Source organism: Lampetra fluviatilis, chromosome 6, assembly GCF_964198595.1.
Source record: "Lampetra fluviatilis chromosome 6, kcLamFluv1.1, whole genome shotgun sequence".
Taxonomy (NCBI): domain Eukaryota; kingdom Metazoa; phylum Chordata; class Hyperoartia; order Petromyzontiformes; family Petromyzontidae; genus Lampetra; species Lampetra fluviatilis.
The window spans coordinates 8,138,177-8,210,265 of NC_136280.1; the positions used below are offsets into that span (position 1 = coordinate 8,138,177).

Sequence of the window (72,089 nt, forward strand, 5' to 3'; positions counted from 1 at the left end):
AGCCGTGGGCTTGAGACACAATTTGCTCGCAAGCTCAAGGGCAAGACGTCAAATTACACGACGACCCGGTTAAGCCACCGTCGGAGCCCTTCCTGCCACACGATTCTCCGCGTGACCTTAGCGATGACTCCATCAAGTCAGAAACTGCACGACATTTCACACGTCCCCTCTCGGACCAGCGGACGGCCGGCAGCGAGCCTCGCCGCAGCACGCGACACAGGTTGCCTTTGGTGAGTCGACCGCTGTGAACGACTGCTGCTGCTGCTGCTGGTGGTGTCGGTGAGTCCAATTAACAAGCTCGTGAACCTTAACGAAGCGTGTACTCGAAACGCGGAGGCTTCACGCGCAAATTTGCCCGTACGCTGGCGCTGAAGTTTTTTGCGCGTGCGGGAAATGTTATATACTGCACGGAACTAAAAAGTGAACAGCTTTTTTTTTTATTCAAAACTGAGCAATTTGAATTTTAGCAGGCAACGGGCCCACTGAGCTATATAGCTAATTTTTTTCATAAGCGACCTGGCCACAAATGGAAGCTCAGCGGAGTGGGTTATTGTGTGGAAAGTTACAGCGGCCAAATACTCTAAACTGGTGTTTTTGAAATGTGGAGGGAAAACCCGGAGGACCCGGAGAAAAATCCACGCGACCACGGGGACATACACGAAAACTCTAAATATAAAGGTATCAGGGTCGGGATCGAACCAGCCACCTGTACCATAGTACCCCGGCTCTCGCATACTGTCCGTGATGCAGTCAATCGACTCATCTCGACGAGCTGTACACGATGCACTATTCAAAGTTGAATTTTTCGATAACGGATTTTTTTATGCTAATGTTTGGCGTTTCGACATCGCGGAGTGTGGCACTGATTTCGGGTTGATCTGTGCCCCAGTCACGGAGTTAAGTACACCGTTGGAAAAAAATAGTGTCCCAGAAATAAAATATTTAATTGCCTCGGACATTTTGTATTATTTAGTACCCCGGGGACCGCTATACGGATCATTTGTAGCTACTTTTTGCGACTACGATAATCCGGCACTGCGTGTACGGTGTAACGCTGATCTGCACTGTGTTGGTTGATTGCCACTTTGTGTCCCAGGTCTCCCTTGCTGAAGAGACGTGCATCCTCAGTGGGTTCTCACCCAGTGATATCAAGTCAAACAATCAACATTCAGGGTTCTTCGCGCAGGGCAGGAACCACTGCTCCACCGAGCAGCCCAGTGAGGCAATAAAGGGCATCTTATGGAGGCAAGAAATGGCAGCCCAAGAGGAAAAACATGGCAGCCCAGGGAGGCAAGAACGGGCAGCCCAGGGTGGCAATAAAGGGCACCTGAGGGAGGCATGAAAGGGCAGCCCAGGGAGGCAATAAAGGGCACCTGAGGGAGGCATGAAAGGGCAGTACAGGGAGGCAAGAACGAGCAGCCAAAGGAATCAATAAAGGGCAGTTCAGTGAGGCAATCAAGGGAAGCCCAGGGAGGCAATAAGGGGCAACACAGCGTGGCAATAAAGGGCAGCCCAGGGAGGCAATAAAGGGAGGCAGCCCGCCGCAAGCTCCCCAGCGCCACCCTCAGGCGGCGATCAGGCGCTGTGCAAACACTCAGCCGCTTAATTACTGCCGCCGCCTGCCCTGGGAGGCTCTGCGCCATTCCTCACACCACGCCGCACGGTAACCTGTGTTTCAATGCGGGGGGGGGGAGTGTTATGTATTTAGCCCGGTCACATAATGTAGATTTAAGCCGGTACTGTTTAACCCACAAGCGTTTACAATAAATTTCAAACGCTATTTTTTTTTACAACAAGACGCATTAACTTGTAATCCTAGTTCTCTGCGGTTTTTATTGTTGTCTATTTATTAAAAGTTTCTGACCCTAACGCCACCCCAGAGACGAAGAGCATTATTCATGGGGTTTTTTTCCCCAGGCTGCTGGTGGTGTGGTGTGGGGTGGGAGGGTAGCGGTGGTGGGTAATAGTGTAGTACAAAACTGAATTCGCTCATTGGCGTGCTGCGCTCTGCCACCCCCTCATGAGAGTTCCCAACGGGGCAACCTCCACCCACCAGTCACATCGCGCACGCCCACTGTCATCAACCTTTTATCAGCTCGGCCGCTCATCCACCACTCGACCCTTCGTGCATTGCAGCATGTCAGCTCTTCCCAACATTGTCCACCCCCCTTGTCAACCTCCGCACGTGTTCTCCCGGACCACCACATGCTTACTTAACTGATTGAAATTGTACGCATAAAAATATATTTTTAAGATCATCTTGGTTCTTTAGGTAAAGTCACGTAGAAGGGAAATAATAAAATAATGAAAATAAAACATAATAAAATAATTCTCACGACGTTTCGGCCACAACGCAAGCAGCCGTCCTCAGATGAAGAACAAGTCTGTCGGGAAGACAGCGTTCATTCAGTCGTGAGAATTATTTTATAATCGTTTATCTTTATTATTTTATAATTTCCCTTCTACGTGACTTTACCGAAAGAACCAAGATGATGAATCCCTGCAGTCACGAAAGCTTTAAATCGAAAAATATTTTTAATAAATAAGGCCCACTGAGCTATATAGCTCTTTTTAAGAAGCGACCTGGCCACAAATGATAACTCAACAAAGTTGGGTATCATCATCATCATCATGTGGGAATTGATAGCAGCCAAATACTCTAAACGCACGTTGATTCTAAATGTGCACGGAAATACCGGAGGACCGGGAGAAAAATACACGCGAGCGTGGGGAGAACATTTCAACTCCAAATATACACCAGGCGTCAGGGTCGAACCCACATGCTCCTGCACACCATGTGAGGTAGTTCACATCTTGCCACATCTTCAGCACATTGCCTTGGTAAGGATGTTATTATTTTTCCGCTGCTTTATGTCTGTCTAGCATAGTACTTTGGTTGGTTGGTGGAGTAGAAGTACAGTACACTGGTTAGAGTGGCTGCTCTCATGAACCCAAACGATTCGATGTATTCCATTTTCGTCTCAATGTGCAATTCGTGGGATCTGTTCAGCAAAAATAAAAGTACCGCTTGTTTTATTCCGTGTGAATATCGTTCAAACGTGTTAGGCTCAACTATGAGAGCTCACACGACAGGCAATATGTTGTTTTAAGGGCGATTCATGAATTTAAATTATTATTATTGATATGGGTGGAGCAGCTGCCGAGTGATTGGTACTCTGCACTACGCACCTCACGAATCTAAGTTCGATTCCCGACTGGAGGAGAGGGGTTTCGGAATCGGTCCTGCCCCCCCTCCCCCTCTAACCAGCGTGGTGAAGTAGGTCAAAACAAAGCCCGTAATCGACACAGCGTCGGGACGACCTTCATCCATTGGTGGATTGAGACCGGCTGTGTTTGTATGATTACTAATCTTGATGGGGAACCACGGCGTTGTTCGCAACAAAATAATTTACATGTTTTATTTTCTCGTTTCTCCCCCCCCCCCCCCCAAATATATTACGATTCTGTTGTTGGCATCGCGAGACAGAAGAGAATTTCACAGAGCCTCTGAGATCCCCGGCAAGTGAGCCCCCTTTTAACCCAGACACGAGTACGGAGGGATATATTTTTTTTGGCCCTGCTAACACAGAATTGTATGTATCCTGAACTTCTTATGCACCGTACGTAGCCAAACATTGATAATCGGGGATGCGTGGAAGGACAACAGACTAAACACAACAAGAAGTTCCAAATAAATTCGTTTTCAATATAGATTATTTTAAAGTGCATAGCCCCAGTGGCTTCCTAATATCGGAAGGAAGAGCGTTCCAGACGGCCGCAGAAGTCCATACGAAAGCGCGCGATGCAGTGACCGTGTTTGTTCAATGGTCAGCTAAAAGCCGCTGCGAGGAAGACCGCGGTTTGCGTGATGCTTTATGCCCCTTGACGAGATGAGCCAGGTCTCGTGGTTCAAACCAACGTTCGTGATTCTCGGAGCTGCAATTGAGCTAAATGTTCTGAAAATCCTAAATTATCACGAGATCATCAACTCCTTGCACTTGGGAACCTGGTTCAATCACGGTCGGGTGACTAAAATCCCTGAATTCCTCAAATTCAGGCTTTCCGTGGTGCTGGCTCGGTAGCTTTGACCCCCAAACCACACGGCCACCCCAATCACCTGGGCTTGCTGACAAGGTGCACAGTGAAGTGAGTTCACACCTTCACTCACCTCTTGGACGTTGAGAACCCTGTTTCATTGCTTCGTCATGTCAAAGTGATTTCCTGACCCCCAATTGATCAATGAGGCGGTCCTTATCTCCTGTTTAGAGTCCTGAAGTTGTGGTGTCAATTCCATGTTCCTATGGTAGGGCGGGGGGGGAGAGTCTTTCAGCTGGACAACCGCTGTTGACTTCCCCACAAAATGGTACTTGTTTTATCGACCCTCGATATATTCATTCAGCGTGTGCGTCATCGCCGAGCCATACGATAGCGCCCCCGGTGGCCATGTGCAGTTCTCGTAAACCTCCGCTGAACAACAGATGACTTAGTCATCAACAACACGCGACATTACCTACTGTAATCACCCTGAAATGTCTGTCCGTCCCGCGCGTGACGTCACTCCGCATGAGGCCCACCCCCCTCATTCATATTCATGAGTGGGTGGATTTTTACACTAACGCAGAGGAAGGTCAAGTTAAATTAAATAATTTATTACGCAAAGTCGCTTCAAATGTGACGTTTCTTTACAGAAAGTGACGGTAAAACATAAATATAAGCAGCACAGTGCTACATCCGTGCGTGACGTCACTGCAAAGGAGCCCCCCCCCCCCTTCATTAATATCCATGCCCGCGTGGAAATTTACACTAACGCGCAAGAAGGTCGCGCACTCCACGTGCCGCACCCCTCCCCAATAACCATTAACGGGTGACGTCACTTCACATGGGGCAACCCCCCCTCCCCTCATTAATAATCATGAGTTGAACAATTTTTCTCTTGAATATTTCAGATTTACTGAAACATACACCCGGGCAAAGAAGCTAGTCGATTATATAGTGCGACAGCTGCAGCGTGGGTTGTCATCAAGACCCCCCCCACGGTGAAGGCTGGTCGCACGGAGACCTTGCCCTGTCCGTAACCTGTTCGGCGAGGCCAACCGAAGCGACATGGCAGGTTTGGAGCCTCATGGACATACTGCAGGATCCGCGATATAGGGAACCGGTTTGGTGCCGATCTTTGCACCCCGTCCCACCCGCCAACCGCCCTCTGCCAAGCAGCCCTGGCGCGGCTGTCCGAACCGCGGTGGGTGCCAGAGGTCGCAAACGGGTTTTGATTCCTTACCCGTACCCGTACCCGGCCGCACCAGGGTCGCAAACGTGTACCCGTTCCCTACCCGTACCCGTACCCTACCCGAAATGAGTGACAAACGGTCACTCACCAGTGACTCACGGCCTACCCGTACCCTACCCGATACCCGGCTACCCGGGTACGGGTAGCCGGGTATCGGGTAGGGTACGGGTATCGGGTACCCGGTTGCGACCTCTGGTGGGTGCCGTGATGGTGGAAGGCGTGCCGACGTTGGAGATGTTGACGTTGATCGTCCCAGGCAAGCTCGCCCGTTGCAACCTCCGATCAGCACGGTTGGCTACGTACGGCGCGAAAGAAGTTCGTGGTATGTACTTACGCGCCGATGTGCGCGGGAGCAGTGTTGCTCAGGACCTGAAGCCACAGTTCGAGGGCTCGGCACTAAGAAGAGTTCCTCGAGATGACCACGACGACGGCGACGTCGAGTGTAGCTGCACATCGACGAGTTTTCGCCGGACGGATGATGGAACCGAGCCAACCCCCCCCAACCAGGATTTGAACTCGCAACCATTTGTATTTTGCACTGCGGTCTGCTCAGTGTGTGCCTGACCCCACCACCTCCCCCCACCCCCCTCCCCCCCCCCCGGTGTCACCCGGCCACCTCAATCACGGCGACTTTTTGACGGGGCGCGTGGAGCGAACCGATGGCAGTGGGGCGCGAACCCGCCTCGCTATTTGCATGCCATTCATAAGGCAGCATGCTAAACGCTCTCCAGGGCAGCGTTTCACATCATTACGGGACACGCGGGGTTGACAGATTGCCCGGATCTCATCTGCTGGGGACACACGCCCAATCAGCCCTCGGGGCCCACACAACACAACCATGTCATTAGCCATGACCCAGCCATTTGCGGTGGAAAATAAAAATAAAAAAGCGTGCACACATGCTTCATTGCCTATGAGTTTATTCTTGTTTTAAAAAACGTGTGATTGATTATTCTTAAATGTGCTGCGCGCTCATTGGTGCCCGTTCGGTTTTTTTTTTTACAAACGGCGGCGTTGCGCCTGACGTTTTCATTTATGGAGATTTTTTTTGTAAGTTATCTTTGTTTGCGAGCAGTTTTCATCATCCATCATCATCATCGACAGCAGCAGCAGCAACCATGGTCAATCCGCTGCTGGATGAAGGCCCTCCCCAAGCCCCCACGGTGGCTTGCAAACGCTGCGTATAACTTGATCACGAATCGGGCTGTGCAATGTAGCGAGTCAATTGTGCGCACGTTAAATGTAAACGTGCGTATTTGTTCGTACCGTGACACCGAATTTCCATTTCCGTAGAAAAGCAAATATCCCTTGTTTACTTTTATTGCAGAATACTTTGTTTCCCCTTTGCAACCTGTCTCATTGCTAAAAAAAAATGATAATGAATGGCCGGTAAAAATAGCTAATTCATTAGTGTCAGCCTTTTAATGTATCATCACATTTACTCGCTCTCTTCATAAAAATTATCTGTCAACTGCTCGTAATTAGGACTACGCCGCGCTGGAGCATTTTATTTTGCCAACAATTTATGTCGGGGCGACCCGTGATTGAGCAGTTCCAAAAGGGCCCCCTTTTGTCCCATTGTGGCGATGATGGTTATTTAATGTGGGGGGATGTGTGGGGGGGGGGCGTCTACGCTCGGCACCGCACAATCGCCGCGGCAAGGAGAGAGAGAGAGAGCGCTCCGTCCCTCTGGCGCTAAACGCGACGGCGGCTCTTCAAAAAGCGATAAATCACAAATAAATAAATAACATAAATAAAAGCGCACCTCGACAGAGGGAGGGGCGAGTGCCGATACCACCGCGCCAATAATGAGAGCACGCACGCGCGCGCGCGCTGCAGACGCCGAACGACTATTCCCCGTTTAACGGAGGCGACGATCGATCCTGGCTGGGTCAGGGTCAGGGGCTGTCTCCTCCCGCCGCGTGTGGCCTCCGTGGCCCCTCAAGGGAACCGGTCGCGGAGGTCGGAAGGTCAAGAGCCGCGGTAGACAGGCGCACGAGTGCGTGGCAGCGGCTTAAGGACGTGAAAATGAGATCCCAAACGACAGGGCCGCCGCGATAGGGGCATTTCTCGACAATCATCATCTTTGACTCCGTTGGATTGTAGTTCACACGAATAAACGGCTTACACGCTTATGCAAATCGCGGACCACTGTGAGAGATGCCTTGTGTTGTTTCATATGTACTCGAACAGTGACGGGCATTACGTGTTTTAATGAGTTGCGCTTTTGTATATATATGAAATGGTAATTGGTTTACGTTTGTTTTGGCACACAATAATTCAGAACTATATGTTGAGCACGTCTCATTTTGTCAATCCACTGCTAAATAAATACCTCCCCACGCTGTGGCGGTCATGGGGGATTTCACCATGGCAGTCAGAGCCGGTTGATGTTTCAGATGTCACCTCTGATGTCAGCCGCGGCTACGAGTCTAACTCAGATAAAAACGAAACTATAAACTAAACTATATTTTTTTACCAGGTAAAACCCACTGAGCTACATAGTTATTTTTCAGAAGCTACCTGGCCACAAATGAGAACTCAAGGAAGTGGCTCATCACGTGGAAATATATAGCAGCCAAATACTCGAAACGCGTGTTGATTCCAAATGTGGAGGGAAAAACCGGGGAGAGATAGGGACATGCAAGCTCCAAATATACAGCAGGCATCAGGGACGGGATCGAACCCACGACCTCCTGTATACCAGGCGAGGTAGTTAACATCTCGCCACCGTGGCGCCCAGATCTCTGAATTTATAGCACGGTGTGTAAACCCCTGCGCCACTGACCTCCACACTGCTGGCCCTGCTCAACTATTTTTAAAATAGCTTCTCCATACCGTGTGGCTTGTGGGAGTTGTTCTGAGCATACTTCACCAGGCTGGTCATTGCGGGCTGGTGAAGGAGGGGAGCACAGACAAGGGGGCATTGAAGTACTGTAATTTAACAGTAGTGAGATTCCCATTGCATTCGGTCTTCTTTGTAATTTATTTTGGCTGACCCTTCCAGAGCAGGAGTCAATTAACACTAAACAACCTTCACGTGTATCACTCCGAGTTTGAAGAGAAGTGGAAGAGAGGAGCCACGTTGCCTCCCTGATTATCCTAATATCCATCTACGCGAATCTTCCTTCTTGTATCATTTTCAGTCCAACAAACGCACTCACTGCTTAACATTTCTCCGTTTTATGGAGGTGTCCCTGGGAATTTAAAGCAACGGCAGCAGTGTGAAACAAACAGCGAAACTCGTGATGCAAATCGAGAATGATGTCTTTGTAAATTCACGCTTATTACTTGAAAAGTGAATGTATAGGATATGGGAAGAACACGGGGGTCTATCAGATGAAATGACGGTGAAACAAAAATGCGAAGCTCCATTTCAACCGGGTCCCTCGGGGTCGTCAGCGATCACGAATATATTTCGCCACTCGGCACACACACACGCCACACCCAGTATACCTTCTCGCAATGCCTGTGGCTGCTTGTCACTCCGCACCTCCGATAAGCACGGTTGGCTACTTAAGGTGCGATGGAAGTTCAACATAAGTACGTACATGCATTCGTGCCATCTACTGCAGTTTTATAGCGGTTCTGAAAATATTGTCGGTGAGAGATTAAACCCCTGACCACTGTGCAAACTTAATTCACAAACCGTTGCCGTGGAGCATTGTGGGTAGACGGAAATATAAGCAGAAGCCGATTCTGTGTTTTGACGTAAATATACAAATATGTTTCAGTCCATCAGCCGATTTGATTTCCAGATGAATGTGATCACAAGCAGCATTTGAGTCAGCGTGCCTAATCTGGAGCAGTTCTGACCTCGTGGGTCGCATCAGCAGAGTCAAGCTTGTTAAACAAACGCTGCTAGATTACCAGATGTTATTGGCAAGAGCACTCCGTGTAAAATATTGTACACCTTTCAGCACAAAATGCAACACTATACACGGTCACACTATCATGGCCTTAACCATATATATTTTTTAAACAATGTACGTTGTGATTTCAGCCAATGAATTGCCCTTTAAGGCACACGGTAGATATTTGATAAACTTAAGCAGCAATGTGTCAATCTTAATTTGGAGCTTTCGTGACTGCAGGAATTACTCTTTGGTTCTTTCGGTAAAGTCACGTATAAAGATAAAATAATAAATTAAATAATAGCTTTTGTTGCTATTTCTTTTATACCTGATGACGATTGCTTGTGTTGCAATCGAAACGTCGTATGCTATTATTTAATTTATTATTTTATCGTTATACGTGACTTTACCGAAAGAACCAAAGAGCAATGTGTCAATTTTATCGGCTATATTTTTCCTGAAATATATTCTTATTTGTCTTTATTTATAAGTGGAGATACAAAACGGGGTCGATGCTCCACGGAAATGCATGATGAGTTGGGTTTGTATGGTGGTCGAGGATTCATTTCTCACCAATTTTGTTCACGGTCACCGGTTGACTGGAGTAAATGGCACGTGACCAGTCGTAGCTACAGGTATCGCGATAGGTATACTGGATGTGATGTGCCGGGTGAATACATATTATCCGGGTTTGCTGATAGACGACATTAGATGGCACGTGGCCAATATTAGCAAGAGGCATGCTGGATGTTCAAAGTTCAAAGTTCATTTATTAGGTATAGACGTGTGAGCCATTCGGCTCTTGAATCGGGTGCAATCGCAACAAACAAAAAAACATGAACAAGAAAACATCTTAAAGTGACTATGTGACTAAGTGCAAACAGAACATCCAAGAAAAGACAACAAAATATTGCAGAAAATCACCGTACACCAACCCTGTGCAAATATCCCAGTGGGATGTAAGTCAAACAACAACAACCACAAGACAACTTAGATTAAGGCCATCAGTCTAACTCTGTACTACAACAAACAAACATGGCCAAACCAAAAAACTTTTCGAAAATCACCAAAATAAAGCCATAAAAGCAATGAAACAGTGATCATAGGAACTGTGACCGAATTTTCACAATAAACGACGTAAATAACAACATGTACCACCAAACTCTGCAGCCATAGCTGGCTGCATGAGTCACTCCACAACAGCAGGAGCATCAGTCGGAGTATCAACATTTTTCAATGCACCTTTAAGATCAGCACACTAAATCAAAACACAGATCATACTTTGCATACTTTGCATATGTGGTGTGCTAGAAGCACAAAGATGTTCGGAAACTCCAGAAAACTGCCTCTCGTTACCACCCCCTCCACCTCCCCCGTTTCTGGCGGCGTCTTTGGAGCGTGGTAGCTGCCGCCGGCAGGGGAGGCGCCTCCGGCTGTCTGAGAGGCTCGCTTATTTATAACCACAGCGAGGGTACCGAGAAGAAAAAACAACAACAACAACAGCAATACTCTTTGGTTCTTTCGGTAAAGTCACGTAGGTATAAACTAAAATAAATCACGACGTTTCGGGCGCAACACAAGCGTCTGTCATCTCTTTTTACCCACGTGACTTTACCGAAAGAACCAAAGAGTATGGATTCCTGCAGTCACGAAAGCTTCAAATCAAGAAACAACAGCAATAACAACGAGAAGAAGAGTTGACGAATTCCACCGATGAATGCAATGTAGGTTGCGTTGTTTGTTTTGGTTAAACGTGTGATGCTATTTTGATTGTGTGTGTGTGCGTGTCTACAGATGGGTATTTTTTTTTGTATAACCGGTTAGCGGATTCTTCCCGGCTTTATATCGGTTCGGGTGTCGAGACTCCATGGAGGCCGAATTACTTGGTTCACCGATTAATTATAGAGATTGTGTCTGTGTTTAGCCCGATACTACGACAATGGATAACGTTCGGCTGACCATTCCCGAGGAGTCAATCAACATTTGGGCCACCGTTGTATTGGGGACCCAAATGAGCAATTTTAGTTGTGGCAGATGATCGCGGTTTCGTGCATAAACTCCACGAGATGTGTGCGAAATGTCAGATTTCTAGCTCTTCGGAGACATCGTTAGACTTTTTCATCACTCACAATCGTCTCATCGTCGTCGTCGATGAGACGAAGCCATGGTCAATCCACTGCTGGATGACGGCCGCCCCAAGCCACCTCCACCTCTCACGATCCTGCGATGCAACAATCCACCGAGCACCTAAACATCAACTGATTCCATCGCTTCATCTCCTCAGTGGATACAATCTGCAAGCATCTATACACACACACACACACGTATTACAATGCACATAATTTAGAGAATTAACAATTCAAACAAATTTACAATACATTTGCTTAAAAACTCATAATATTCAACCTTGTGACTTTTCGCTGTATGAATTGCTGTCCTGTTCATGGTATGTAAACCAAGGGACGATAACTGACCTCAGGGTCCTCCCTAAAGTTGGATGATGACCCAAACAGTAACAAAATCATGCAGTCTAAACTTGGATAATACTTTTTTTTATTTAAAGCTTTCGTGACTGCAGGGATTCATATTCTTGGTTCTTTCGGAAAAGTCACGGTGGCCCAAATGTAAAAATTCTCACGACGTTTCTTTTTTCAAAATTTCTTGCTGTGGATTTCACACCTGATGATGATTGCTTGTGTTGCAATCGAAACGTCGTGATAATTTTATTGTTTTATTTTTATTATTTTATCATTTCCCTTCTACGTGACTTTACCTAAAGAACCAAGAATATGAAACTATATATGTTGTAGGCAGGGCGGGATTAAGGCACGGGGGCTTTAGGGCCTGCAGCCCAGGGGCTTCCACCAGCTGGAGGGCATCCAGAGATGAAGTGAAAAGTTATTTCATTTGTGAACGCTGAATTTTATTTGTTGCTAGCTTTGTAAAAATAAATTGTATCTTTTTTCTTTTACTTTGTTTTCCTTTGGAAAATATTACTGTGGTTCTCACAGTACCTGTAGCCCAGGGGCCTACAAATTCTTAATCCGGCCCTGGTTGAAGGCAAACTATGCCTAACAAAATTCAACAAGGGACACAATAGTCACACAAAAGGTTGAGAAAGACTGGTCTACACCACCCACAGCACTACCCACTATGCCACGCACTATTCCACCACCCACTACACCACCCAATGCTTATACACACACCATCTACACCACCCACTACACCATCCAATGCTCTCTACACCACCCACTACACCACCCACTATACCACCCACTACACCACCCACTACACCACCCACTACACCACCCACTACACCACCCACTACACCACCCACTACACCACCCACTACACCACCCAATCCTCTCTACACCCACCATCTACACCACCCACTACACCACCCACTACACCACCGACTATACCACCCACTACACCACCCACTACACCACCCACTACACCACCCACTACACCACCCAATGCTCTCTACACCCACCATCTACACCACCCACTACACCACCCACTACACCACCCACTACACCATCCACTACACCACCCAATGTTCTACACCACCCACTACACCACCCACTGCTCTACACCCACCATCTACACCACCCACTACACCACCCACTACACCACCCACCGCTCTGCACCTCCCAGCGCTCTGCACACCACCCCACTGCACCAACCTCTGCAACCCTCCTCCCTCCCCCCTTCCCGGTGCTCTGCAGCTGCAGCCTCTGTAATCGCGAGCGGCACGACGGTGAGAAAGTTCTCACGTTGTTGAGCCGTGGGCTGCACGTGTTTACTCTGCGCGTTACAACCGAGGGGGGGTGAGGTTACAAAGGCACCGCCAGTGACCGCCAACGAGGGTAGCAGGGCGCGTCCCCCCCGTAAGCCAGAGGTCGCAAACGGGTTTTGATTCCTTACCCGTACCTGTACCCGGCCGCACCAGGGTCGCAAAATGGGTACCCGTACCCGGCCGGGTACGGGTACCCGTTCCCTACCCGTACCCGTACCCTACCCGAAATGAGTGACAAACGGTTACTCACCAGTGACTCACGGCCTACCCGTACCCGGCCGCACCAGGGTCGCAAACGGTTACCCGTACCTGGCCGGGTAGCCGGGTAGCCGGGTATCGGGTAGGGTACGGGTATCGGGTACCCGGTTGCGACCTCTGCCGTGAGCTCTCCACCGCAGGCCCACCGGCCTCGCTTGGAGCTCGAGGGTGAAATCTAACAAAGGGGCAAAGTTCCATTGCAACAACAACAACAAAACCCTCCACGGAAAACAAAAAAAAATAATGGAATACCCCCCCCCCTCTTTGTCGCATCACCCACAATGCGTGCGTGCGTGTTCGTGAGTGGGGTCACGTATCTGGTGTGGTGCGTGGGGAGACAAAGGCGGCCCGGCGTGATGCGTGATGCTGTCAACACACCGGTTGCTACGAGGACTTTACCCAACAGTTCGTTAAAGGCCATACGATGAAAACCATTGTCAGGTATAAGACTTGCACCGGTTTGATGCCAGCGTTGTGTATGAAGAATGTAACTTTAAAGCAGTGTTTTTTATTTCAGGATTGAGCGTTGACACGTGCTTAGGTTGTATTTATTTAATTCTTTAATCCCATCTCAAATAAGCCCACCCTCGTGTAGGTGACACTGCTAGGCGGTGTTGGGAAATGCGGACGGTTGATGCACCAACTCTCCTTTGGGCACAGATCCTTAAGTCAAATATTATCAAGGCAGCTTTTCAGGAGAATGTTCTGCTCCCAAGTCTACATGCAGATGCTGCGTTGTCAATAATCCTTTGTTTGCAGGCCCCGGACTACCCAGTGGTTAAAGTAATGATTTACATTTCAGCCGTGGCACATGATTAAGGGAGGGTTACGGGAGCATTCGGCAGACGAAAGAATTAGGGCGAGTTTAGAGGGAAATTAAAACGATATGAATTCTGGAAACCAGGCCCACGAAATAAGTCTGCGTAGACATGTGAGAGTACGGCGTGGGGAGGCATCTATACGGCAGTAGTGGCTTGCCAAAGGTCTCTATATTTGTTTCAGATATTTATGTTATGACAACGTACAATATAAGCAAGCGCGCCTTTCCCCCATTGATTTACAATAAAGCTAATGCAGGCATTATTGCTCATTCTCAAAACTTCAAGAATGCACATATATGTTAAACATTAAAATAACTCAGGTTGCAATAGGACGGTATAGCATATTAATTTACATACACATTGTGGGTTACCGATGAGCAAATTTTTTTTGGCAATTACAGTAGACATCGTGCTCTGAAATTCCTTATCTCTTTAGTTTTGCAGCACTGATACATACTTCAAGCTGCCATCATTGAAACTGTTATCCATTAAATTGTAGCTAAAATGAGTTTGGATGGAAATGTATTGGAGTTCGTAATTATCGCTGTTCTATCGTCCATATAAATGATCAAAGTCTTAACAGAAAGGGCAACTCTTTCTTCTTCCCTGTGTTCCCCTAAATGCTATCGCATTGGCTCCTTCGACACAGCACTCTTTATTACGCGGCACAAATGAAGGATTTTAAACAATTACAGATGGGCAAATATCGCATATCAGGTGCATTACCCCTAAGCTGGTTTCACAGGTAATTTATAAGCAAAAAAAACCACCACGGGCCCTCCTACCTTGTGCCACACTCAAGCCCCATGTGGCCCCTTCTCCCTGCCCTACCTCTCTCCTCGCTGCCTCCCTCCCCTTCCCTCCTCCCCTCCCTCCCCTCCTCCCCTCCTCCTCTGTCGTCTCTGTGCTCCGCTTAATCTGGCGTCGTGTTTTGGGGCGATTACGACTGGTCGCCTCGCCGTGGAGCCGAGGAAACACGGCGCCCCACACCAAATCTCATTTACTGCTTCATTGGCGCTCTTGTTAAAATCGGCCGAGCTACATCTCGCAGCCTCGCCGTTAATTTAGGGCAGGCCCGGCGCCAGTGTTGCCCGAGATTGTGTGGCGAACGTCACTCGCTCGGTCCCCTGACCAGCAGCGAGGGAGCGCGTCGCGCTCCCTATCTCTAGAAACACGACCGCCACGGGCGCCCAAACTTGATTGGGACGTCATCTGGGCAATTGCAAAATGCTTCTAACGGGGGGGGGGGGGGGGGGCTGTGGTCTGTTCTCGCTTTTAAAGGAACGTGATAAACTATTATTTTGAGCGCGTGGCTGGGTGGATGGGTGACAAGGTGTAGAGGTTTCGAAATTATACTTTTTTTTTAGAAGAGAAAAATAAACATATTTAGGATACAAAACCTGTAAAGTGTGCTTACAATTTAAATACTGCGCGATATATTAAAATTAATCCGAATCGGTCGGCACTGGCAGATTTTACGGATATGACCTAACAGATGTCGCCTAACAGATGTCACCTAACAGAGCAAAACATATTGTGTAAATCACGTGAAACAGCTTTGTACTGAATGAGGTTACAGTCATTTTATTTGAGTCCATTCCACAATTAAGTCATCCAAATATACAATTTAAATGTTACAATACGCTTCCAACACAAATGAGTGGAATGGATTTTGTGTAACTACATATAAATGTTTTTCATTTAAAACGTCAACACGAGTGTTCACATTGGGATGGAGCTGTGAACGGAGTGACCCGAGTTCGATTCCTGGCCATGGCTAACATCGCTGGCGAGTGGTATTTCGTGCACCCACATGCCACGGCGTTCAGCAACCCACACTGACCGGCATGAAAGAGCATGTGGTCAAACAACTCCCATGACTGACATTGCGTGGGCGAGTGAGCCTTCATCCACCAGTGGATTAACACAGACCGGTGCATTAAACAGTTGAATGTGCACATTCAGCTCTCTGAATCTGCAGGCCCTCTTAGTTCCAGCCCATGCGATGTACCCTGACACAGCTTGCAAGGCAGCAATCTGGCAGCAGAGCCATCCCCAAGGGATTTTGTTGTTGTTGTCAACGCAGTCGCTCAATCGTGGTGTTGTACTCGCGCCGTACGTTGCTGTGCAATTCGATGCTCAATTCAGTCGTGAATATTCATACGCCACTTGGGAGGATAAGCTTTATCGGTCAGAATTCTATCAACGCATTTGCGCGTGTAAAATATTACATCCTAAACGTAACAATGTTGTCGCATGGCGAAGGGTTTCATGACGAGAATTGTGGCATAAAAAAAAACTTCCATCCCGTGGCCCTAACCCCAAAGAATGAATACGAATCGTTGTATTGGCAACGAACCCCCGACGCTTTAAGCGTGCTCATGCTCAATCCATATCGCTTCTATGAGCAGCGGCGAGAAGTCTGTCCAGTTTGGCGAGATTCCAAAACAGTGACTCTTGATTTTTACGTAACAAGTGCAGGTGGTGTGGATAATTGAAATCAATAATATATTCACTCATTGATTGATTGATTGAATGAATTCTGATTGCACCAGCCTCCACCAGCTGGGCCTTTCATTGAAAAAGCAGGCAGCTGTCCCAGAGAACATGATTGTTGGGACTTGAGCATTGGTACATCAAACATCGCAGCCATGATCCAGTTAAGCAGGGATTAGGTTTCCTACGTGTGTAGCATGAATCCGATATAACGCGAGTCCATACCAGAGCAGTCTTCTTCTTTCATATGGCAATGTTTGTGGTTTCACATCGAGGTTGGTGAGTGAGCCAGTGGATGGTTTCCGAAGTAGCCTGGTGAATATCTCAAACGCTACGAGTGAATGATCGAAACGGGTTGTGCTCTTACTATGTGGTTCATGGTCTGAGATTTTGAATCGTATGGATATTCATAGACTAACATAGACTCTTTCACACACACAAGCACACCTTGGTGAATATCTGAAATTCTTCCAGGGAATGATCGAAGCCGGTCGTGTTGTTATTATGTGGTCCATGGTTTGGAATTGGTGACCTCGGTTGTACTTTGAGCCTTTATTAATCGTACATCGGTGCAGGAGTTGGCCGCGTATCCCGTGCAATGTTGTGATGCGCTTCAATGCGGACCGCCGTTCGCTGGGTGAATTGAACGCGACTCGTCAATCTACCGCGATGATTGGTAACCGCAGCAGTGAGGCGACGGCGTGACCACTGAGTGGACAAGTCCACCTTCTGGTGCCGACCAATGCAGGACAAAATGTACACGTGTACGTATGCCACGTTGAACTTCTTTCGCACCGTACGTATCCAACCGTGCTAATCGGAGGTGCGAAGGAAGGACAACAGACTAAACACAAAACGCTGTTCTAAACAAATGGGTTTTAAGTCTAGATGATTTAAAAGCGCACCGCACCAGTGGCTTCCTAATATCGGAAGGAAGAGTGTTCCAGACGACCGCAGAAATTCGCGTGTGATATTCCAGTCTCCAAGGGAATGACAGGGCTATCAGGATTAATAAGTCCGTCATTCCCTAGGAGCTAACTCTGATGGGCAGCAGTTCTTGTTTAGCGCTACCAAGCAAGACTATTTTGGGAATTAATTAACATCAATGCTAATGAGATTTTTTCCTACAGATGTTTTTAATGGGTATGTAATAATTCTCTTCGCTCTTCCCCCGCCCCTTACTTTCCCTCCCCCCCCCCCTCCAAGCCCCTCACCCCCCCACCATAGCATTTTGTTAATTTCTCACAATTCAGGGTTGCTGTTGTTTAATTTTCTTTCACCATCCCATTTGTATTGTTTCTTGTTTTTATCCTGCCACACTGTTTTGTCAATACCATTAGCTTAGATGGCCAACATCGGCATGTAATTATTAAAAAAATGCATAATATTGAAAACATTACAGTCTCGTGCGTGAAATTTGAGGCATGTGTCTTGGGCAGAGGAATCTGGTTTAGTTGATTAACGGGGCGTCACGTGTCTCAATGTTAAAGCCTCATTATTTATATTAAACGCTGCCTCCTGGCTGCACTTTGTATTTATCAGTCATATCATAGGTGACGCAATGGGGGACCGGTGGCGGCTAATGCCCTCCAACGTGGCAGAGTTTAGGGTGCGGTGGTGGAACAGTCAAGTTCAGCACCCCCACACAGAACATCCACGTGTTGTGATCCCTGTGTTGGTGGACAGGGGTGCTGTGCGATCCAAGTGGCTTATCTCTCATGAGAAAAAAAAACAAATAATTCTGATCATAATACGGTGCGTGTGGATTCCTGCCGAGGAAATAACAGAGAGCTTCTTGAAAAGGGATAGCCAGATCCATTTCTTTTGCCGAGGGTCAAAGAGGACTTTGAAATAGCTTAGTTGCTTGGCCCGCAAATTAACAACGCGCACCTCAATCACTTCTGTCGCTACTAATAAGCCCTTGAATTGACAGAAGTTGAGTAGCACGCTGTTCAAATGGGAACACACTCTTGCCACGTCCGATGCATTCTCCACTTTGGCGGCGTGCCTGCCGTATGAAATGAAGTCTCGGAATGAGACCTCCTTTACCAGTGCCAAAATATAGTAGTAGGTTTTTACCCTTTAAACTGGTACAGAACTTACACCTTTATACAAGGCATCATGTTTGCAATAACCACAACACAAGCAGTCAAAATGCAAACAAAAAGAAACAACTTTGATGATGATAATAATATGTACGCCTTCTGGTGTCATCTGGTCCAACACCAATGGAGACTAGGCTCTAAGGAAAGCTGTCTCGGGTGTGGACCAATCAACTTCAAGGACAGTGCATATTATTATCATCATCAGAGTTGTTTCTTTTTGTTTGCATTTTGACTACTTGTGTTGTGGTTATTGCAAACATGATGCCTTGTATAAAGGTGTCAGTTTTGTACCAGTTTAAAGGGTAAAAACCTACTACTACGAAGTCTCGGAACTTAGGCCCTCCTACCCTAGTTCTAAATAAAATCAAATAAAAGGGCAGTGGGCCTTCATAATGTGCTATATGAAGAAGGGACATTGCCCAAAACGTCGCCGATTATATGTACTTTTTTCTTTGAAGGTCACAGTGTCGTTGACGAGTGCGTTGAGTTTTGTTTATTACGCTCTTGCACCACTGTCAAATAACCTGTTCCGAACAGAAACATGTTTTATCCACGGCAAGTTTCAAGATTCAGCTCACGGCTTTGTTTCCATCGTCCTGAGCTCCTCGAAACCCACTTCTAGCTTCACCTTCCTCAAGTTCGTACCTTCAGCCTGCCAATCTGGATACTGGCAACGTTTACGGTAAAAAAAAAAGGTTAAAATTAAGTGACGAATGATCTCTGACTCTGTCCTTCCACACCGACCCCTCAACTCATGTACAAACCCGCATATGAATCGTGGTGAATCATGGTAAACAACACCAAAACAACCCACTCGGCATGACGAGGCCTTCGTTTACACATGGGGCACACACACAAACTGTACAATATTTATCTCTCTTTACATTTAATTTCTGTCGATAGAATTTCCTCTTTTTTTACTCGCATTATTCCTGACTTATTTTGAAAGTGTAAGAGTTTGTAACCGTGTAACTCTTAATATTGATTACACTGTTTTCTTGTATTTACCTATTTTACCCCTCGCTGCTGCTGCTACTGCTGCAAATATAGCCAGTCGGTCACTCCAATGCAAAATGACCGTTGGCTCGGAAAAATAAAGTTTAATGATAGAAGTAGGTTTGCAGAATGTGCCAGACAAAAATAAATGGGCCTTACTCTCACTCGAATGCAAGCGAGCCAGATTCTCTCTCTGTTCAGCAAAAAAATATATGAAATAAAACAAATTTGGAGTCTACTTTTGAATTTTCATATGCAGTAGCACATCATACAACCGATTTGCTTGACTTTGTTCAATACCATCACGATTACTTCCCCACCCCTTTTTACAAAAATGTACCAGAAAAAATTCCGAGACGTATACCCCTAATCTTCGGCGAGAGGGTTGAACGGTGTATGTCTCATTTCAAGCGTTCTTGCAGGCGCAGCGTAGCATCGTGCCCATTAAAAGCACTTACGGCTTTAATGAGATTTGCCCGTGCACTGTTTAAAAAAAAAGATTCTAACTTTTCTGCTGAAGTTACAGAAAAATAAGACGTGAAAAATGAAATGGCATTACGTTCAAAATTTAATTCAATTATAATTAAAATATATTGTTGCTTAAATTATCAAAAAAGATTGCATTGCGATGGAATCAGGACCTACTGAGGGGAAAAAAAGTCATTTCTCAAGAAATGGTATTTGTTTTGCTTGATGAATAACTGCTAAATGAAACCTCTTAAGTACGGAAAAATACTTAATGTGCTCTAATACATTTTTGCAGTGGGGTGCCCAACTTTATTACGGAGGAAAATTATAACCGTAAATGACACCGTAATATCATCTGCATTTCATTAGGTTCAAAACGGCGTGCGTGTCGTCATTAGTCGGGGCCCTACCGCTCGCCGGCCGAAACCGACTCGCGATTCGTGAGAGAAATTGCGGGAGAGAGTGCGAGCATCAGGCTCTCTGTCCGAACGAAACGGGAACGCGTTCAATTTGCGCAAAACACCTCCCCCCGCACGTTCATCTTACCCCTTGCAGCAGAGGGTGTTCCAGCTCAACAAACACAATCTCCCCGCACAAACCCTCAAACTTTGGCTCTCTGCCCTCCAGCCTCCGCAAATTACACATACACCCAGGTATTAACCCTTTCGCGGACCCCCCTCAACCGAGATTTTTTTTTAGGTTTTCACCTCTCCTAACCACCCCTTGAGCCCCCCTCCCCACCCCCACTTCGCTCCTTCCATCACCCGCGAGCTCAGAGGCTGTGTTCATTTTTGGGAAAGTGTTCACCTCCGTTCTCGGGGCAAGGAGACAAATCAAAGAGCCCGTGTTAGGTGCTCACCTTGGGGTAACACCCGCAACGCGTGGCCAAAATCTGTTAACAGGAGCCGTCGACAGCGTCCTCTCGCGCGAGCAAGGGGAGAGCTGAGACTTGGCCGTGACTTGGCCAATTGCAGTGGCAAACGCGCAGAAAAAAGTCAGACGCAGCTCCTCGCCGATGGTCGAAGACGTGAAACCCCCCGCAAGCTTTCTTGGGAGGTCGTCGTACCAAACGACAAAAGATCCGTCGACAAACCAAAAATCATCCGTTGCCAATGTCCGTCGCCAGAGAACGCCGCCGTCCAAACTGGCGGGGGGTGACAAGTTCACCGAATGGCACCGGAGACGAGGGACGAAACGAACTTTCCGTTGGATACCGGGGAGTCAAAAGGGAAACGCAAGAGAGGAAAGGCCATTGACAAAGCCCGGCGCCAGACTGTGCACAGGGACGCATTGTCTCGCGGGGGTTACCTGGGAAGAGCTCCGGCTAACGGCGCACGATCGTGATGGGGCGAGGTGTTGGGTTGCCGCCCCCCCCCCCGATGTGTCGGCGACACGTCACGGGCCTAGCACCTAGGGGCAGTGGTTGGGGCCTCGCGTAGGTAGGGTCACGTGACATTATGTTAATATCTTCTTGGTTCTTTCGGTAAAGTCACGTAGAAGGGAAATAATAAAATAATAAAAATAAAACATAATAAAATAATTCTCACGACGTTTCGGCCACAACGCAAGCAGCCGTCCTCAGGTGAAGAACAGGTCTGTCGGAAAGACGCTGTCTTTTTAAATCCTTTATATTAAGTTCGCTTGCTTGCTTAGGACCGTGCAAATCTTTAGGTCGTTTTTTAACCCACTTCCCGTGATCCAGTCGAGCTGACATTTTGCACACAGACTCGTTGTGCGTGACAATGCATTTTCGTGAAAAAAAAATTCCAAAATTTTACACTGTTTAGGGAATTTTTTTAAAATATTTAATTACCAATTGTTTAATGCTGCCAGAGGACGAGAGGACTCTAGCCGCCCCGATGCCACGCATATAAAGGATTTATAGTGAAAAACTTTGTTTTTACGGGTTTACTTGTATTATGTTTAATTTTAATTATTTTATTATTTCCCTTCTATACGTGACTTTACCGAAAGAACCAAGAAGATGAATCCCTGCAGTCACGAAAGTTTTAAAATCGAAATGATGTTAATAGTCGCTGGCCGCCGCCAGTTTACTGACCCGTGGTTTACCTTGCGACGAGTTTGGGTCACCCGGTCGCTGCGGCGCGACAGAGCTTTGGCTTGGCGCATCGAATCGGAGCGCCGGTGAACTTTCAATGAGAGGCGCTCCAAGCACGAGGCCATCGCACCACACGTCCATTGCGCACTGCCGCTCGCACCTCGACGCGTCCGTGGACGCGTGGCCGCTTTCGCTCGAAGGACTTTTTTTACGAAAAAGTGAAGAATCAAATTCGCATCACGTGGAAGAAGGAAAAGAATGACTTGTAATTTTCATTTCGTTTTGACTTCATTTCACCAGGTGAGAAATCACTGAGGCATCGAGTAGTCGCAGCGAACAGTGTAGTTTAGACTTTAAAGGGTGCAGATATTAGAGGGTCTATCAGGAGGGCTTGATTTGCGCCGGAGCTGTACAGAGTCTAGCTATGGAAAATATCGCGTGATAAATTAAGCCCTGTTCAACAAGGGAAGTTCAGATGCTCATCAGCAATAGACACAGATTGCCAAAGCAAGGAAAAGTTAACAACTCATATCCAAATCGGTAATCGGCTACCTTATGAGGTTGCACTCATTACACACAAAGTGCTTGCCACAAATGAACCACAATGCCTTGCTTGCTGATCTCGTCAAGGAGCATAAACCATCACGCAAACTCCGGTCATCCTCGCAGCGGCTACTGGCTGAGCCATCGAACAAAGACGGGCACTGCATCGCGCGTTTCAGATGCGCTTCTGCGGCCGTCTGGAACGCTCTTCCTTCCGATATTAGGAAGCCACTGGAGTGATGCACTTTTAAATCATCTAGATTATAATCTCATTTCTTTAGAATTGATTTGTGTGTTTAGTTTGTTGTCCTTCGCCCACACCTCTGATGAGTACAGTTGGCTACGTACGGCGCGAAAGAAGTTCAACATACATACATAACTCATTCTACTAACCACTGGTTGTGGAGCGGCGGCATTGTGATTAGCGCAACGTACTTATGAATCTGGGAGTCTGAGTTCGAGTCCCGGTCATGGCTCACATCCGCAGCGAGTGATATGTGAACCGGTCCTGCCTCCAGCCCCACCCATCACCCACCCCCTGATTCCTCTTCTTTACCAACCCCACACAGTCATGACAGACGACACTTCTTTTTTGGGGGGGGGAGAAGCCTTTTCAACCCGGCAGTGGCTTCACACGAAAATAAAATATCTGAGACTGTTAAAATTACTACAAATATATTTCAATGTACTCGCGATGTACCTGCACAAAAATACTCCCCAAATCGCGGTGTGCTAAAAAAAAATTTGAAATGAAGCGAGGTGCGCGTGTTTCAATTGGCCCGTACACGGACGGGCGCATGCAGAAGAGCGTACGGTAGATGCCTCCCGCCCGACCGCCCGACCGCCCGAGCAGAGGCTGAGCGCGAGAGTTGCCGTGCGGGGCTGTTCGCGGATGGCTGCCGCACTGCGTCCGAGCCATTAGGGGGGGAATGAAGATTGTAGATCTCCGTTACAGGATGTTGGCTTCCGATATTATCATCATGCTCCATTGGCCTCCCCTACATGGCTGACTCTTAGTAATAAAAAGGTTATATTCCGCGAGCAAGAGAGTAACCGTGGAGGAACGCGGTGCTGGGAGCGTAAGAAAAGAAAAAAATGCGAGCCACGTGTACACGCGCGCGCGCACCATGCGATCCAAACGGTCATCATTTCACTACCAGCAGCAGCAGCAGCACCAACATCACCCCCCCCCCCAACCCCCCCCCAAAAAAAACCGATAAGAGTTCCGCTGCAGTGTGTGTTGTGACGGGCTTGTAAATATGTACGGGGAAAGCGATCATGGATAATGTTTAGTTCGGGGACAGATCGTCGCGTAAGGTATAACGTCAACAATTTAAACTCTAATCCTCCACCACGCGACAGAGCCGGTCGAATCAGCAGGATGTCGCGTAAGCCAATTTGCCACGTGATTTCGGGGTATTTTCTGCAAACCGCCGAAATGCTGAAAAGCCGAGCGAAAATGTTGACGATTTTGGAGCTGCGACATTTCGCTGGAGATCGCACCCAGCATCACCGCGTTGTAACAAAAGCGCAGCTCTCCATCTGTTTTTAGCTATAAAACGTCGGCAGTGCGTTAGTATTTATCATAACCCCGAGGTTACGGAGAGGCACAAATGCTTTGTAAACATTTCAAAGACCATCTAGTGTCATTTCATATATCGGGTGACGTATGTCCACATTGCAGCGACACACCACTCGTCTGACTCGTGCGTGCACTCAGCGCAATATATGAAGGACTGAATGGTTGCTGAAAGGATGGATGGATTTATGGATGAATGCAGAACAGGGTGTAACAAATGGCAATTGAGCTGACAAAAGACATGAGGAGGTAAGTGATTGTGCAGATGAACACGAGAATGATTGAATGAATGAACAGGCGCTGTGAGTTACGGGGAAACACGCGGACCAAACGATCGCTACGCAATGCAACTGGACGGATGGGAGAGAGAGAGAGAGAGGGAGGGAGGGAGAGAGAAGCAGATTTGCGTGCAATGCCGCACGCAATTAGATTACAAGCAAACTACTGATCAGTGTTATGAGAAAAATTATGCAGCATTTTGTAAATCGGAGCTTAGCTTAGCGTGAACGAGCGGTGCGGGTCGCGTTTCAGAGACATCGCGCAATCACATCAAAAAATAAAACAAAACGCAATAAAAACGACACCTTCACAAGATGTAAAAAAAATCCAGCCAATAATACAATTTCAAAGGTGTTTTATCTGGAATTTTTTTTGCATTTCAAATAAATGAAAAAAAATAAAAGATGAAAATGCAGAACTTTTTCCTCTGTGTGTTCGTGTTGGCTTTGAATAAAGAGCCCCAGTGCTGAAAAACAGAATACCAACCTTTCGTGACACGTTCCACCCAACATCAGACAATGCAATTTTCAGCCGGGGCAAAGAAAAGTTAATGAACTCTTTTCAAATGTTAATTTTCTCTCTCTCCATCATTTCCCTCCCTCTGTTTCTCTCAGAAATGCTCTCCCTTTTTTCTCTACGGCACAGATAAGGCAGGGCCGAGATGTGAGGCGTCTCTTTGTGCTATTTGTCCCCACGATCTCAAAAAAAAAAACCCAACCAGTGCTCCCTGCAAGTAAGAAGTTCCCAAACAACTGATTCAATTTACAAGATCAAAAACAGGTACTACGAGAGAATAAAGAGACTGCTATGAAAGAAATATAAAAAATGTTTTTAAAAACATCACCACCACACACCTCAAGGTCGATCACCCCCACCCAGTTCGACGTGCAGTGGTATTGTCTCAATCGACTTGATGTCCCAGCCTCCCCTCGGGTCATTTCTCTAGGTATTGAAATTTAAAGCAAATGCAGGGCCCATTTATTTAGCATTGTTCTTAAGATGAGCTCGCTTCAACGCAAACACAGCAGTGGAGGTGGAGTGGACTGCTGCGGTATTAACGCTGTTAACCCCGCTCATCCGAGGTACGATTCCCGCCCACCGCTAACGTCCGTGTTCGGTGATGTATGAACCGGTCCTGGGCCTCCCCTTCCTTCACCAACCCGTATTGGCCAGCGTGGTGAAGTATGGTCAAACAGATCACAATTACCGAAACAATGTGGGAAGGGGTTCATCCAACAGCGGATTGCCACTGACTGCACATTACATTTTTTAAAAATAAATAATTGTTATTACAGCGGTTGTCACAACGCACGTAGACACACAGATACGTGCATCGAACATAACCGCTGCAAACTTCGATTTAGTGATTAAAATCTCGCAATCAGCCATAGAACCGAGTAGTAATTATTAAGCCCCATTTACACCACGCAGACACAGGCGGAGAGAGAGAGTGTGAGTCAAGGACACCGACGTAGTGACAGATGACAACGGCCCCATCACAGTGTGAGCCTGCATCTCCGGTAATCAAATTGACCATAAATGTACCCGCTTTTATTTTTTTCCAATCCACCGCTGGATGAAGGACTCCCTCACCCATGCCGCGCCGGTCACGTGGTGTTGTTAGACCAGGCTCGACCACGCTTGGGCAATGCGAGGTTGGTGAAGGAGGGGGAGAGGCCACAAACTATTTTTTTTTGTTTTTCGCTCACCGCTGATGTTCGTCGTAGCCAGGGAATCGAACCCAGGGGGGGGGGGGGGCGGTGGGTTCATTGCGCAACATGCTAGCAGCTGTGTTGCCTATCCACTCCACTGCAAGGGAGTTTGAACTCATGGAATTTTCTATAAATCTTTATGTTAAAGTCTAACAATTTAGTGCGTATTAATTCGAGTATTTTATTGCTTTTAATCGCGCTGACACATAACCACTCGCTGTTGACTGATAAGATGGTAACACTGCCGTTCCAACACGAACCCGTTCATGAATTTCAATACAATGTTTTCCTTTGTTGTTCCAATTTATATGCAATTTGTAGGATCTATTCGGCAAAAGAACTGCGCGTATATTCCGCGTTAACATTGCCCAGACGTGTAAAGCTGAAACTACGTGTGAGTTCACGCGATAAACAATACGGGCGGAGAAGCTGCTCCGCGATTGGCACTCTGCACCACTGCGAAACCCTAGCGACCTGAGTTCGATTCCCAACGCCGTATCTAACATCGGTGGCGAGTGATGTCAAGTCCCACTGACCCGCGTGGTGAAGCAGTGGCGTGGTTATCCAGTGTGCAGGTGGTGCAACTGCACCGGTGCCTACCGGGAGAGGAGGCAGAGAGGGCGGCTCCACCTCATTCCTTGCGCCAGGACTCATGTCAACCGACCACGCTTACGCCGCTGTGGTGAAGTATGGTCAAACTTCTCCCCGTAACTGACACCACGGCACGGGGAGGCCTTCATCCAGCAGTGGATTGACAAAAGGCAGCAAAGCAATTACATCTTGAATACTGTAAGTTCTCGAGAAGACGTACACATTTAAAGGTGTGTTTATGCTCCGACTGACGATCACACAACAACAATAATGCAAATACAAAAGACACGACTTCAAGTGCAACATTGACGTAAAGTAATTGTGCTGAAAGTGCACAGTGTTTAAAAGCCCTTGTCCTGAATAGGCTGCACATATTATACAATTTGAACACATTTGAAAGATGAATGCAAGTGTCCTTGAGCACTGTAGCATCGAAGAAAATAATTATGAGCTAAGTGGGAATAGCCATCACCTGCCATGTAACGGCTACACGGTCAGTGTATGCAAGCCGTCCTTATTGTTCTGACGTTTGTTAACCTAGAAAAGCCTCACCGAGGCTTAGGATTTCTTTCAGGAGGGTCCTAGCCAATTGCGTTTTTCGCAGCAGTGGGCAATGCTGCAACCTGTCGTCCCAATCGGGTCATCTGCAGGTGATTCAGTCGTGGTAGGAAACCGGAGAATTCAGAGGAAGCCCATGCAGAGGAGGGGGATGACCACACTAACTCCGCACGCAAAGCTGCACCGTTTCAAAATGTAACCCAGGAATGTCTTGCTGCGTGGCACAAGTGTTGCCACTGCGGCAGGAAACAAATTCTCTCGAAATGTCCACTTAATAATAGTGTTAACAATCTTGATTTGAAGCTTTCGTCACTTGCAGGAATCCATAATCTTTGGTTCTTTTGGTAAAGTCACGTAGGTATTAAAAAAAATCAGACCTTTAAAACAGTCTGCATCAGCAGCAGGCCATGCTTTCCCACCTGATGACGGACGCTTGTGTTGCGCCCGAAACGTCGTGATTTATTTTATTTTATTTTTTATACCTACGTGACTTTACCGAAAGAACCAAAGAGTATGAATAGTGTTAACAGTACAAGAATCGACGATACGTTGATTAAATGATACATATAATTATAATACATTCGATACCGTGTCATTCCACTGCAGGATGAATGCTTTGCCACACCGTGTCGGTCGTGGGGGTGGTTTGACCATACTTCACCTCGCTGGTCAGTTGCGGGTTAGTGAAGAAAGCGCAGCCAGGGCTGTTTGTAGATTTTGCTCGCCACCAATGTTAGCCATGGCCTGGAATCAAACTCAGCACGCTGGATTCATTAGGGGGTGCTGTGTTGGAGCCCAGCCACACCTATACCCAGTTTATACTCAGGCTCTACATTTGCTTTACTTTTATTAATTTATTTTGAATCACAAAGCTCCATGGGTATTCTATAACACCGCCTCCTTTAGTTTTCATTTATTCTTTCCATATTCTCAATCTTGCTCGGCCCTTGATGCAAATCCTCAATATTGTCCATTCCTTCCTCCCTGCCTTTCTCTGTCCTCTCGTCTTTGTCCCTCCCATATCTGCATAGGCAATCTTTCCCCGTGATTCCATCACCACCCGAATCTCTACTCAGCCCGTTCATGATCTATTCCCATCCTCCGGAAAATCTCCAAACAAACCAACACCCCCCGTCCCCACCGCCCCTCCCCCTCATCCCACAGAGTGTTCGCTGCTCTCCCAAGCCCCCACAGCCTGCCCCACTCCACCACCATACTTCACCAGCAACTCCTGTCCCTCCGAAACCCCCACCACCCCCCTTCCTCCACACTCTCCCCCTCCCCTAGCCTCGACAACCCCCATCCAACACAACCCCCCCCACCCCACCCCACCCCCTCGGACCCCCAGTTCCCCCGCCTCTCATTTTCTGGGTAACACAAAAAAAGCTCATCAGCCCGAGTGCTGCCTGACGGTAATGGGAAGCGACACGTCTGAAATGAGACTCCCGTCGCCATGGCAACGCAGCCAGCCTCCCCGATCCTCCGGAGAGAGCGAAAAGATGAGATTTAGAGCGAGGGTTGATTAGAAATTACGTGCTGTAACAGCCTTCCCTTTTCTTTTTTTTTAACGCGCGCATTTCTGGACCAACGCTGATTGCCAGGAATGGAACCCACCTTCTCGTGCGAACTGCGACCCCATGGGGGTTACAGGTCACAGATACCGCCCGTACATTTCAATATGTGTGCAAATCGTGCGGCAGGCAGGGGCACGCGTCGGCTTGCGAAGTCGTTCGTCGGGCCCTCGATGGAAATTGTTAGTTTTTCTTGATGCTCCGACTTGTTTATAAAATTATGTTTAGCCAACATTCGTCTATATAGCGATTCAATTGCAGTGTTAGATTTTTTTTTTACGTTTTTACATTCGCAGGACTTACAAAAGGTATGAGTTGAGATGTTGGGGGTTTTTTTTCTTTCAAATGGACCGACCAGGTGAGTTCTGGTATTTTGCCTGCAGTTTTTGGAAATATATGCATTTTTTTTGGATGCGTTGTTTTTTTCTCTTGAATGACGAACGACCGTTTGATGTTTCCATATGTGACAGTATGACAATACCACAATTGAATGTTACGTTTCAATTACCCTGCCCATCACAGATCTCAGAGAATTAAGTTTGCCAGTAGTTTACAGAAATAGCTGAAAGTTGGCTTTTGCAAATAGTTAATTTTATACCTACGTGACTTTACCGAAAGAACCAAAGAGTATGGGTGTAAAAGCACCTTAATTTATTTAAAAGGCAGAGTCGTAATATCTGCCCAGACCTACAAATGTGGATCGGTACTCATCTCCACTGTCAGCCCCGAGTCAGCGACGCTAATTCCACATTCCCCTGGTGGGAGCCAGTCTCTCCTTCATAATTTGCGAGCCTTGAAAACAAGATATTCCATCTCAAGGGATTCATTTCGGTAATATATTTCAATAATTTTCACGACTAAAAATATATGAAGGTAAATCTACAACCCTGAAATAGCTTACTTGTGTCACTGTTGGCTAAAGGGCCTACAATCGAGGGAGCTCACGAGAGCATCTCTAGAGGGTATTTGGCAGAGGTGGGACAAAGTCATTGTTATGCAAGTCCAAGTCGAGTCGCAAGTCATCAAATTCATGACTCGAGTCTGACTCGAGTCCAAGTCACATGACTCGAGTCCACATCTCATAGGTGGGACAAAGTCATTGTTATGCAAGTCCAAGTCGAGTCGCAAGTCATCAAATTCATGACTCGAGTCTGACTCGAGTCCAAGTCACATGACTCGAGTCCACACCTCTGGTATTTGGCCTACTCTTTCACACTGGCCAGACGTCTTGGAAGAGGTGGCAATACCCACACTTTACTCCGCGACATGCGACCTGCCGATCGACCAACTCTGTATGGACAGTGGTGGGGGCAGGAAGATTTAAGAAACCTGTCCAATATTTCCACTTCTCTGCTGAGAGATTGATTTGGCGACCTCCTTATTATTTTAGCATATACATGAGTATATGTATACGTATTGGGTCGACACTTGACATAGTGGTTCGTGCAGTGGGCTATGAACCAGAGGTCGCAACCGGGTACCCGATACCCGTACCCTACCCGATACCCGGCTACCCGTACCCGGCCAGGTACGGGTACAGGGTAACCGTTTGCGACCCTGGTGTGGCCGGGTAGGGTACGGGTAGGCCGTGAGTCACTGGTGAGTAACCGTTTGTCACTCATTTCGGGTAGGGTACGGGTACGGGTAGGGAACGGGTACCCGTACCCGGCCGGATACGGGTACCCATTTGCGACCCTGGTGCGGCCCGGTACGGGTACGGATAAGGAATCAAAACCCGTTTGCGACCTCTGCTATAAACTCAGAGCCATGGGTTAGAATTCTGACGACGGCTTTCTGATATCTGAATGGGGCCTGGGCCCCTTCCTTCACCAACTCGCAATGACCAGCGTGATGAAGTATGGTCAAGCAACACACACGACCGGCAATGTGGTCCGAGGAGGCGGCCTTCATCCAGCAGTGGATTGAAGGAGGGCCGCAGATTATGACCATCGTAATATGGGTGCGGAATTCAGGCGCGGTGATTTACTCTCTTCACAGACGGAGGTTTCTGCGAGGAAAGGGCCCAGCTCGGGGAGTAAATGCCATCCGTCAACGTCGCGCATGGATATCCTCCACTTGGCGAGCGTAGAGAACTCCCCTCAACAAGAGCGTTGTCGGCCTGTGATTTCCAACTCTTTGGCCAAGGCCCTCCCTCCCTTCATTTCCTTCCATCCCAATCCTTCAGTGAGTCTATGGGTCTCTCCACGCGTGAATCTATGGGTCTCTGTGTGAGTCTGTTGTCAGTTCGTGACTTTCAACCGCTCATAAAAGGCCACACTCCATTTTCTTCAATTCCTTCCTTTCCCACTCGGTTGCTCCTGCGCGGTAGTGGCCTCCGAACCCTTCGATTTGACCTCTCCACCGCCGTCTCGTCAGCTGTGTTCCTCTGATGCTTTCGCGTTCTCCACTCGGTTGTTAATTCTCTCATCACTCCGCACTCGCTATCATGACGTGGCCTGTAACATGTCCACTTGATGTCTTTAGCTTTACGCACAACAGCAGCGGTGACCCGTTTTTTTTCTCTCCTTACTTCTTCATTCGTAAGATGTTACGGTAAAACAACAACAAAAAACAGCGCTCGCAGAATCCATAAAAACCCTCGCCAGAGCTTGCGACTTAGCGATTTTTTTTTTCTCAGATCAGAATTTCTTCTGAATATCACTGGGTTACACTCCAACGAAGTGGAGCCGAGATGTGTTGACATGCGTTCGTTTCATGGTGGTTACGCGCAGAGACACGGTTTGTTAAGGCCACGGTAAGAGAGGTAAGACAGGGAGCACTACGCCTGGGTTGCCTTTACCCCTGTGCCTTTCTCTCTTTTGTGTTCCTTGCTCGATCGATGGATTTCCAACTCCAGGACCAAAACCAAAACACCCGCTCGTAACAATTCAGCCTTAAGACGTGCACCAATGATCAGGATACAGTTTGGAAACAAATATTGTTCTCGACGCATAATTAATTGATAAGATGCAGTGCATTTCTTTATTGATTTTTATATACACAGCTGCTGAGCACAGGTCCGAAGGCACAAAAGATCAAGCAACGGATCAGAGTGAACTAGTTTCTCGAATCAAGCGAGGTTCTAAGAGCTTTGGCAAAGAGACAATGGCATGGAATTTCCAAAACAGAGCAGAGTGAGGGAAGAAACAGAAAGAGAAGTTATAATTGTTTTTTTTACCCTTTTATCTGGCAACAAAACTGACATCTTTTTTACGAGGAGTCATGTTTGCATAGACCACAATACCTGCAGTCATAATTCAAACAAAAAACACAACTCTGATAATGTATGCACTGTCCTTGAAGTTGATTGGTCCACACCCGAGACAGCTTTCCTTAGAGCATAGTCTCACATGGGTTGGACCAGATTACGCCAATAGGCGCACAACTCAAAGATTGCAGGTATTGTGGTCTATACAAACATGACTCCTCGTAAAAAAAAGTGTCAGTTTTTTTGCCAGATAAAAGGGCAAAACAAAACAATTATCATATTTTTTACTGGCAAATGAGGTACCAATGGAGACAGAGAAGTGTTGTGACTTGCCGTGTGGTGAGTGGGTTGGGTGGGGGTGGGTGTTGTTAGTGAGTGTGGTAGTCAGTGTTGTGACCTCCAGTGTGGTGGTTGAACAGAGTCTGGATGAAACAAAGCGTTCGCTCTGCCTGACCGACTCCTCAACATGGGAAACAATGAGTGAAGTTCACGGGAATAGTAACCGTGGTAGTAGTCGTAGAAGAGTGATAAGGAGGTGAATGTGGCTTTATCTGGCATCTAAATGTGACTGAGACATGCATTGGAATGGTATCCACGAGTCTGACAACCAAGTAGAAGACATGTGAGTAGATGACAGATCTTGCAGGTCACATGGCTACTGTGCAGCAGCTCTGGTGGAGTTTAGAGACCGTTGGTGATGTATGTGTCTTAAACATATTTCGCACCGTACGTAGCCAATCGTGTTAATCGGAGGTGCGGGGGAAGGACAACAAACTAAACCCAAAAATCAGTTCTAAAGAAATTAGTTTTCAATCTCGATTCATAATATCGGAAGGGCGTTACAGACGGCTGCGGAAGCGCATCTGAAAGCGCGCGATGCGGTGACCATCTTTGGTCGATGGCTCAGCCAAGAGCCACCGCTGCTGCTGCTGCTGTTGCGAGGATGACCGGAGTTTGCGTGACGATGGTTCACGCTCCTTGACCCCGGGTCACGGGGGGGGGGTCATCAACGGTTTTGTCAACGATGACATCTCTACCATCGAATGCGACCTCATCTCAAGACACGGTGCACAGCAAACATTTGGCATATTTGTTTCATAAAGGGCAGTGAATCATGGGCAGCATTAAATAGGAAGGTCTTGATCCTGGGCATGAAATACATGTAGGGCGAAGCCGACAGCACGGATGGCTGGTGAGGAAAGGAGTTCCAAACAGTGTGGGCAGCAGAGGAGAATGAGAGACCTCCTTCGGAGTAAATAGCAAACTTGTTTTGCAATACGCACACTGAAGCATTACGTCTCAAAAAACTGGATTCATTCGGTTATCAAATGACAAAGGGAATCTTGAAGTTGAACGGAAACGCTGCCTTGTAAACACTCGGCTCTTCCTTCAGCTGCCGCTTGCTTGGCCACGGCAATGAGGGGGTGCTCGCCGCGTTACATCGGTGCCTGCAACAGACCCAGCAGAGCCCTGTAGCCACCGAGTGGCATAATGGCTTTTCTCAGTGCCACGTGTTTTACCCAAAATAAGTTAAAATAGACGCTATTTTGTGTACAAAAAAAACACACACACACAACAACAACAACGGTAATGTGTGACAAAACAACTGTAGCCATTTCCATTCCGTTATGAAAAATGTCACGAGCCTTTCAATCCTTGTAACTTTACACCTTATTTTCAGAAATACATTGCCCCCCCGTGACCCAGGGCCACCTAAGGCATGTGTGCTTAATGGTATTTCAGCCTCACAGCCAACGATCGCAGTGGCCGAAGAGGTGTGTGTTTTGTTTTCGCCGGCTGCTCCATCTCCGGCAGTGGCAGCAGCCCCTCGATGTATTATTTCATTTTTTTTACTCCCCTCCAGTTTTTTTTAATTATGAAAGACCGGGGAAGCAGCGTTTGTACGGCAGTCTCGCGCGGGGGGCGGGGGGGGGGGGCAAGGGGGGAGTGCGTTTTGCGCCCGCTCGCCGTCGGGTGAAAAGTCTCGATTGCTGCCTTGCGCTACGACCAAGGGCGAGTTCGGACCAACGCGATATTCATCCCTTTATGTTGTCACTGCTGCGCTCAGGATGCTGCTGCTGCTGCTGCCGCCACAACGGCGTGGCAGTTAGCGCACTGGACTTTTGACGCAGAGGTCGCGGGTTTGACTCGTTGAAGACGATGGTGCAAGTTGATTAAACCCCCGTCCCCACTCTACCCATTCCCCACCACCGCCTCTGTCCGCCGCTAAGCAGTAGAGACGTGCCCTCCGCAAATAGTCGATCGGTATATTTGCCTATGGCGGGGTAAAGTGTGGGTGCTCCTGCCTCTTTCAAGATGCCTGGCGAGCGTGATGGAAGAGTAGGCCAAATATTCTCTAGAGGTGCTCCCTCGAGCTCTCTCTGGTGAACTCCCTTCTGCCAGCGGTTGTGTGGGCAACCCATTGTAGAGCTGCACCTATTTTTATTCTGGGAAGTTCCACAATTTCATGACGTGCATTTAAGGGCGCTGTAAAAGATGCGGATAATCATTAGTATCACCATGAAGTAGAATTTTTATTTTTTACTCAGGCATAGTATGTCAACCAATTAGAGCTGTAATAATAAGAGGGGGTTTCCCCTTTTTTGTGGCAACAAAACTGAAACCTTTTTACGAGGAATCATGTCTGCATTAACCACAATACTTGTGGTCAAAGTGCAAACAAAAAACACACTCTGATAATATTTGCATTGTCCTTGAAACTGATTGGTCCACACCAGAGACGGCTTTCTTTTGAGCCTCGTCTCAATTGGTGCTAGACCAGAGGACGCCAAAAGGCGTACAGCTCAACGACAATGCACTATCAAAGTAATGAGGGCTCGGGGGTAAGCATCTACATCATTAGACCTCCTTTGCCAGTACCAAAATATAATAATAGGGTTTTCCCCCTTTTTTCTGGCAACAAAACTGAAACCTTTTTACAAGGAATCATGTCTGCATTAACCACAATACTTGTGGTCAAAATGCAAACAAAAAACACACTCTAGCACCAATTGAGACGAGGCTGCCAGAAAAAAGGGGAAAACCCCTATTATTATTAGATTTTGCTACTGGCAAAGGAGGTCTAATGATGTAGGGCTGTAATGTTACTCACTGGCTACTTATATGTACCTGTTCACGTGCCAATAAAAAAAAATGTTCATCCGGAATGTTTTTTTAAATGTATTTCTCATCAGGTCCTGCGGTGTAAAGTTCAGTCTCCAACCCCTTGTGTCTGTCTCTGCGGCCGCTCTGTTTGTGTGCTCTGAAGAAGCACCATTGCACAAAATGTCACCTCTTTTATATATATATTGTTTTCCCTTTTAAGGCGACAGCATTATTGACGAATGCGCTGAGCTTTGTTTCGGCTGTTGCTGCTGTTGTTGTCTGTGCCTGTGCACCACTGCCAATGCGGTAGCACCACATCATTGTCCAGCTTCCTTGAGAAGAGGGAAACACTGCGGTGCCGGGCGTAGGTCACGCTCGGACGGCGTTGGAGCACCCTGTTTGGTGCGCGTGGCTCACCTTTGGCTTATTACGTAGATGCCCTGTACATGCCAATTGCTATTGATAATTACCTTCAAAATGATACCCACTTACAATGAAACACAAAATCGGGAAATGGCCCTCTTATCAAGAATGGTCATTTCCTGAAATGTCACCTTTCATACTGCTTTCCTTTTAGGGTGGCATTATTGACAAATGTGTTGAGTTTGTTTGTGTTGTTGTTGTTGTTGTTTGTGTTGTTGTTGTTTGTGCACCACAGTCAACGCAGTATTCCAATTGTTTAACTTTTATTACGAGCACGAATTTGGCGGTTTTACTGCGAAGTCGTCTAATTTGTATATATGTTGAACTTCTTTCGCACCGTACATCGCCAACCGTCCTAATTGGGCTCATGGTACGGGGTTAATTTAAGATTTGCGATTCGCAAAACGCAGGCGTGTCTGCCGTCTCCAAGCTTTTATCAAATCCGTGTTGTTGTCGTCTCTCTGATGCTCTCATCCCACGCTGCCTCCCACTTCACTCTGTGAAGCATGCCTTGTCCCCTACCTGCAGCCAACACCCAACACCATCTCCGCACGGCACTCACGTCTCCGTGGAGATGCACCATAACCCAGAAGTAGTCGTATGTGGTGTTGAACTTCTTTCGCGCCGTACGTAGCCAACCGCGCTAATTGGAGTTGCATCCGGTACGTGAAACCTGTGTACCGCTTAATTATCATTGTGCGCATGTGTGGCTGGTTAACAGTGGCTGACCTGCTGAAAGAGTTGTAAACTATCGAGACCAAAAATAAACTTAAAAAGAACATGGCCGTGATAATAATGGCAGTAATTTAAAACCATAAAAAGCCTCAATAAGTGTCAACTCGTTTTCAGGATGGTCTCACATCGAGACGTTTGGCCAATTCCACTGATGAGAGTTTTTTGGCGCGTGGTGGTAAGCAGGAGTACTCGGAGGAACCCCGGGGCGCATACGAGCCACTGACATCGCCTGGCACCACCACCATCACCACCACGACCCCACGCAAGCCCAAGTCCACGGCAGCCGGTGGTGATCACTCATCCGGTGGTGATCACCCATCCGGTGGTGGTCACCCATCCGGTGGTGATCACTCATCCGGTGGTGGTCACTCATCCGGTGGTGGTCACCCATCCAGAGGTGGTCACCCATCCGGTTGTGGTCACCCATCCGGTGGTGATCACCCATCCGGTGGTGGTCACCCATCCGGTGGTGGTCACCCATCCGGTTCTGGAACCCGTGAAGATGGGGGATGGGGGACGCATCCTGGGCGAGTTGGTCAGAGGCAAGTTTCCTTCACATTTAACGGGACGCGCGGCTTACGGGCACATTTTGTTCATTGCGCCGCTTATTTGTATCGCGTGGAATTTAATCTCAAGCTGCACCGACGCATGCCCGTCTCTCTTCCGGCTCTGCTCAGTCACAATGCGCAAGCATTATGCCGTCGGGAAATCAGTCACTCGGGGGGACATCGCGAACGTAGCGGCCAGGTTCTCTGCTCTAATCCCAAGACGATGTACAACCGCCCCCTCCCCCCCCAGCCTGCGAGCTGCCGCATTGTCTGTGAAACCTTCGCAACAATAGCCTTTAAATTCGTGCCACGGTCGAGCAAGACTGACTGTTGCGACTCGTCGTCCACGCTTCCACGTTCCACCGCCGGCACTTGCAGGTCACACTCGGCGCTTCTATTGCGGCGTCTCTCCTCGCGCCCTGCCACCACTTTGGAATTCTCACCCCTCGGCCGTTGCTTTTGTCACCAGGCTCTTATAAAAAATATATATATAACCGTTATCGATTAACGAAACACGTCGTCGCGTTGTCGACTTGCAACTTTAACAGTGCAGATTGTTGCTGGCCACTTGCTGTTTTTTTTTTGGGGGTGGGGGAGGGGAAGTGGAGGTGTCATCGATCCAAGTGCCAACATTGTAAGTCTTTCGACGTCTGATTTGACCACGCTAGTCTTGATAATTGTTTTTTTACCCTTTTATCTGCCAACAAAACTGACATATTTTTTACAAGGAGTCATGTTTGCATAGACCGCAATACCTGCAGTCATAATGCAAAAAAAAACCATAACTCTGATAATGTATGCACTGTCCTTGAAGTTGATTGGTCCACACCCGAGACAGCTTTGCTTAGAGCCTAGTCTCACATGGTGTTGGACCAGATGACGCCTAAAGGCGCACAACTCAAAGACAATGCACCATCAGAGTACTGGCAAATGAGGTTCCAATGGTGTACACGCTAGTCTTGTTTAAAAAAAATATAAACAAAGAATTATGACGAATCATTTGCCAGATGTACCCCCCCCCCCGCCACACACACACACAAACTGCTTGGATTGATGCAACTTTTTTGTTACGGCAAAAAAAAAAATCGAGTCAACCACGATAACGATTAATGAAACATTGGTTTTGGCAGTGGTGCCAAACACACACTTACAATCGTCAATAACATTGTTGAGCTTTATAAGGGGGAAAACACATATATAACAGGCGCCGTTATATGTGTATATACATTGTTATATATTACATACGTATTTCCTTTTAAGCCAGTGTTATCGACGAATGTGTTCAGTTTTTTTTTTTACAATAATTCCGAGAAACGTTACTGGGTTGTTGTTGTTGTAGTTGTTTTTACCCTGAGCGGCTCTTCGTATTATTAACGCCATCAACGTACACAGCGTCGCAGGGTTCTTTATCACACAGCAGAGTATGGAGGAGCAGTGGATGTTGAATAGCATGCCATGGAATGTAGATGATTTTGTGTGTGGGTTTTTTTTCTTGGCCAGGCAGCGTGTTTATTTTTTCTCTCTAAGCAACGGCACTTTGGCTGTGAATACACCGGGGACTCTATCCCACACTTACACGGGACACTCTGCTGCCATTTACAATTGTTTATACAATTCTATTTGGTTGGGAGTGGGGAGGGAGGAAAACATTTATATGAAAGAAAAAAAAACTCTACAATAGAATATATGAATGGGATGTACGACTCAAGGACTAAAGGGGCCCAACTTTGACGTTGCATTTAAACTTCTTTTCGCGACCACGGTGAACAGAGGGCTTTCTGCGTGACGTTGCTATCTGCAACAGAGGTGCAACAGCGTGATCATTATTAATCATCCAAAAGGATGGCATCGTCTCAGATAAACTTTCGTTGGAGGTGCAGAGGTGCGTGAGCGATGCAAACTAAAATTAGAAATTGGACACGTCGGAGACGGACGTGCTGTAATCACGCGTGCGCGCGCACCTGTGCAGCACAACGCACGTGCTTCTGATTTTCTTATTAAACCGAAAAAAATGTCCTTCTGAAAACAGGGCCTGGCGATGACATTTCGGATGAAACATTGTTGGTTTTAGATCGATCCACGTCCGTGCTTCCCCCCCCCCCCCAAATAACAAATTAAATAAAACATCACGTGGCATGGGATGACATCACTATTGTTAGCACGACTCATCCGGATATCACGATAAAATATACAAAGTTGTGGCTAAAAAGATTAATTTCTTCCAATGTTTTCCTTTGAAACTCAGTCCGACAAAGCAGAAACCCACAAAACATCAGTTAAACTTCTCTAACGCAGTCCTTTATAAAAAGAAATCCAACATTTTTCGAAAATCATTAATTTTCTGTGCACAGAACACGAAAAAAAATCGTCACAAAATCAAGACGAACTCAAGCTCTTAACGGCGACTCCACCGTCACCAGAAAGCATGGCCAACACAGCGGAGCGTGCTGAAGACACGTTACCTCTGGGCTTGCCTTCAGAAATTCACACCTGGCTCTCCCTTCGAAGTCTCACTGACAAATTTTGTGCCCCGGCTGGCGTAAAACTCAATCATAAATCATAATTCCCCAGCAAAGGCCTCCCCTGCCAGAGTCGGAAAATAAAGTGTGTTGCCTTTATCGATTTTTCTTTGTCAGGGTATCGGGGAGAGCTGTGAAATATTTGTAACCGAACTGCTCAGATATTCATAGAATGGTAAGTAAACGTTGGGCGCACAGTCTGGGTTTGATGTATTACGGGTCACGATTATAAATTACGGACATAACAGCGGATGGCAGAATGCACACCCCCGGGTAGCTATGTATTGATTTCCTTCTTTTTCTCTCCCCCACCTTCTCCCCCCTCCCCATTCCCCTCTCCCTCGCTAAACCAGTTTAGTTCCATAAAAAATATGAAACGATATGGCCTGTCCTGTAGCCATTCCCTTTATAGAACTTTTTTTTTTTAGGTTTTCAATGTTTCTTTGTGTTACAAAGAATACATACACACGCCATTACATCCCTCGAATATTAGAGAATGTGAGGCTCGTTACACATTGTTTTTTTGCCATACAGCCATCGCTATTATGTTTGCAGGTACTGTATGGACGTCCTATAGGGTGGAGCGGTGGTGCAAGTGGTCAGCACACTCAGCTATGAACCAGGCAGCCTGAAGTTGGATTCCCTGCCACAGCTAACATCATATAGCGAGTGATATCTGAACCACAGGACCTGGCCTACTCTTCTTTCACAAACCTTTCACTTACCACCGTGATGGTCAAACAACCCCCGTGACCGACACGGCATGGGCATGCCTCCATTCAGCAGTGGATTGGCAAACGGATGAATGATATTGTCACAGACGCTCAAAACATCTCGCTTTTGTTTTAAAGAATACGGTAACGACAAGACATCAATCCAAGAGCATCACTTGTTGAGTGTTCGTACTTTGTTTTAATTACAGCATTAGGGAAAGAAATTGCTGAACGTTAAATGTAAAAATACATTTGATGATCTCCATTCATTAACAGCGGACTTTAGAGAGGGTATTTATAGACTGCTTGTGCATCTATACTGCCCCAAAGCGTTCATTCACCTTGAACTTGCTGCTAGCCGCTGTCGCTGAATGTTAATTGAAACAAGACCGTCGTGTCAAATGCAGTGACGTACCGATGGGTTTCCCACAGTCAGCCGGTGAAACTACAAGCCCCTTAAATTTGGATTTAAAGCTTTCGTGACTGCAGGGATTCATATTCTTGGTTATTTCGGTAAAGTCACGTAGGAGGGAAACAATAAAATAATAAAAATATAAAAACAATAAAAAATTCTCACGACGTTTCGACTGCAACACAAGCAATCGTCATCAGGTGTGAAATCCACAGCAAGAAATTTTTAAAAAAGTGGCGTTTTTTCTTGCTGTGGATTTCACACCTGATGATGATTGCTTGTGTTGCAGTCGAAACGTCGTGATAATTGTTATTGTTTTATATTTGTATTATTTTATTATTTCCCTTCTACGTGACTTTACCGAAAGAACCAAGAAATCAAGCCCCTTGTCCAGTTTCCTAAGGGGTTGATTTCCACTCCGTGGGCTCTCCGGCAGGGATGTCCGACGTTTCGCTCCGCATGCCGAGTGCTTCTTCGGGAGCTGAATTCCTCAAGAAGCTGCCAAGAGCGTGAAACACATCCGGTAGTGATGAGAGAGCCACACGGCCGGAGAAGCGAAGACCCCACACAGGATTCCCAAACAATGCCATTTATACTCTTAGGTTTTTTCGGTCAAGTCACGTAGGTAAAAATATATAATAAAAATAATAGAAATAATAATAGAAATAAAGTAATAAATCATGCCATTTCATTGTGACGATTTCAAATTAATAATCGATTATTTCGTTCAATCACGCGGCTTAGGCTTGTAAACCTCCAGTGGCTGCAGGGGCGAAATCGAACATTGATTGGAAGGATCGCTATGAATCGATTAATCGTTCCATGGCTGCAGTCTGCTGATCCTTAGAGAGTGTCTTGCACAGGGCGGTGTGGTCAAGGATGACATTATCCGTAGTTGTATAAAGGAGTCCCAGTAGTGTGTGTGTACGTGTATGTGTGTTGGACTTCTTTGGCACCGTACGTAGCCAAGCGTGCTCATCTGAGGTGCAGGGGAAGGACAACAAACTAAAGACTCGTTCTCTTTAATTATTTGTATTATTGTTAATACTCTTTAACACGGACAACCTGCGGTACGGACTAATTGTCGGGAGTTATTGCGTTCTTGCGCCTCGAACTCCTCTTGCCGGCTCTTCTAGATTAGCGTTTGGATTATTTTACTGCTAACATTTTCCTCATGATGCTTCATTTCGATTATTTTACTGATAACATTTTCCTAATGATGCTTCGTTTTGATTATTTAACTGCTTACATTTTCCTAATGATGCTTGGTTTGGATTATTTTACTGCTAACATTTTCCTCATGATGCTTCGTTTCGATTATTTTAGTGCTAACATTTTCCTAATGATGCTTCGTTTCGATTATTTTACTGCTAACATTTTCCTCATGATGCTTCATTTCGATTATTTTACTGCTAATATTTTCCTAATGATGCTTCGTTTGGATTATTTAACTGCTTAAATTTTCCTAATGATGCTTGGTTTGGATTATTTTACTGCTAACATTTTCCCCATGATGCTTCGTTTGGATTATTTGACTGCTAACATTTTCCTAATGATGCTTCGTTTCGATTATTTTACTGCTAACATTTTCATAATGATGCTTCATTTCGATTATTTTACTGCTAATATTTTCCTAATGATGCTTCGTTTGGATTATTTTAGTAGTAACATTTTCCTAATGATGCTTCGTTTCGATTATTTTACTGCTAACATTTTCCTAATGATACTTGGTTTGGATTATTTTACAGCTAAAATTTTTCACATGATGCTTCGTTAAGATGATTTTACTGCTAACATTTTCATCATGATGCTTCGTTTCGATTATTTTACTGCTAACATTATCCTCACGTTAAGCCCCTTCGTTGATATATCATTGGGGGCCAGGTCGCGTCTGAAAAAAAAGCCAATAGCTCAGCCGCGCTTTACCTGGTCAGATTTTTGAAAATAGAGTTTAGTTAACCTTGTGTATTTTTAAAGTGATTTGTTTACCTTTCCCATACTCCGCACTCCTATGCTGTTTTCCTATTGTTTATTGTTGTACCGTTCCGACCTTCGCCTACTGGACATCTGTGACAAAGAGCCCTTTATAACTAATCGGACTCCTCCTATATTAATAAATACTTACATTCTGACTAATTATTTGAAACCTCTTCTCCACTCTTCTCGAACGTTCTATTCCTCTCCACCAATCCCCTTCGGTTGCCCCGCCCCCCCTTACGCACCTCCAATCAACTCTTTAAGCCCCGCCTCCCCCGACGCACCTCCAACCAACTCTTATAGCCCCGCCCCCCCCCCCTTACGCACCTCCAACCAACTCCTTTAGCCCCGCCCCCCCTGACGCACCTCTAACCAACTCTTCTAGCCCCGCCCCCACTTACGCACCTCCAACCAACTCTTTTAGCCCCGCCCACCCCCCTTACGCACCTCCAACCAACTCCTTTAGCCCCGCCCCCGCCCTTACGCACCTCCAACCAACTCCTTTAGCCCCGCCCCCCCCTGACGCACCTCCAACCAACTCTTCTAGCCCCGCCCCCCCTTACGCACCTCCAACCAACTCTTTTAGCCCCGCCCACCCCCTTTACGCACCTCCAACCAACTCCTTGAGCCCCCCCCCCCTTACGCACCTCCAACCAACTCCTTTAGCCCCGCCCACCCCCCCCTCCAGCACGTTCCATTCCCTGGCTACCACATTCAGATAAGCCCCTCCCCCCCCCCTCCCCCTTAACTTGTATTTAAGAGCTTGTCTCTTGGATTTTTTTTCTCACTTGATACAGTAAATTTAGCTGTGATGGTCCCACCTGATGACGGAGACTTGTGTTGCCTCCGAAACGTCGTGATTTATTATTTTATTTCTATTATTATTTCTATTATTTTACCTACGTGACTTTACCGAAAAAAACCTAAGAGTATGAGTATCCAACCCACTCCTCATTGGCGCTTCACTTTCCGCAGGACTTTTCAAACGAATCCCTCCGGCCAATCCGACTCGAGCGAGTTTCGCCGCCCTCCAATCAGATTGCGCGCTCAACGCGTTCAGCTCAATCTTAATTTTAGAACTTTCGTGACTGCAGGAATTATTATTTGTTTCTTTCGGTTAAGTCACGTCTAAAGATAAAATAATAAATTAAATTAAATAATAGAACACGACGTTTCGATTGCAACACAAGCAATCATCATCAGGTATAATGAAATAGCAGCTCTTCAACGTGACAGATCGCCAAATGGGAATTGAGTCCAGTATTTCAACTCACAAGTATCGGTCATTTGCTTTAACTTGCGTAGCGTTCGCCTCTCGGCGTCCCTTGCAAGTTTTTTTTGTCTCAACATCAGCGAGCCCCGCGTGAGACTGAGTGAACTCTGAGCAAACAGGAGGAAATATCCAGCCACTGCTGCTGGATGGATCAGAATCCTAGACAGCCACGTAACTTGAGCTATTTTTTGGAGGAGACTTCTTTTCATCATATTCCCCCCACTCCCCTAGTTTTAAATCTGATTGTTCTACCGTGCTAGCCACAAATCAACCACAACACCTTACAGGGCGCATAAACCGCCACGCAAACTCCTGCCATCCTCGAAACAGCTTTTGGCAAGCCATCGAACAAAGCCGGTCACTGCATCGCGCGCTTTCAGATGTGCTTCTGCGGCCGTCTGGAACACTCTTCCTTCCTATATTAGGAAGCCACTAGATCTGTGCACTTTTAAATCATCTAGATTGAAAACTTATTTCTTTAAAACTACTTTTTTTGTATTTAGTGTGTTGTCCTTCCCCCATACCTTTGATTAACACGGTTGGCTACATACAATACGAAAGAAGTTCATACAGGTGACCAGCCCAAGGAAGAGGTGATCACAAAGGTACCTCTCGGATCCCGACAAAAGCAGGGCCGTCCATAGGGGGGTTGCTGGACCAGGGACATGTCCCACCGTGGGGGGCCCCCAACGCCATCAAACTAAACCGAAAGCGTTACATCTGACACCGTGACGCCGAAGCTCCCCAAAGCACGGGGCCCGGGGCGGTCGCCCCGTATTCGCCGTACCCTCAGGATGGCTCTGCCTATAAGTGACCCCTGGTCCTCTGTAATAATGGGCAACGCTTTCATTCTCAGAGCTGGAATATAGCTAAATGTATCCAAATTAAGTGCAGAACCAAATTTACAGCAATGGCTTGTTTTTATTGCGAACAATAATTAGTGACCGCAATGGGACTATTGACTCATTGCACTTGAGCACGTGGTCCACTCTCACATGTGACTCAACACTGAGATCCTGCGATTTTTAAAACCAGGATCTCAACAGTACCAGCTCTCGTCTGAACCCTGACACAATCGGCCACCATAACCTGATCTCTCAGACGACCGGCCCTGCTCTACCACCTTTGCCTGCAGACGTCTGACCGGAACGAGACTCGTAAAACATATATCAAGCCGCCGTGTCAGCCGTAAAGAGCTGTGTGATTTCCTCGTGCCAGCTCTAACTTTTAACAGAGGCTACTCGCCGGCCACTTCTGTCTGCAGTCGCACCTCCGTGCCACTTCTAGCGATCTCCAACGGAATAAATTGACATTGACTTAGGTGTGCGCATCGGTGCGGTTTGCACGCACTTGCACGTGTGTGTGTGTGTGTCCTGTTTGGAATTCACGTTCAAACGTTATGCAATAGGGATTTGAAACGCACGGGATTTATAACGTGTTTGGTCTAATGGGCGTCATCACAATTTAAACGTGTACGCACACACAGATATCGCTGCTCGTGAGATTCTGCTCAGGAAAATTTCGGATGCAGTATTTTTTTGTCAAAATACAAAATTGGTCCTCTAATTGCCTGCATTTGAGCAGCGGTTTGAACTACAAACTTAATATCACATTTAGAAAACAAAATCACACGATGCATTATACTCTACGTGAGCACAACCATGCTTATTTACAGATGAAGGCATGTTTACGAAAGCGAAGTCGTGACAGAAATGATGTGTGTTTGGAGCGTAGTGCTGTTTCGGAATTTATCTTTATTACCATTGGGAAAGTTGGCTTTCTTTTTTTTCACTTGGCTATACAGAAGAAGAAGAAAACATGTCAAGCATTGCTCCTACGAAATTAATCGTAGGGCGCTTCGACTGTGAGTCAAACTGAAACATTGTATGAGCGAGAGTCCACACATCGTTTGCTTGTCTGGATTTTAGTTGACTAAAAACACGCGTTGACTCCCTAACGCGTCAGTCAAAGCTGCAAACGTGATCGCACCCCGCGGGGCCTATTAGCTCTCTGCGAACAATGAGAGATTTTTTTCTTCTCTCATTTGCTACATTAAATAATAGTGTCACAACCGTTGCGGCGTGTACGTGCAGAATTTAATGCTGGAAAAATAATAAACGTCGGTAGGGGGGGGGAGCGGGCGGAAATGTGTTTCTGTGGCCGTTCATCACAGGGCAGTTGATCATCGTCAGGGACGGACCGAGCCCATGCTGAACTTTAATTGAACTACAGCGACCCTGTTGGCCCGCCCTTCGCTCTCTTGAAATGTAGTCATGACGAATCACGGACCGCAAACCACGTGCGATGCTCAGAGGCCGCGCGCGGTGTTGTACCGTACTGCGGAGATGTGCTGCGTGCCATAATGAATACGTGCACAAACGTGAATGAATTTAAAAAATTAACAAACACACAATTTAGATATTCGAATAATAATCGTCGGCAACCCTTTACTGTAACGTTGTATACATTTTTCAATAACCCATGATAAATTGGATCTTCTGTACCGTTTAATAAATTCCGTTCACGATATTGGATGTTTCAAGGATTTTTTTTATTTAAATGGAATCCAGTACAAAATGTTATCAGCGAGTCTCATGAGAGTTTTTTTTGTCAAACAGTGTAAAACAAAAAATTCACGTAAAATGGGCAAGAAAATATGTAGAGCAAGGAAAAATGAGCGCGCGGTACGTAAAAGATTCAACTGGGTGATCGCAACTCATGGCCCCGCAAAAAAACCCGCACTCTGTCGCAGCATCTGCGAGCCTCCCCTTCCGTCTCACGGGGGTTTTGTGTCCCCTTTAAAGCCGGCGGTGAAGGCGCGCGCAACCACCGAGACAGCTCGCGAGATCATTAACCCAACCGTTGTGTGGAAAAAACTTCCAAAATATGAGCACAGATTCGCATTCACGTGATGTTGTCAGATGTAATCAATTTGTCTAAAGTCATCAGTCAGAGCACCGATGTCACTTTGCTGAAAAGTCAACACGTGTTTACGTTTGTTTGGTGATGCTGCTGCTATGTTGGCAGATGTCTCGAAGCACAAATAATAGAATTAACAGAATCTCACACATTCGTAGTGTTGCTATGGATAAGGGCAATTACCCAAAACGTCAACTATTATATATATTTATCCTGTTATGGGCAGCTAGTGTTACGGACAAATATGTCGAGTTTTCAGTTTGAATGTAAAAAAAAAAATCGCAGCCGGCGAAGAAACTGTGCGTATGTGGTCTCAACGAGCTGCCGTCTGTCTTGCGGTGAAGTTCACACCTTCGGTGTGACCAGGACACCGCAACCTCCCATCTTGTGGAGCGCTGGTGTTAGAGTGGAATTAACGATCGCCGCGTAAGCAACACAATCGCATAGCGCCTGCCCTGGGCGCATGCAGCGCGCGGAGCGAAAATTAGCGGCAGACTTCCAAAACGCGGCATTGAGCAATTGCCGGCTTCATTCGCGCGAGCGCTAGCGGCAAATGGAAATGAACGCGTCGGGAAAGTAGACGCAAATAAATGAAGGGGCGTTGAGCCTTGTCCCTGCAGTTGTCTCACACCCCAGCCGGGCACTAACAGGGAAGGAAGTGGCAGGAAGTGGGTAACCAACGCCCGTGTGATCACACCCCCAGTACACGGGCGGCCGCGTCTCTCCGAGGGGGCTTTGATGTGCTTATTGGGAGCGACACGCCCCTGCGGTGTGCCCTTTGTCAGCTCCCATCTCAGCCAGGCATCAAAGCAGTGCTGGGAAGAGCATATTGCAGAGGGTCACCGGAGGGGAGGGGGGCCATGGGGTGTTGGGAGTGAGGCGTGGAGGAGAGGAGAGGCAGGGGTTGAGGTAGGGGGTGGGGGGAGATGCTCATCATTGTGAAGAGGACAGAGCTGGATTCGCCGACAGCTGTGCTGGTAATCCCTTCTGCGCGGCTTCTCCGACGCGTGTCCGGCCTGTGCCGCGAGTTGTGCGGAACGATGTCCGACGTTTCGCTCTACGTGCTCCCATGTGCTGGATAGCCGCACCGCTTGCAATCTATAGCTGCCGGAACTGTGCAGCGTGTGGGGGGAAACGTCAGACATCTTGCCGAACAACACGTGCACAAGCTATATACGCAGCAGTGCAATCTCTTCTGCGATGGAGCGAAGGTGAAATAGATTACGGCCCTGAAAAAAAGAATGTCCAGCGTGGTGAAGTATGGTCAAATAACCCCCACGACCTGCACAGAGTGGGGAAGCGACACAATGGTCTACTATGTGCACATGTAGAAAATAAATTAATACATAGACGGATTTTACTTGGAACATGTTTTACACTCATCTTTTTAGCCATTGAAATCAATTGAATCTGATTTATTTCATGTTGCATCCTTGAAAAGTATGCTTTCAAGGTTCCTAGTAATTTGTCAAACAATTCACGGAGCAATTGAATAATTGCGACCAATGGTCAAACAATGCAGCAGTACGTTAATATACATTAACAGAGCCGCACAAATGATACAATCTAATTTTCCTATTGTGTTCATCCTAAATAAATCCTCTTTCATAAATTTACCGACCATTCATTTATTTTTAAACTTCTCATACAACCATTTTCATTTAATGCCGGTTATCGTGATGGGTATTTTCTTTCGCTCCGTTGTTTGACGTTTTATTGGGTCCCATTCGCAGCTTCCAGATATCTCTCACAGCGCTCTCGTTCTGAAGAGCGCATGGGAAAAAAATAGGTCTCCGTTTCGCTCTGGTACGACCTGCATGAGCGGAACACCGTGATGTCGTACCGGAAACTCGGAACTGAATGTTTAGCGATTCAAATAAACGTGCATTGTAAACGCTTTCAATTTTAAATGAATTGCTGCTTTGCAAGACATCGAGATATGACAGTGGCTTTGGGAGGCCTTCATCCAGTGGTGGATAGATCATGGCTGCTGATGATGTAAATGCTCGCAAGCAGTTAAATGTGTTCACTAACCTGTGTGAAATATTGTCACTTCCTTAATGGAGTTTTGTTAAAACGCACATAAAATAACTCGCAATCCTATCGCAGTCGAATGTCAAACGAAGCCCTCTCTTGCACTGTGTCGGTTGGTCACAAGTGTGATTGTGTGGTCATACTTCACCGGATTGGGCGTGTGAAGGAGGGTGATCCAGGACCGGTTGTCATATCGCTCATGTTAGCCGTGGCCGAGAATTGAACTCGGGTCGCCGAATTTGTAGCGCAGTACACAAAAACGAACGTGTCACCACCACCACCCCACCACCCCACCACCCCCCCCCCCCCCCGAATCTAATACATGAATACGCATCGACACGACGTAGACTTGTGATTGATTGTTTGAGACATTGTTCGTACGCATGTTTGGCTTTTGTTTTCCGGTCTTACAAAATTACAAACTAAAAAATTATTTCGTGAAAATTGCCAAGCGAATAAAATAATTTACATATAAAAACATGCAACCGCTATCAAGCACCCAAATTGCTTTCCAATTGCTAATGCATTTTGGTGTAACTTCCTATAAAGTGTAGGTGATTACTAAATTCTAATTACTTATCTCATTTACTCACGTTACCATTATCAGTACACACCAAACAATAAACAAATACGAGATTGTTTTTTTTGGGGGGTACTCATATTTCATTATCACCATCGTCGTTGTCGCTAAATCCATCGTTCGTCGCGTCGTGGCACACAGGGGACCAAGGGAGACGGGCAGCTTGACCAAAGATTGACCAGTGACCGTCGAAAACACTCTCTCCGCGAGAGCAATAAGGCGCGCGCGAGTGTCAGGGTCACAGCGCCGGCTCCAAGTCGACGCGCGGGCACTGGGGCAGGCGGCGAGCGGCAGATGAAGTCGTTCACTCGTTGGGCAGGCGGGAGTGACACGCGGTGGGTGTACGAGGCGGGGAGCGCGCGTGGGAGTGACACGGGGCTGCAGTGTGTCGGGCTGGGCTCTGTGTGTGTGTGGGGGGGGATAATCGCGACTCGCTGTGGGTCAGAGGTGGGAGCGGATCGGCGCGGGGTTGGCGCGGAGTTCCTCTGATTTCAATTTCTCATTTCCAGCCCCGTCGGCTCCAATTACGTCTCGTTACGTTGGCTAGATTGGATGTGAAGCCGAGTGGCAGCTCTCCGTCCGGCCGCGCTCCGCCGCTGGCATACAAATTAGCGGCGCATGGAAGAGAGAGAGAGAGAGGGGAGCCCGTGTGAGCTTCTCTCCAAGGCCCCTCTCTGGCTCCTGCCACCCGCCCAGCGCCTTCTATTACAGGCAGATTACACGCAAGGCTCGCTCTCTGCCAGGGAGAAACCGGCGGCCTTGTGTGACACGCTGAAACAAAATTTTCCGGCATACGCATTCATGCATTTGGGCATTTTCATTACCGCTGGAAAATATGGCAATTTTCTTTGCCAAAACAAGTTGTTGAGACGAGGCTAACAGCATTGCCTCCGCGCGCACGTGGCGATTTGTTTTATTTTATTCTTATTTCGTTGTTTCCTCTTCTTTCCTCGTTTTTTTAGTTGTTGTTGCTTCCGCAAATGAACGAGCGATCTGAAATCTTGAAGCCGACAGCCGGGAATTGTTATTATTCCACCAGCACCCGAACGCGGGATAAATCACCCACAGTTTTGGCGAGATGGCATTTCACTTACGACTTAAACGCGGTACTCAATTGCGTACACAGTATACTAACGCTAATTGACAGTACAGTGCAGATGTTGGAATGAAATGAGATGACGGGTTTTTCTCCTCTGTAAAGTATGACGCATATTAGTAACTCAACATCTGTACAGCGGATAAATAATAAATAAATCTGCAACCAGCTGCTCTCCTCCATGAAAGTGCGTGTGTGTGTAAATATTCAAGCAGAAATGCGTATTAATTTCCATGGACATAGTCATAATAAGCATACATTTATAACAGTGAATGCACAGCCCTTTGTCACACCACTGGATCAAGGTCTCCTTATGCCGTTTTCAGTAATAGGTACTTTGACCATACTTCGCTGCACTGCTCGGTATGGGATCGGTAACAATGGGGTCGCCCAGTACTGGCTCTGATATCACTCGCCAATTATGTCAGCCACGGGCCTTGGAATTGAACTCGGATTCCCAGCTGCACCGTGCAGTTCGCTAACCACTCGGCCGCAATTTCAAAATCGGAGCGCTTGTAATCTCATGAATATTAGTACTTATAAAAGCGCCGACACATAAATGTCAAGATCACATATGGTGAGTAAACAATGGATCGTGCGTTTGTGTATGGGATACATCATATCTGCAGTATTACTCCTCTTATATCTATTGAAGCCACATGTAAAACATCAACATTGGTTTCTATGCTTTGCCGGTTGTAGCAGTCATCTTGCACTCCTCTGTACAAGAACCAGGGCAGTGCCAGCTGACCGGGATACCAACACATTCTAGATTTGAAGCTTTCGTGACTGCAAGGATTCATACTCTTAGTTATTTCGATAAAGTCACGTAGGTAAAAAATTAAATAAAAATTAATAAAAAATAAAATAAAAATCACGACGTTTCGGAGGCAACACAAGTCTCCGTCATCAGGTGACTTTACCGAAAGAACTAAGAGTATATAGCAACACATCTTGCTGGCTACCTGGGCCGTTTTGGGTTTTTTTTTTATATATTCATGTTCAAAATCATCAAAATTCTTCTGGCGGTCAGGTCAAAGCCAAGAGCCTCAGTGGCTTCCCATGCACAATTACCACAGGGTGGACGGTTCTCATCCTCGCAGCAGCTCTTGACGAGCCATCGAACAATGATGATCAACCGCATCGCGCGCTTCCGGATGCGCTGCTGTGGCCGCCTGGAACGCTTTTCCTTCCGATATTAGGAAGCCACTGGAGCTACGTACTTTAGATCAAAATTTAAAACTCTTTTCTTTAAAACTGCTTTTTGGGTTTCGTTTGTTGTCCTTCCCCCACAACTCCCATTAACATGGTTGGCTATGTACGGTGTGAAAGAAGTTCAACATACATATCACCTCACCCACTCGTGGAAATTCCACGGGTGCATGACAGGGACAGGTCTATCCACAATAAAACAACCGTTACTGATGGTTTATCTATTCTGTGTATTAATTTGGCTTCATATCATAGCATATGCTTGCTTGGTCATCGTCATCACGCAACATTTTCCCGTTCTCTGAAACTTTTCTTATAGTCCAGAGGCAATCGCGTGTAACAGTGGCACAAGGTGAGAAGAAACGGAGAAAAAACAGGCGAAGATAAGTAACTAGTGTAAATAAGATAATGTGGGTACGCGTGTGAATGTGCAGGTACACAATAACTTTAATCGTTTTCTTTTATTCACTAAACTATTTTTTATTTTACCAGGTAAAGCCCACTGAGCAATACAGCTCTTTTTCAAAAGCGACATGGCCACAAATGATAACTCAACGAAGTGGCCTATCATGTGGAAATGTATAGCAGCCAAATATTCTAAACGCATGTTTCTAAATGTGGAGGGAAAATCGGGAGGGCCTGGAGAAAAATCCACGCGATCACGGACAGAGAGACATGCAAACTCCAAATATCTAGGCGTCATGGTCGGGATCGAACCCACGAACCTCCCGTATACCAGGCGAGGCAATTAACATCAGTAAATACACAGTCGCGTTTTAATGCTCACAACGAGACATACTAATCTTGGTTCCTTGCTATATTTTCTCCCTTGTACTCACCTGGTGTTAAAAAAACAATTGTCGGTGGCTGGTTTCTGCAAAGATGGTTCCATCAAGAAAACAAAGTCAATCACATCTGTAAATAATCAAAGCAGAAGGACAGCTTGCAATTGACGTCCTTAGAGTTACCCTGAAATAAATGTATTGCATCTATTTTACAAAATGCCATAACCTAACATCTCATGAATAAAATATAAAATTAAACTCACCACAATTGTCACATGACGAGGACGCATAAGGCGAAAATATAGTCGACTGACGTTTCTTGGAATGGACCGTACCGCTCAGAAGAGGGCCCCAAAAGAGAGTTCACTCAGATGCACACTGACGTTGTCTTTACGCTTACATTTTTACTTTACATCAAAAACTACACCATAAAAATCTGATTCATTCCCCGGTCACACGGATGTCCTCTGGCCCTCAAATAGTTTTTTTTTTATTACAATAAAATATATCAACACTATTAACAAACCCATCGTTTAAAATATATGCATATCATTTATCTCTGTAAATTTACTTTGGGGGCACCGTGTATTTCTCTTTTACACGTGGTGACGATTTGTTTTCCCGAATTGGGGCTATTGCACCATTGGCAATTAAAAGCGCAATCTTTACGTTTTCAATTTTTCTTACATTTTCGACATCTCCTCGTCTGCAATCGTGAACAGATGCACTCTACCTAGGCCAGCTCACAGGCCACACGTGGTACAGAAGAGAAGGGAGTTAGAAGGGCTGTGTTAGCCCTTAAGGCACAACAAGATGTTGTGTCAATGCTGGCCCAACCCGGTCAACTCAGCCACTGCAAGACTGTTTCAAGACACACCGAGTACTCAGTTCTTCCCGTCTTGAACAACACACTGCTCTGCACAGGTGTCTCCAATAAGTTTCAAATTGTTTGCGATCGTATCTCTCCGCTCCATATTTGCTATTCCTCAATCTTTTGCTCGTTTTCTCCCCCCTTCGAAAATCTGAGTCGATTACTCGTTTTGGGGATTCGGTTCTCTTCCACAGTACGTCCTTGTGATCACAGGCTATCATTAGCTTGGCTCCGTGTTTCAGCTCATTAAAAATCAAGACAGTTTTTTTTTCATCAAGGTAGGCTGAATGCACTGCATGTGTGCTTGCTGGACTCTCCTAAATTGAAAATCCTCCTCTAAAAAAAAATCACGCACGATAACTGACCATCAAAGGTTGTTTCTTCCAGTAAATCAATTTCCCGGGACAAAGAGATAAATAATTACAATATTTTCTCGATATGTCTAACAAAAGGCAATTGGTTTTGCTTCCATGCATAAAACACAGAGCTCTTGAAATTGCGGAGGACGCAATTTCTATTCATGGTTTTCCTACAGGTTTTAAAGTATCTGGGCAGCAAAACAAGGATTGCGAAAACCTGTCTGTTAAATGGTCGCAGACGTTGCACGGCCTAACACTTCCCTGTGAGGTTTCTACGCATTCTTTCCCCCCCCCCCGCAATGAGCATCAGTAGAGAGCTGTCACAACCGTCACGTGCTGGATGAGAAGACCATCTCTGGACACGTGTTTTAATGAGCACCCAAACTGGTTTATTGTAAACACGACAGGGGGTGCCACTGCTGTGCAGTAATTAGTGCATTGTACTTTGAACCTGGCGACCTGAGTTTGATTTCTGGCCATGGCCAACATTCGTGGCGAGTGATATTTGAGCTAGTGCCCTAGGCAACCCCACTCTTCACTCATCCACACGCATCAGTGTTGCGAAGTACGATCAGACAATCCCCACGTGAATGAAAAGCACGTGAGTGAAATGTCAGACACCATGCTGAACAAACATACAACCCGAAACCACATTTGAGAGCTCTACAGAACAACATAAAAATACCTGCAAGGATATTCTGAGCCCACGCAAGAGCTCAGTTTGTCCCTGAAAAACTAGAAACACTGGAACATCTGTCACAAGGGTGTCCAGTACACCTCAAGTGGCTCTGGCTTTGCGTTTCATATCCTCCAGAATTCAGCTCTTCGCAATACATAAAATGTGCAGAATATAACGGAGAATAGTTAGAGTTTAGACTTTATGGTTTTGAATTAATATCGAGTATATTAGAAAACTAAATTTTATTCGCCTGTTTTCATATAAATACATTAAATCGTGGTTAACTTCGAAAGACTGTGGAGCAAATACGTTAAATGTCGCTAAAATAATGGTCACTGTTGTTTGAAATATGTGTTGTCCTATTCAGATCAATTTACTTTATTCCACTACGTGGCTGTCACAGCACCTGGCTCATTGTTAAAATAATCAAAATAATAACGTGGGCCAATTGTATTTAATTTCCAAGGGATAACGTATTTCATAACATTCTGCCGATGAAATAAATCGCACCAACCCAATAAAAGTGGAAGTATAAACAATACATATTTTTTCTGACATTCACATTTTGCATGAGGGTCTTTTAACAACGTTTTAATTTCATACGCTACTCATATAAGTAATAGACTATTGCCTTTTTAGACACATATGAATAGCCGGTAGTAGGGGAAAAAAAAGCCACCGCGCATTAATGGTTTTAAATGGATGAAATGCCATGGGCCCATTAACACTAAGTGGTTGATATATTTGAGCTTCCCACAGAGGGGAGCGGCTCGGCTCTCAGTGACGCTAATAGTTGTTAAGTGTGTCACAATATGCACAGCCGTCGGCCTCTTGCATCGGCAAAAAAACAATACACACGGCTGTGCTTCAAGAGCACAGCAGAATCCATTATGCCTCCGCTTTTATGTCCGTGCGGTCTCCGAGAGTGTGAAACGCAGCTTACGGGAAATGTGCGCGGTACTTTGTCCCCCAAATCAAATGTAAAGAGAGAGTAAGAGTACACACACACACACAAAAAAAGGCTGAAGATGTTTATTGTGCATTCATCACCCATGCGATCACATCCTTGACCCATGCCTGCAGTTGGAAGGATTCTCTGTCTTTTAGTCTGCAGAAAAGCGCGCTTACCCTGAACTCTCTTCAGTGGTAGGGGCAGAGAAGACGAAGGTTAATTTTAATGTGAAAGAGGAACGGAACAAAATGTGACACACACACACGCGCGCGCTTGGAAATGTTGTATGATGGGCCGTGGTGAGAGAATGATGATGATTTGGCGATCACAATAAAAGTTTATATTCAATGCTTCGAAATTGGCCCACATTGATGGTGATCGCACTTATCGTGGCGATGATGCTGACAATTATCATAATGATGGTAATGATGATGAGAGAAAGGCCGATTGGCGATCACTTGCTAAAAGTGATCAACAATCGCACGTGGTGATGATGATGATGACGACGATGATGACCGTAACGATCATGATGATGACATAATGACAGCTCTGCTCACTATACCCGATCACAATAATCGTGGCATGGGCAAAAATAAAGCGACCTACCTCCATTCCAACCCCGCCCCTCCCCCCAGCATTGTTTTACGTAAAACAGAGAAGCGAGAGTTTACACTCTCACAGAAAGGAAACAGCAATCACGCCCATTGTACGTACGGGGAGAAGAAGCGTGGCCGGCAGGCACCCAGCAAGCACCGCGGCGTTTGTGCAAAAGCAAAGAGCTCCCTGGTCGCCTTCGCAGACTGTAGGGGCAAAGTGCTCTTAGCGAGCCCCTATCAAGGCCGGCACGGCACGCGAGGGGGTGGGTGGACGGGTACTCAATTGAGGCTGAGTCGACCTAGGGGAGGCCCAGGGTCAGTTCAAATATTCGGCACTGGTGTTGGCCGTGAGCAGGAAATCGTTTATCCGGGTTCGTGGCGTAGCGCGCTAAGCGTTACACCACCGCTCCCACGTACCCCATGGCGTGGTGCACACACACACACACCATGGCGTGGTGCACACACACACACACCGTGACGTGGTGCACACACACACACACACCGTGACGTGGTGCACACACACACACCGTGGTGCACACACACACCGTGACGTGGTGCACACACACACACACCGTGGTGCACACACACACACGGTGGTGCACACACACACACCGTGACGTGGTGCACACACACACACACACCGTGGTGCACACACACACACACACCGTGGTGCACACATACACACCGTGACGTGGTGCACACACACACACACACCGTGGTGCACATACACACACACACCGTGGTGCACACACACACACCGTGACGTGGTGCACACACACACACACACCGTGGTGTAGTGCACACACACACACCGTGGTGCACACACACGCACACACACCGTGGTACACACACACACACCGTGGTGCACACACACACACACCGTGGTGTACACACACACCGTGGTGCACACACACACCGTGGTGCACACACACACCGTGGTGCGCACACACACACACACCGTGGTGCACACACACACACACACAGTGGTGCACACACACACACACACCATGGTGCACACACACACACACCGTGGTGCACACACACACACCGTGGTGCACACACACACACATCGTGGTGCACACACACACCGTGGTGTACACACACACACACCATGGTGCACACACACACACCGTGGTGCACACACACACACACCGTGGTGCACACACACACACACCGTGGTGCACACACACACACCGTGGTGTACACACACACACACACACCGTGGTGCACACACACACCGTGGTGCACACACACACACACACCGTGGTGCACACACACACACCGTGGTGTAGTGCACACACACACCGTGGTGCACACACACACACACACCGTGGTGCACACACACGCACACACACCGTGGTACACACACACACACACACCGTGGTGCACACACACACACACCGTGGTGCACACACACACACCGTGGTGCACACACACACACCGTGGTGCACACACACACACACCATGGTGCACACACACACACACCGTGGTGCACACACACACACACCATGGTGCACACACACACACACACACCGTGGTGCACACACACACACATCGTGGTGCACACACACACACCGTGGTGTACACACACACACACACACCATGGTGCACACACACACCGTGGTGCACACACACACACACCGTGGTGTACACACACACACACCGTGGTGCACACACACACACACCGTGGTGCACACACACACACACCGTGGTGCACACACACACACCGTGGTGCACACACACACACACCGTGGTGCACACACACACACACACACCGTGGTGCACACACACACATCGTGGTGCACACACACACACATCGTGGTGCACACGCACACACACCGCGGTGCACACACACACACACCGTGGTGCACACACACACACCGTGACGTGTTGGTAGTGGTGGTTGGTCGTGGTGGTAGTGGTGGTCGTGGTGGTGGTGGTGGCGAGTTGTTGGTTGTCGCGGGGAAGGGAGCCCCCAAAGTGTGAATCGCGGCGCCTCTCGTTCGCGCCTCGCTCCGCGGGGAGACGCGGGGATTAAACCTGGCGTGGGATGGACGCGCAGACGATACCCCCCCCCTACCACCACCACCACCCCCATTCTCTCGCCCTCCCCCCATGCTGACACCCCCTACCTTTACCAAGTCGATGGGGTTGACACCCTTCGCTTCGTGTCCGCATGCATTATTCAAAGGAACCGCGCGCGAGAGAGAGGAGACTTCTGCTACGGAACGGACGGGGCCGTAGCGCACGCACAGAGACAAAGATTCACCCCCCCCCCCATGTATCCCGCGTAGACTTTTGGGGCAAGTGCTGCACACACGCACACACACGCACACACACACACACGCACGCACACACGCACGCCCAATACACACGCACACACACGCACGCGCACGCACACACACGCACACGCGCACGCACACACACGCACACACACGCACGCACACACGCACGCCCAATACACACGCACACACACGCACGCGCACGCACACACACGCACACGCGCACGCACACACACGCGCACGCGCAAACACACGCACGCACACGCGCACACACGCATGCACACACACGCACGCCCAATACACACATGCACGCACACACACGCACGCACGCCCAATACACACGCGCAAACGCACACGCACATACACGCGCATACAAAGACAAACACGCACACACGTACAGACGCAGATACACAAAGATCCCCCTCCCCCCATATATCCTTCGTAGACTTTTGGGACAAGTGCTGAAAAAAAGACAAAGATGCCCCGTAGAGACTGATAGACTGTTGGGGCAAGTGCTGTTAGCGAGCACCTATAAAGGCCGGCAGGGCACACGAAGGGGTGGGTGCCCAACACCACGCCCGGCCGCCTTTGTCTCCCTAATTGTGATGTTTACACGCCGCACCAGGTACTCATTTGAGGCTGAGTCGACCTAGAGGAGGCCCAGGACCGGTTCAGATAATCGTCACTGGTGGTGTTGGCCGTGACAGTGAATCGAACCCGGGTCGCCAGGTTCGTAGCGCAGCGTAGCGCAGCGTAGCGCTAGCCACTACACCACCGCTCCCCACACAAAAGACAAAGATCCCCCATATAGCCTTAACAGACTGTAGGGGCAAGTGCTGTTAGCGAGCACACAGACACACACACACATGTACACACACACACGCACACACACGCACACAAAGACAAATACGCGTAAATACAGACGCAGACACACAAAGACAAAGATCCCCTGTATAGTCTTGAACGGGCTGTGTTGGAGGTGATTCCTTTTGGCGAGTTTCTCGCAGTACACGAGGAGGTGGGTTGGCCAGCACCACGCCCGGCCGCCTTTGTCTCACCACAAGTGATGTTTTTCACACCGTACTAGATGTACTTATTTTAGGTTGAGTCGACCTATGGGGAAGACCATGACCGGTGCAGATATTTGTCACCGACGTCATTTCGTTATGAGTAGGAATCGAACTCGGGGCCGCTGGGTTAGTCGCGCAATGCGCTAACCCCTGCGCCACCACTCCCCATAATACACAGATAGAGATCCCCCGTATAACATTAATAGACTATTGGGTCAAGTGCTGTTAGCGAGCACCTATGAGGGCTGGCACGGCACACGAGGGGGTGGGTGACCAGCACCACGCCCGACCGCCTTTGTCTCCCCAGTGGCGATGTTCACACATCGCACCAGGTACTCATTTAAGGCTGAGCCGACCTAGGAGAGGCCCAGGACTGCTTCAGACAGTCGTCACTGCGAACCACCACCACCACACTGCCGCCTCCGCAAATCTAAACACGCAAACGTAAGGGAGACCCACGCGTGGCTGGCTCAGATATAATCTTCACGTGGTGTGTTAGCGCGGTGCGCTAACCACTGCGCCACCGCTCCGCAACAATACACACGCGCGCGCACACAGAGATGCGCGCGCTCGCTCGAGTGCGGCGGGGTCCCCGTTCATATTAATCCCAATCCGAGCGCTGTCATGCCGACGGACAGGTCATAATAGCCTCCGAAGTTGCGTGTTAACTCCTCTTGCGCATACATATTGAATGCTGCCACTTCTCATCTCGGCCGTGAGCACTTACGCGGGACACAGTTGAGAGAGATGCACGGGACAGGGAGACTAAACGTACACTTTGTATTACACTTTAATGTTATTATACGCACTGTGAGCGCGCTGGATGTTGGTGGGTGTGGGGTGTGTTTTTTTGGGGGAGGGGAGGGGGGGGGAGCTTTGGACACGAAATTGACAAACAACCCAGACTGTCCTCCAAGATGAGGGTACGATTTGGGTCCACTCGCTGCATCCACTCCGGAGTTGATTGAATCCATCTGTGCGGAACTCTGAGTGTGTTCACGCCCCAGCCCCCCCCCCCCAGGCCTTTCGTGCGCGTGCGTTTATCATGGAACACTGCCCGGTGTCCCCGCACGCCAAAACACGCGCTGTACTATGGAGCATTCTGAATAACCCCGTGTTTGCTTAAACAAACATTATGTTGGTTAATGCGAGCCCAGAAGGCCAATAGTCCTATGTAATAAAGCGATTTATTTTTTTATTACATTTGTATAATGGAAGTCGGTGTGTTTATTTAGGGTATTACGCATCAGTCTTGAGACTCATCCCTGGGCGAACAATTGGCACGTATCTAGTACATGGTACATGCGTGCCAATTTGCTTTCGGTTTTTGCCGAACGAATACACGATTACAAGGTCGCACTCATTGCACACAAAGTGCTTGCCACAAATGAACCACAACGCCGCGCTAATTTCGTCAAGGATCATAAACCATCGAGCAAACTCCGCTCATCCTCGCAGCAGCCGCTTTCGTCTAACCATCGAACAAAGGCGGCCACCGCATGGCGTGGCGCTTTCAGATGCGCTTCTGCGGCCGTCTGGAACGCTCTCCCCTCCGATAGCAGGAAGCCACTGGGAGCTATACACTTTTAAATTATCTAGATTGAAAACTAATTTGTTTAGAACTGCTCGTTATTGTTTTTAGGTTGTTGCCCTTCCCCCGCCCGTCCGATTAGCACGGTTGGCTACGTACGGTGCGAAAGAAGTTCAACATGCATACGTAGAGTGCTTACGCACTGCGGTATTTAGTGTGGCCTGTCTCGTAGCCCAGGCACGAGCATGCGTTCGGCTTCCTCGCAGCCTCTTTCATTCTGTATTGATCGTTTGACCATACTTCACCACGCTGGTCAACGTGGATTGGTGAAGTAGTTGGAGGGGGGGAAGGGGGTCATGCCCGGTGCAGATATCACTCGCCTATTCACTTCACCTCAAATAATATAAATAAGCAGTTGCCGGGTTATAAGTGCAGTGCGCCAACCACTGCACCCACCGCTCCCTCGGTAGTCTCGGACCGGTCATTTGCTGCCGCAGTTATTCAAACAATTGTCAATTGTGTTACCCCCCCCCCGCCTCTGTCACGTGTGGTGGGGTAAAGTGTGGATATCCCCACCTCTTTCCGAGTCGTCTGGCCAGCGTGATAGAGGAGGTCAATTACCCTCCTCTCTAGAGGAGCTCTCTATCTCTCTTTGAGTGGAGCCTCTTTCCGCCAGCAGCGTCGTGAGCAGGCAATTGCAGGGCTGCACCTTCCGTTCCGTAGCGAGGAAGATGTTCTCTCCCTAAATCTTAACTTAAAGCTTTCGTGACTGCAGTAATTCATATTCGTTGGTAAAGTCACGCAGATAGATTCAAAGAAGATAACAAAAAAGAAGAAAACGTTTTTGTTGTTATTTTTAACAAAAAGTTTTTTTTTGTTATCTTCTTTGACCCTATCTACGTGACGTTATTGAAATACCTAAAGAAGATGTTCTCTCCCTCGCCAGCTGAAACGCGAGGAGACGTGTGGTGTTCCTTCCCGGACGCTGACTATGCTTGTTGTTGTATATTTGGAGTCCGCGTGTTCTTCCGTTGCCTTGGTGGTCGCGTGGATTTTCCTTCGGGGTTCCTCCGGGTTTTTTTTTGCCAACCCCTCCACATTAAGATTATTCGGCTGCTTGCTCCTGCAGATCACATTCCCACGTGTGATGATGATGAGGATATAAGCCACATCGATGAACTTATCACGTGATATCAGGTCGCTTCTGAAAAGAGAAGCTCTTAGCTCAGTGGGTCTTAAGCTGGTAAATGAAACAGTCTTCGTTGAGTTTTGCCTTCACGGCTTTTACCCGTAGCACCAACGCATCTTCCCACAAAGGGGAAATGTGACGTGGGGGGTGGAGGGGGGGTTAGCGGCACACCGCTGTAAAAAAAATCATTAAGCCCTTCATTTCTAAGAGAGCCGAGCGCAAATGTTGATAAAGACGTGCGCTTCTATACCCTTAGTATTCAGCAGACGCGGGCGCGCTCCGCCAGACGAGATCAGTCCCACGGGACGTATTAACTGCACACGTGCGCACGTACCGTGACCAAATGGATGTGTCATTTGGGAGATGTTTTTTCTCCCCCCCCTCCTCTAAAAGATGGCACTCGCGCGACGCAGGAGGAGTTATCGGCGCCCGTGGTGTCACACTCGCGCGTGCTTGGTAAGCGCCCCCATCACACGCCGATTATTATTGCACGTGTGTGTAAACATATGGTCCTGGGCCTCCCCTAGGTAGACTCAGCCTCAAACGAGCACCTGGTGCAGTGTGTCGACATCGCCACTCGGGGAGACAACGTCCAGCCGTGCCGGCCTTCGTAGGTGCTCGCCAACAGCACTTTGTCCGGCAAAAAGTATATTGTACGTATGCTAGGCTGAACTTCTTTCGCGCCGTACATGGCCAACCGCGCTAATCGGAGGCGTGTGAGGCTATACGGGAGAATCTTCGCCTCTGTGTGCGTGAACACAAGGGGGAGCGGTAGTGTAGCGGTTTAGCGAGCCGCGCTACGAACCCGGCAAACCGAGTTGGATCCCCGCTCACGGCTACCAACACCCGGTGTTGATGATCTGAACCGGTCCTGGGCCTCGCCTCGCTACCTGGGTGCGGTGTGTTTAAATGTCGCCACTGGGGAGACAAAGGCGGCCGTCCCAGGTGCTGGTCACGCACCCCCTCGTGCGCTGTGCCGGCCTTCATTAGTGCTCGCTAAACAGCCATTGCCCCGACGGTCTGCTAAGGCCGTAAGGTGATATTTGTATAAACGCATACTTCGCGCTGTAGTTGATGGATGTCTATTTATTCACGTCTCTCTTTCTTGAGCCACATGGCCATAGCCAAGGCAGCGTTGAAAGAGTAGACAGAGTTGGGGCTATCTGCAATGCTCCCGAGAGAACAAGCCCTCTTCTGCCAGCAGGAGCACGAGCAAGCCAATTGCAGGGCTGCACCTTTACCATTGTTTTTTTTTTGTCATAGCAGGCAGCAGCTCGTTGGGTTTGCAGGCCGTGCAATTGCACAGCGCTCAAATAAGGCGACACAGAGAATCGAATAGGAGGTGGTGGGGAGGGCTACTGGGGGGAGGGGGGGCTACGAGGGGGAGGGGGGAGAGCTACTAGGGGGAGGGGGGGCTACTAGGGGGAGGGGGGGCTTCTAGGGGGAGGGGGGCTACTAGGGGGAGGGGGGGCTACTAGGGGGAGGGGGGCTACTAGGGGGAGGGGGGCTACTAGGAGGAGGGGGGGCTACTAGGGGGGGGAGCTACTAGGGGGAGGGGGGCTACTAGGAGGAGGGGGGGCTACTAGGGGGGGGAGCTACTAGGGGGAGGGGGGCTACTAGGAGGTGGGGGCCACTAGGGGGAGGGGGGAGCTACTAGGTGGGGGGGGGGGGCTACTAGGGGGAGGGGGGCTACTAGGAGGAAGGGGGCTACGATGGGCGAGGAGGTGGGGGCTACATGGGGGAGGGGGGGCTACTAGGGGCGAGGAGGTGGGGGCTACTTTGGGGGGGGAGGTGGGGGCTACTTTGGGCGAGGGGGGCTTCTTGGGGGGAGCAGGGGGAGGCATTTCATTTTCTGGCACGAGGGGGCCATGGCAGTACGCTACGCCACTGATAGAAGGTCATCTAAACTTGCTTTTTTTTCTCTCTCAAAGTTTTTCTTTCAACACATTTGATACGTTGCCTTTCGTGATTGAGTTTCGTGAGAGGTGGCGATGGGCCTTGGGGAGGCTTCAATGAGCAGTGTGTAGATCGTAGCCGATAATGCTAACACAACGATTCCGCCTATAGCTGTAACAGACTTTTGGGACAAGTGCTGTTAGCGAGCACCTATGAAGGCCGGAACGACACACGAGGGGGTGGGGTAGCCAGCACCACGCACGGCCGCCTTTGTCTCCCTAGTGGCGATGTTTACACACGGCACCAGGTACTCAGTTGAGGCTGAGTCAACCTAGTGGAGGCCCAGGACCGGTCCAGATAATAATTTCCGGCGTTGGCCGTGAGCGTGAATTGAAACTCTGGCCGCCGGGTTCGTAGCGCAGCGCGCTAACCGCTGCACGACCCCCACTCCCAGTGCTGAACGCACTGGGACACACGCTACGTTTTATCTCCAATTACGTGATCTCCTCCCTCCCTCCCACCCTCCCTCCCTCCATCCCACCGGTGCAGGTGTACGGTTCATTGATCCACGCTTAACCTCCCTCCCCTTCCTCCTCTCTCACAAGCGGAGACTCATCACGGGACATTGTTAACCGCAGCGGGCGCGCAAGCCCGCAATGCAACTGCGTGAGCAAATATTTACCGCTGGCAACATCGTGGCGAAGTGAGATGTGTGACATTGTGCCCGGCTGTCGTGGTGGTGCTGGAGTGCTCGCCTATCGGAAAGGCCAGTGGAGAAATTATGTTGGGGACCTCCCACACCCCCATATCTAGATAAAAATGATAGAGCCGTATTGAGATGAGAGAATAGCGATGCTTATACAAGGTATGCATGCACGTTGAACTTCTTTCACACCGTACGTAGCCAAACATGTTAATCGGAGGGACTGGGGAAGAACAGCAAACTAAACACGGCGACTAGAGGGACATAAGACGTTAATATTCTGATTGTCGGTTAGATTTGCACGTTTATTAGGATATAGTCGGTGAAAAAAAAATCACAAATCCGGGGACCCTTGATCTGCTTGGGATCGCTAAGCCTTTGAGCGAAGTTTTCTCATGCCTCGTGCCATTTACCAGTATCGAGATATGTTTCAGCGAGGGGGTCACCTCAATAGGCATTGTTACACTAATGTGGGTCGTCCCTCGCCTTTGCCTCATATCACTCGGTTAGGCTTAACACCCGGCAGGTAAATTCAAATAGAGGGCAAATTAGAGTTTACGTAAAATACACCGCTCTTGTGAAGATACACGTCCTGCTGCTGCTGTGGGGGGGGTGTTAAAATACGTTGAGTGCGAGATTTTGAAAAATATATAAATTAATACAGTACATTGAAACCACTCATTCAATATTGAATCCCAGTCTTTATGCACGGATTTAAAAAACAAAATTGGTGTCAAGGATAAGAGTCTATTATTGCATTTTAAAGCAAGATGAGTGTGAATTCTAAGTGCAAGACACTTAATACCCCCGACCTCAAAATATTCTGACAACTCATCACGTCCGTTATGCGTGCGTGTACGGCGATTCGCAAAGAACGCGTTCCGTCTTACTGACTGTTGCCTGGTCCAATGCGACAAGTTGCCTTCAAGAGCGCTACTCACATCAGTGGCGAGTGATATCTACACCGGTACAATGTATCTTCTTGGTTCTTTCGGTAAAGCCACGTCGAAGGGAAATAATAAAATAATAAAAATAAAACATCATAAAATACAATTCTCACAGTGAGATTTGTATTTTATTATGTTTTATTTTTATATTTTAATAAAAATAAAACAATAAAATACAATTCTCACAGTGAGAATTGTATTTTTTTTATGTTTTATTTTTATATTTTAATAAATATGCGTGCATATATATTATGTTTTATATGTGCACGCATATTTATTAAAATATAAAAATAAAACATAAAAAAATACAATTCTCACAGTGAGAATTGTATTTTATTATGTTTTATTCTTATTATTTTATTATTTCCCTTCTACGTGACTTTACCGAAAGAACCAAGAAGATGAATCCCTGCAGTCACGAAAGCTTTAAATCGGTACAATGTTCTTCCTGCTACCCCCCCCCCCCCACTTCACGTGCCCCCTGTACTAAAGCCCGCACTGACTGCCCAGCGTGGTGAAGTATGGTCACGCAAACCGTCCATCAGCCATCCTCCGGACTGTGCAGACCTTAATCCGATAGCGAATTGACAACCGCCTGCAAATGAATTGCAGGTTATTCGGTGCACGCATACTCCAGCACAGTGTGTAGAAAGAGAAGCGCACATACCACTGAATAATCGACAATGATGACGCTCGGTCAAGCAAGCGAACAAAGGCGCGCTCCTGCGAACAATGCCATGGGATTCTTTTGTTTCGTGCCCTGCGCTAGACGAGAGGAAGCGGGGGGAGTTGACGGGGAGTGGATTGCTGAGGAGTGAATGACTCACCGGAGCTTCTATAAAGACATTTATTTTTTATTTTAACAGGTACGGCTCACTGAGCCTATATAGCTGTTTTTCAGAAGCGACCTGGCCACAAATCATAGCCCAACGAAGTGGCTTATCACGTGTGGAAATTGATTGCAACAAAACACTCTAAACGCACGTTTCTAAATGTGGAGGGAAAAACCGGAGGACCCGGAGAAAAATCCACGTGACCACGGAGGGGAGAGACATGCAAACTCCAAATATACCGGCATCATCTTCTTGGTTCTTTCGGTAAAGTCACGTAGAATGGAAATTATTGTATTATGTTTTATTTTTATTATTTTATTATTTCCATTCTACGTGACTTTACCGAAAGAACCAAGAAGATGAATCCCTGCAGTCACGAAAGCTTTAAATCGAAATTTATACCGGCATCGTCAGTGTCGGGATCGAACCCACGACCTCCTGTGCACCAGGCGAGGGAGTTAACATCTCACCGCCGTGGCACCGCCGATGAGTCTCGTGCGGCTCGCTCCTCGGCTACATCGTTTGCAACAGCCGCGAGCTCTGCGTGAAGAGCTGCTGCCGTAGTTTTCACCGAAATTAACTGAGACAGAGATGAACATTTGTATTTAGATACAGAAGACGGAATTCACATTTACCCGCACCTCCGATTAGCGCCGTTGGCTTACGTACGATGCGAAAGAAGTTCAACGCACGTACATATACGCACGGCCAATACACACCAAGAACACCGCCTCCACCGGGGGAAGAGGAACTTCCTCCGCCCTGCACGCTGTCTCTGGTGGTGACCGGACCCCGTTGACATCGCGGCTCGCGTGGCCTCACGGAATGTTCACACCTCGCGGCGCGCGCCTTACAGAGGGCAGTTGGTGCGCACAGGTGCGTGTGTGTGTGCGCGTGCAGCCGTCACCAGAACGGTACACGAGGGGGTGGGTGGCCAGCACCACGCGGTCGGGCGTGGTGCTGGCCACCCACCCCCTCGTGTACCGTTCTGGCCTTCATAGGTGCTCGCTAACAGCACTTGCCCCTACAGTCTGTGAAGGCTATACGGGGGATCTTTATCTTTGTGCAGCCGTCACCATCATCATAATAATGAGGGCTTAATTACAACGGTAGCTGTCCAGGGCTGAACTCTGGACAAAATGTGTTCCCACCGATCCCACCCACTGCCGGAGTGGGGGGAACAGGTGGGCGGGGATGGGGGTCTGTGGTGTTGGGGGGCTCTGTGAAAATCCATGGAAAAATTAAGCTCCCCCCCCGCCCTCCTTGATAATCAATCCACTGCTGGATGAAGCCAACTCCAAGCCATCGCCGTCTCTCACGGTTCTGCGATGTAACAACTATCCGACCACAGCAGCTTTAAGTGCGCTGATTTAATCGCTCCATCTCCTCGTTATAAGTACACCCGGATGCATTACATTCCTTGGCTGTAACTCCGTCACTACTATTAACCATCGGGCGTTATCCCTTTAGCGTGTCCTGTCCAAGCCGCTTATATATATACGGTACACAAATTCATTACGGTGCTGCATACGGGATTATTTTTAAGATCAAAAATGTCCAATCCAACTGCTGGATGAACGCCTCTGCCCACCGTGTCGGAGTTATTTGAACAGACGGCAACCACGTTGGCCAGTGCGGGTTGGTGTTTAAAAAAAAGGTGGCAATCGCCCAGGACCGGCTCGGGTATCACTTGACGGTGATGTTGAACGTGGCACAAACCCGGCGAACCCGAGTTCAATTACTGCTCAGGATCGATAATAGTTGCAAATATTTCAACCGGTCCTGGGGCTCCCCGAGGTCGACTCAGCCTCTCATGAGTACCTGATGCAGTGGGTAGTCATTATCATCACTGAGGAGACAAAGGCGTGGTCCTGAACACACACACACAATCGTGTGCCGTGCCGGCCTCCTTCGGTGCTACTCGCTAACGGCACTTGTCCCAACAGTCTGTTCAGGCTACACGAGGGATCTTTGTCTTCTTTGGGAATCTAACTCAGGTGACCATGGTCACAGGGCAGTGCGAGACCCATCGTTGTTCCACCTCTCCCCGATTGCTTACACAACAGCGTCCCGCCGTTTCAAAGGAGTGTTCGGGCCAACAGCATTTCGTATTTATTTCAGAAGCCTCGCTCTGCTAGAAAGGCTCAGAAAGTCGAAACCCGGTCCCGATTTTCCTTCCTGCCACTGCTGCTGCTACTGCGAAAGCACAACCAGAGAGTTAGTTTTAATGATGCGTGTCGCGTATGCGAGTGATTAAACTATGTCGAAAGTAAACAGGCAGATAGACTAACACAAACATGTGGTTATATTTTTCGCACCTCCAATTAGCACGGTTGGTTGCGTGCGGTACGAAAGAAGTTCAACAAACATGTATGTTGCTATACGGAACGGAAGTATAATAATTTATTTAACAAGCCTCGTAAATATTCATTGTGCCGTGGACTTACGATCCACAGGTTGCCGGTTCGCTTCCACCTACCCCCAGCACGGCAGTTGAATTAAAAAGAACACAACATACATATCTTCTTGGTTGTTTTGGTAAAGTCACGTAGAAGGGAAATAATAAAATAATAAAAATAAAACATAATAAAATAATTCTCACGACGTTTCGGCCACAACGCAAGCAGCCGTCCTCAGGTGAAGACCAGGTCTGTCGGGGAGACAGCGTCTTAATGACGCTGTCTTCACCTGAGGACGGCTGCTTGCGTTGTGGCCGAAACGTCGTGGGAATTATTTTATTATGTTTTATTTGTATTATTTTATTATTTCCCTTCTACGTGACTTTACCGAAAGAACCAAGAAGATGAATCCCTGCAGTCACGAAAGCTTTAAATCGAAATCAACATACATATGTTTTTATTTTACCAGCTAAGGCCCACTGAGCTATGTAGTAGCTCTTTTTTTCCCAGAAGCGACCTGGCGATCGCAAAAGCTTGCTCTACTAAGTGGCTTATCACGTGAACATCTACAGCGGCCAAATTCTCTCGCGTGAACGCATTCACCGCAGTACTGTGAGTCGGCGCGTGTCAAAGCGCGGTGTATCCACACGGCCACCCAAGACGTCATGGCCAGCGAGGAGAAGTAGGCCAAAATACCGTCTTGGGGGAGCTGTCTTGAGCTCTCTCTCTCGAGCGAGCGCGTGCGGCCAGCAGTACTGCACCTGCACCACGTTGCTAAATATCTATACATGGGTCAACTGCGGGCCACGACTACCCAGCCAATACCAAGACAACAACAGTAATAACACTACGGATGCACGCGGACGCCGAGACACGGCGACGATCCCATTACGAGATAAACGAAGACTCCGCAATTTACCGCCAGCCGCCAGGGTGGACCGTGTTTTAATATCGGCTAATAGCCTGGCCCCCGGGGTCAGGCTACTAGTTTTTGTTGGCGCAGTCGGGGCCAAAGGAGAGGGGGAAGGCCACGACATTTATCACGGGGCTTGGCTGGGCTGGGGGGGGGGTGTCGCGGGGTGGGTAAGAAAAGCTGCGCGCTTGGGGACTCGTAGAGACGGCGCGTGTACAAGCGGTTACCCGGGGCATCCGTAATGCAACCATCTGCATATGCATGCAGGGGGCGTAACGTGGCTGGCACGGGAGGAGGGGGTGGTGGTCCCTCGTGCAAGGAATGAAATAGGGTCGCTCCCTCTTCCAATTACCCCTCCCCCTCCACTCCTCCGACGCACAGTTAGGGGCCGTCCATAAATGACGTCAAGCGATTTTGGACGATTTTTGACCCCCCCCCCCTCCCCCCGTCACACGGCGTCACAAAAAGTCAGACCCCCCCTCAAATTTGACGTCACAAAGCTCTGCCCCCCCCAAAAATAAAACATATTTCCATTTTGAAAATAAAACATGCTTCAAATCGCTTTAAACTATTGTCATTGTAGTGCGTATTTAATGTGGCGCTGCACTCTGATGTTGTAGGAGAAAACATTTATTGAAAAGTCTATTTAATTAAGTAGAACGTGTTGTCTATATTTATTTAAAGTAGCGCATTTTTATTTGACGTCACATTTCTCACCCCCCCCCGCCGTCACACATCGTCACAAATGTCTGACCCCCCCCCCTAGGTGCGTGACGTCATTTATGGACGGCCCCTTATTCACAACCTCGTACTTGTGTTACTCCTTCCGGGCTGTTGTCCTGACGCACTTGCACCGCCTGCGCACTTGACAGCTACACCAAATGTGCCCATGTGCCGCGATGTAGAAGAACTTCGTTCGCACCGTACGTAGCCAACCGTGCGGATCGGAAGTGCGGGTGTAACCCGGGCTAAAGATCGTCGCACGCACGCACACACATTATATGTTCGTGTATGTGTGTGACAATTAGCTGTGTAACCAGAGCTGAATGAGAGGAGTGGTAGGAACATCGTGACGCATCGTCACAACCGTGAGCGAGAGATGTACTGGATGTGAAATTGTTTTTTAAATAATAGCGCCGAATGAAATGAAGCCCCTGGGTGTAACAATAATCCCTCCACCCCCATAGCCACGGCCACGCCGATTTGATTCAAGCATATATTAATATTCTTTAATTTTGGAGTGTCATTTGGAGTTTTTTTTTCATTGTAATGTGGACATTGTTATTTGCCTTACATCATCATCAGCCATGAACAATCTGCTGCTGGATGAAGACCACCTCCAAAGCAGCTGCCACCTATCACGATCACGTGTGCACATCATTTGCGTAAATCGAACACGCGTCCATGTTTACAGGCGCGATTCCTTGCAGGTGTTGGACGTATCGATTAAGTCTCACGATACATGCGATGCATGTTTAGTGAGACTTAACTCGATACTGATACGTTGATGAATGCATTGTTATACCCATATCCGTAACAATGTAAAATGTTTACCCAGGAAAGTATCGCGCACAGTCTTACGCGACGCTTGTTTGCAGGAGGGACCAGCCCACATTGACTCGTTTGGTCAATTTCACTCGTGAGCAAAGTGTGTCTTAATGTGTGAGCAATGCCGCACAGCCTCAAATGAGTACCTGGTGCGGTGTGTTAAAAAAAAATCGCCACTCGGGGAGACAAAGACGGCCGGGCGTGGTGCTGGCCACCCACCCCCTCCTGTGCCTTGCCGGCTTTCATAGGTGCTACTCGCTAACAGCACTTGCCTCAACAGTCGGTTAGAGGCTATACGGGGAATCTTTGTTTTTGCAATGCGAAGAACCCGAGGATGCTCAGCACTGCCATCTCCTGGCCACACCTCGCAGACCCACGCCTACAACACCTGGCAAGCCCTAGATGGAGATCACCCATCAAAGTATACACTGCACGAGCAGAATGCCAGTCTGTGTGTCCACAAATGAATGCATTTTTTTTAATCATCGGCCTTTTGTCTTTACAAGCCAAATATTAACTTGCAACATTTGTTTAAGCGAGCCAACCCCTGCACTGATTCTAGATTTGAAGCTTTCGTGACTGCAAGGATCCATACTCTTAGTATGAATCCTTACCGAAAGAACTAAGAGTATGAACCCTGCGCTGATTTCAATCTTCCGGCTCTCATGAGCAGTCAGATTTGTTGAACAAATGTACTTATCGAGGAGAGCCAAAGTGAGTCGTGGAACTCTCTTTCAAGAGGGTCGTGCATTTGGGTTTATATTCCGAGATGTGTTCGGCCAATTAATGATGAGTCGTTTATATGC

At 47.7% G+C, this 72,089-nt stretch overlaps 1 long non-coding RNA gene across 1 annotated transcript; it reads right to left on the bottom strand.

Moving 5' to 3' along the window:
* Window positions 1-24,991: 24,991 nt before the first annotated feature.
* On the bottom strand, window positions 24,992-56,106 carry LOC144932911 (uncharacterized). The gene is made up of 3 exons (XR_013636962.1): window positions 56,091-56,106; window positions 26,857-26,990; window positions 24,992-25,010 (listed from the first exon to the last, which is right to left on the bottom strand). It is a non-coding gene; the product is annotated as an uncharacterized LOC144932911 (long non-coding RNA).
* Window positions 56,107-72,089: the final 15,983 nt, after the last annotated feature.